The sequence below is a fragment of the Podarcis raffonei genome, chromosome 6, assembly GCF_027172205.1.
Source record: "Podarcis raffonei isolate rPodRaf1 chromosome 6, rPodRaf1.pri, whole genome shotgun sequence".
NCBI lineage: Eukaryota > Metazoa > Chordata > Lepidosauria > Squamata > Lacertidae > Podarcis > Podarcis raffonei.
This window is the reverse complement of record NC_070607.1, coordinates 46578237-46649684: the sequence shown is the minus strand read 5'-3', so window position 1 is coordinate 46649684 and position 71448 is coordinate 46578237. Positions and strand designations below refer to the sequence as shown.

The 71448-nt window shown below is 42.6% G+C and overlaps 3 protein-coding genes across 8 annotated transcripts in view; 1 reads left to right on the top strand and 2 right to left on the bottom strand.

Annotated features, from left to right (window-relative positions):
* The window catches only part of TAL1 (TAL bHLH transcription factor 1, erythroid differentiation factor), a 20417-nt gene extending 6191 nt beyond the window's left edge, over positions 1–14226 (bottom strand). For all 3 annotated transcript variants that reach the window (XM_053392511.1, XM_053392512.1, XM_053392513.1), the window contains exons 1-3: positions 14155–14226; positions 4683–5285; positions 3116–3207 (exon numbers count right to left, since the gene is read on the bottom strand). In XM_053392511.1, coding sequence (XP_053248486.1) covers positions 3116–3207; positions 4683–5285; positions 14155–14168 — 709 coding nt within the window. In that variant the 5' untranslated portion in view covers positions 14169–14226. The remainder of the gene's footprint in view (positions 1–3115; positions 3208–4682; positions 5286–14154) is intronic.
* Positions 14227–19880: 5654 nt separating this feature from the next.
* STIL (STIL centriolar assembly protein) lies at positions 19881–38682 on the bottom strand. 3 transcript variants are annotated; one of them, XM_053392507.1, is made up of 17 exons: positions 38368–38682; positions 36431–36499; positions 34688–34792; positions 33717–33832; positions 32708–32895; positions 32035–32282; positions 30736–30819; positions 30451–30537; positions 29884–30031; positions 28911–29020; positions 28690–28789; positions 25921–26988; positions 25211–25373; positions 24275–24491; positions 22590–22785; positions 21829–22085; positions 19881–20766 (listed from the first exon to the last, which is right to left on the bottom strand). In XM_053392507.1, the coding sequence occupies exons 2-17, from the start codon at positions 36463–36465 to the stop codon at positions 19947–19949; spliced, it is 3942 nt and encodes a 1313-aa protein (XP_053248482.1). In that variant the 5' UTR covers positions 36466–36499; positions 38368–38682; the 3' UTR covers positions 19881–19946. The 3 variants fall into 3 exon arrangements, with proteins under 3 accessions (XP_053248482.1, XP_053248480.1, XP_053248481.1); XM_053392505.1 differs by having other exon boundaries at positions 28678–28789; positions 38368–38680; XM_053392506.1 differs by having other exon boundaries at positions 28678–28789; positions 38468–38680.
* A 1564-nt stretch (positions 38683–40246) lies between these two features.
* On the top strand, positions 40247–50623 carry CMPK1 (cytidine/uridine monophosphate kinase 1). Of its 2 annotated transcripts, none has more exons than XM_053392514.1 (6): positions 40247–40614; positions 44592–44738; positions 46082–46234; positions 47099–47175; positions 47260–47356; positions 48822–50623. In XM_053392514.1, the coding sequence occupies exons 1-6, from the start codon at positions 40423–40425 to the stop codon at positions 48861–48863; spliced, it is 708 nt and encodes a 235-aa protein (XP_053248489.1). In that variant the 5' UTR covers positions 40247–40422; the 3' UTR covers positions 48864–50623. The 2 variants fall into 2 exon arrangements, with proteins under 2 accessions (XP_053248489.1, XP_053248490.1); XM_053392515.1 differs by lacking the exon at positions 40247–40614 and adding an exon at positions 40641–40879.
* Positions 50624–71448: the final 20825 nt, after the last annotated feature.

The window sequence follows — 71448 nt, the reverse complement described above, 5'->3', positions numbered from 1 at the left end:
GCTCATTGGGATTGATCGTTTTCTGCTTTGTTTTCTTTGCTTGTTCAGGTGACAGAACCACAGAAATACCACACAGTTAATCCATCACAAAATTAATCCCAGTTTTTGAAAACGCCTGCAAAAATAATGTAATAGCCCTGGCGTGTGGATTCATTGTACTGCTTTTCCTGCCGCCTCCCAACCCAGGGTTGTGGCTTAGTGGCAGAGCATCTGCTTCGCATGCAGAAGGTCTCAGGTTCAATCCCCAGGAAGAGCTGGAGGAGACCCCTATCTGAAACCCTGGAGAGATGCTGCCAGTCCCTGTACTTGTCAATGTTAAATGGGCTATGCCTCTGCATGTTTGCCTCAATGAGGGCTGCTCTAGAACCAGTGTGACAGCAGTTCCATGGTTTGGTCTAAAATGAACACATTGGCAGAAGCTAAGTCCCTCACTGCCACAGGATAACTCTCATTTAAAAGACAGAGGATCCTTGCAAAGCTACTGAAGATGGTGATGGAAGACTAATCTTAAATTGAGGAAATCCTCAATTTAAGATTAGTCCAGCTGCATTGTCATGTCAAATAGCTTGTCCCTGTGCCTTTTCAATGAGGCATCCAAATTATATCCAGTCCTTTTATAAATTGTGGAAATATCAATAGTTGAACAACTGAGTTAGCAACAGACAAAGTCAAATGTTTGATGAAATATAAAAATGGGCTCATTAATAGAGCCAGCACAACTGTTAATGTGAATATTGAGGATTACTAAGCATATGTAAAGCAGCATAGCTAGCAAGCAAGCAACCACTTTGCCAATATGGATGGAGGAAATGTCAAACCTGATATTTAATATATAATATTAAAAGGGAGGGAAGATATATTTCAATCTTTTCAGGTGGTTTTTTTTTTAGTTTTGTTTGATCCCTAATTTAAACATAAATGATTGAAAAAGCAGCAAGATCATGACCACTGGATATTTCTATTGCTTTGAAATGCATTACAAATCCTCACCATGTTCTGTAAGTGGTGACCTCTCACTGAGAAGGAGTTCTGACCTCCAAATGGCATTTTGCCAGTTAATTACCCTGGGATTATCAGGCTGCCGTGGTCATAATAACCCAATTTCTCCATAGCAGTTCTTGAGCAAATGAGGTGTGGGTGACAGCATGTATCCCATTCATGGAATTAGTTCCAGGGGTTTTTTAACAAAGTTCCTACTTCATGTCCTTATCCCACATCAATAAAACCTGCTCTGCATCCTCACTTTGGCTTCTTTGATTCTCGACCTGCACAAGTTGTGCCCCACTAAGGCAAACCCTCTTTGTCATATTGCTGCCTACCTGAGGCTACGAAAGGGCTGTCGAGAATCTGAAAAGTCACAAGACATGACTGATGGGGCTGTGTTCAGCTTGGTGGTTACAAGAACACATGCCCAGTTTATACACAGTCCAGACAGGCTAGTAGTACTTCTGGGTCTTAAGTTCATGTCCTCAGTATATATAAACCAAGAAGGAACATCTCACCAGTCAAGTATACCCTTCACATGGTTCAGGTCTAAAGAAGCCTAAAATCAACCTTTTGCTCATGGACAGCTTTTAAATTATTCCATGAACTTCAAGGCCAGTATATATACATTAATAGTTTCCAGCAACTGGTACTCAGAGGCATATGCCTTCTCTGATAGTGGAGGTAGAGCATAGGCATCAGTAGTAGCCACTGGTAAGTCCTCTCCTCCATGAATTTGTCTAATCCTGTTTTGAAGCCATCCATGCCCATCGATGCCTCTTGTAGAAGCAAATGCCATAGTTCAATGAGGCTCTACCAAGTACATTGTTTTGTCTGCTCTGAATCTTCCAACATTCAGTTTCAGGGGATGAAGAGAGAGGGAGTGTGACTTCTCTCTCTCCACTTTCTCCACACCTTACACACCTCTATCCTGCCACCTGTCTTACTCATCTTTTTTGAAAGTCTCAAGTGTTGTAACCCTTCCGCCAGTCCTGTGATCGTTTTGGCTGTCCTTTCATTATTCTTTTTCCAGCTGCATAATATCCATTTTGAGGTAAGGTGGCCAGAACTGGACACCATAGGTTCCTATAGCAGCATCACAATATTGGCAGCTTTATTTTCAATCCCCTTGAATTTGCATTTTTCACAGCTGCAATATTGTGTATTACTTCAAAATGTGGTCAGCCAGTCCTGCTGCTTTAGAGGACCCTCCTTCTTGTTCTGCTGATTGAGGCCCTGGACACATGACCCAGCTGAAGGTCCAAAGGCCTCACCCCATCAAACCCCATCCAACACTGATGGCTATGCTCCTTTGATTTCCAAAAACTGGTTTTGCTTAGTGCATTTTGGCTAAATACATGAATAACTACAGGACCAGGGCAATGTAGTAGGCAAATATTGTCTTCTCCCTCCTAGGGTGGTCATCAACTAAGCTTTACTCAGAGTAGAAGAACCACTGAACTTAATGGACCTAACTTAGTCATGCCTATTCATTTCAATGGATCTGCTCTAAGTAAAACTTTAATGAATACCACCCAATTGGTTTCATCCCAACATTTTCCCATTATTGCTATTGTCACCATCATCATCACCACTACGAAGCCAACACGGTGCCTTCCAGGTGCTGTAGGACTACAGCTCCCATCATCTCTGGCCATTAGTCATGCTGGCTGGGGCTGATGGGAGTTGGAGTCCGACAACCATGTTAATTACCTCCAATTTATGTACTTAGGCATCGTATATTCACCAAATGCAGATCCTTAAATTGCCAAGATGACACACCATCCACACACAAGAGGGAAGTGATAGCAGGCTTGGGGGAACCTCAGTGTTTGCTAGGTACAAAAATCATTTGGAGGGGGGAGGAAAACCTGAAAGCAGGACAACAGCCAAAGCAGAACTCAGCATGCTGAATGGCTATGGAATGCTGTGGAGTAAAGGAAGCATGACAGGAGGTGTGGCTGGCTGGAACGCTGAGCAGAAGGACTGCTACTGCAATGTTTTGTTGCAGGTTCCACCTGTAGATCATAATCTGTCCGTCCCCCCATCCCCCCCGCCAGCACAAAAATAACAGGAAATTAACTAGCAGATCACAGTTCTTGAGACACTCAAATTTAAAAAGCTTCCTCACCATCAGAGAGCTCCACTTCATAGGGGGACGGTCTTCTTTTCACTCGGTTGTTGCTGTACATTGAGAAGTTATCTGGCTCTCCAAAGAAACCACTGCAAAGCAAGAGGCAGAACACAGGACAAAATGAGGATAGTACAGTACTGCAAGGCAGATCTCTGGTGAAGACACTGGGCAGTCTTTGAATGTACTTCCATTCAGCTGAGCATATGCAGAGAGAGTGTGAGTGTGGGAAGGGGGGCATTGTGTGATGAGCATTCATAACATCGCACATATATGCACATATTACAGATGCTCATCACACACACCGAGAAACCTTGAGCTGCAATTCTAAGCACATTTATTTGGATGTAAGTTCCCCTGAAACCCATTCACCTTCTAAATAAGATGCTCTTAGGATTCAGATGTATTACACACGGGCCTGAAGCACTTTCAGAGTGCTTCTAATGGAAGAATTAAGGTATACTTTGCAGCACCTTTTTTTAAGCCCAAGGGATGCTTACCAGGGTTAAAGGATTTGTGTAACAAGGGGGGGAAATCATTGTGGAAGCATCTACTAACCTCAAAGAAGGCTTGGCCCTGGCATGACAGAGCTTTTTAATATACATATGAATTGCGATTAAACTGCATTGCATTTCTGCAGGCACTGAAAAGGAACCTCAACAATTTCCTAACTAATGGAGGCAACCCATTGATTAAACACTCAGAATAATCCCTGGGAGGAAACGTTTTCTCTCTGTTCTTGATCTATTCCACTATAGACAATTTCTCGGCGAGGGGGGGTGGGAGAGGGATCCAGAACGCTAGCATTACCTTTGTTACTTTAAGGCTATCAACGTCTGCTAGTTAGTAATGCTAGTTAGTTCACTGGCATTTCACGGTACAGCCTGTTTTACAGTTCTAGCCCGTACACTTAACAAATGGCATTTAATTAAAAAAAAAGACCTGACAGTCAACGGGTTCCTTCATCATTTTTTTTTAATGATGCATAATTGTGATTTAGAAAATGACGTATACAGAGGGGCCACTGAATTTGATTGTCAATAGAGAACAGGCGATCCACCAGAGAGAATCTGTTTCCTTCTGGCTCGTATAGACGAAGGTGGTGGCTATTAATTTCGTAGCAAGTAAGGCAAAAAATCAATTCTCTCTATGGCAAGCGGACAAAAGGGAAAGGCAGACAGTCCCACACAGCTCAGGTTTGGCACTCAGAGGGCAGAAGAAGGCGAGAGGACAAAAAAAAAAGAGCGAGGAAAGAAAAAGATGTTGGTTTGTAAAACAAAAATGAAGGAGAGAGGGGAAGCGTGGAGGCAAGGCAAAGCCCCCATACCAGAGCATGAGACTCTTAAACTCAAGGTCGTGGGTTCGAAGCCTACGCTGGGCAAAATATTCCTCCACTGCAGGGCCCTCGTGCTCCCTTCCAATTCCACAATTCTGTGAAACCGGAGGACATCATCGACAATGGTGGCATATGACAAAGGCGACCCTAAGCAAACCAAGCCGAGAACGGATGGCACAGGCGGAAAAGTCCCTCCCTCCCCCCTCTCCCTCCCCCGACGCTGCGGCGGACCTGCTGGCGGTGCTGAGCGGGGGGCCGAGGCCGTAGAGCATGGCTCGCGCAGGTGGCTGGAGCGGGAGCGCAGGGGCTGCCGTGGGGCTGAGTTGCACCATGCGGGCGTCGCTGCTGGCGTTGCTGCTGCTGCTGCTGAGGCTGGCGCCGGCGGGGGGCGTGCCCGTGCCTGTGCCCGCGGCGGTGGCGAGGGCGAGGGCAAGGGCGCTGGCCGGCTCGGCGCGCTGCGCTCGGCTGTTGGTGCTGCTGCTGTTGGTGCTGCTGCCTCCGTCTCGCTCGCGCTGGCTCTGCCTGGCGCCGCTCGGCGCGTCCGCGGCTTTTATAGGGCGCCCGGCGCGCACCAGCTCGATCACGGGCACCGGCGCGGCGGGGGGCGCCGGGCCGGGGGAGGGGGGCGGCCGGCCTGTCTCCTTGGCAACCCCATTGAGCAGCGCCGGCTCCCCCGGGAGGGCCATCCCCCCGCGCCGCCGATCGCCAACACCGCCGACGCTGTGGCTGCCCGAGCCCAAGCCCAAGTCCGGCTCGCCGACGCCCTCTGCTGCGGCTCCGGCTCCGTGCGCGGCATCCCGCGGCGGGTCACTGGGGGGCCTCTCCATCAGCATCCTGGGGAGAAAGAGGGAGAGGAGAGCCGTGAGGGAGGGAGGGGCGCGCGAGGGGAGGGAAAGGAGGAGAAAGGGAAAGTGGAGGAAGAGGAAGGAAGGAAGGAAGGAAGATGAAACGGGGAGGGAGGCGAGGGAGGAAAATTGCGCGCAGGGTGAAGAAAGGAGAAGGGCGAACGAGACGAGCTTCCAACCCCCCAAAAAGGGCTGGAAGACTGGGAGGAGGAAGGATCGGGAAAGAAAGCGACGCCTTCCCCGCTCGCGACGTCGCCCGCTTGTCATTGGCAGCGCAGCGGGCGCCCAGAGGGGTTGGGCACCGGCTCAGGGCCGCTCAGCAGCCGCGGAGGACAGTTGTGCGGCTAGCATGGCGCGCCGCGTAGAGCGCGCGGCCCTTGTGCGGCCCGGTGGCCGGGCAAGCTCGGGCGGGGACACCCACGCGAATCTAAGACGGGAGAAGAGGGCAGAGCAAAGGGGGTCCCTTCCCCAACCTCCGGCTCTGAGACTTCCCTGCGCCCCAGGAGAGCGAAAGGTCTTCAACCTGCCCTCCATCCTCTTGCGGAAAACTCTTTGCCTGCCCTGCCCATATCTCGTTTTTGCTTTTTAATTCCACACACGCACCCTTCGGACTTCGTGGCAATCGGGCGCGCATACCGCGCAAAGGTCTTGCGCGGGTGCGTTTCCTAAGAGAGTGAGGGTGGCCTCGGGGAAGTCATTCTAACAGATATGAGGTGGGTGGGGAGAGCGGCCGGAGGATCAGATATCTACCATTTGGTGGAAGCGGAGGACGGTGGCAGAGTGACAGTGTCAACCAAAAGAGGAGGAGTTGTGCAGTGGGGAGAAGGAGACGGAGACGAAGGGAAGCCAGCAAAGCATCTTGGTTGCTGAAATAAAAAGAAAATCGCCACCATTCGCTGAAGCAGCCTGCGCGGAAGAGAAACTTTTTCATTTCACATTAATGCCAGGGATAAGGGGGGGGGGTGTAATAAGAAATCATATCACAATGGAAGATTGAAAAGGAAGGAAGGAAGGAAGGAAGGAAGGAAGGAAGGAAGGAAGGAAGGAAGGAAGGAATTCACCTGTCTGTAATAACCTCTAAAAAAACAGCGCTGTAACTGGATTCCCATCTCCTTTTTTATTTATTCTACCGATCCAAAATTAAAATGAAATGAAAACTCAGGTGTTTCTTGAGTGAATCGCAATGCTGATGTATTCTGTTATGGTGTTTTTCCGGATAAAAGGGTAAAGGACCCCTGACAGTTAAGTCCAGTCGCGAACGACTCTGGGGTTGATATCAGCTTTTAAATTAACTTTGCATAGCCATATCGATGCCTTCAACTAATAATACTTTGGGGGGCTAATAGGACTCTCGTCCTGAGTGTTCCGTCTAGCCAACACTTGCCTTGCCTTCCTCGCTGCAACAAAGCGCGAAATAAAGGCACTTTCCCAAAGTCGGCTGCGCCCAGGCTCTGAGAACAGAGCCAGATTTGTTAACCTCCAAGCGCTCCACGAAATAGATGAATTATCCCGAACCTGGGCGCGCGCGCACACACACAGCCAGTTAAATTCGAATATTTGGGCTTCACAACACATTTTAACTCGAATTCTCCCGATTAGGTCAATAGGCCTTTCTCCAAGTAAATGTTCCGATCGGCGATAGTATTGTGATCAGCAGAACCAAACGTGTCTCAGTTCCAACTCTTCTGGCCGCCGCCAACACAGTTTTATTATAACGAACGGAGACCCTCCCGCTCGATCGCTTTGCAGCCATCAGATTTTTGGGGATCGCGATGAACTCTAAGGCTATTTGGTGGCACAAACTGCTGCGGGGGTGGGGAATGGCTTCCGGTTTGATCCAGAAACTCCAAACAACAGGAAGCTGTCTATGAGATATAAGCCCAAACTCGGTTTTCCCAACTATCTCCATAATACTTGCAGAGGGAGTAGCCGTGCTGATATCTTGACACCTCTCCCCATCCCCGCCCCCCAAGAGGAGTTCTGTTGCACCTCAAAGACTAAAATTTATTATGGCATAAGCTTCAGCTTAAATTCTTGGGGGTTTGGGGGGGTTGTTTTTTTAAGACCAGGTAGCCCTTTCAGATGGCAATCCGATATGCACTTCATTGGAAGCAAGTCCCATGAGAATGAGGGATGCTATCTTCCGAATATACATCCCTAGAACCGTCGTCCACCCCCCTACACGCACGCACACACAAAACACATCGCTGGGGTGATTTTCCCGGAGTCCCTCTGAGTCCAAGGAGATAGGTTCCCGAGGACCGAGTGAAATATGTTCAGGATTTCAGCCTCAAACCGGCGGTCCTGGTTAGTTAGTGAACGGGTTGGTTTCGTTTAAGCAAGCAGTAAATCAGGGCTCCCGTTTAAAGCAAGAGCAAAACAAAGCACGAAGAAATAGAGGCGTTTGAAACGCAATTTATATTGGGGCTGATTGGCGAAGGGGCCTAGAGAAATCCATATTTTATGGCGTTTCGTTTAAATCGCTTAAATGCAGCGGAATTATTCCCGTCCGGCTTTCTCCGCTGAGCTGCGGGCTGTTAATTTCACGCCTCGAGCATAAATCCGGTCAGCGCCTCGCTCGGCTGCATAGAAAAACCGAGGCTTAAATTGGTTGCTGGCGAACTGAAACCACAACAGCCCCCGGGGATCGGCCGAGGAGTTGTCTCTGCCCACCCAGCGGGGCTCTCCTCCGAACACTGGCGCGTCGGAAGGCAAGCAAGGCCAGCGTCTGCCGCGGGGAGCGGAACGCAGGGAGCCCAAGACCAGTAAGGGCGGGTGGCCTAACCCAGCTCCTACGCTTGTTGGACCTCGAAGGTCAAAACACCACACTGAGTTTCTCGAGTACATAAAGAGGGATTCCCAACGCCTTGGCTACTAGTGCATAGGGTCTTAATAAATAATAATAATAATAATAATAATAATAATAATAATAATAATAATTTTATTATTTATACCCCGCCCAGGATAGCATGGAGAACGTGTAGAATATCTAGCATTCAGACCTGCCCGACTGTCCCCAGACTTACGCTGCAGCCCATGAGACCCATGAACTCGATAGTATTTTATCATTTATCTCAACGATTGGTATGGCGCTTGATTGCGGTTGTCTCTTTGTGCAGGAGACCTAATCTATCATAAAAAGACGAACGCGAGTTAAAACTATAAAATCATAATTCAGCCTGCAGGAAAAACGACGACAATCTTCAGTAAGTTCAGGGGTGGAAGGACTTGTCTGGCCTCAACTGGGAGCTGCACAAAATTAGGCCCCGCAACGTTGAAGGCAGGAGGACTCTTTGTGGTTACAAGTTGGGCATCATCCCAGCCACCGGGGACGCCCCCCCCCCAACAGTGACTTCCCTGAAGACCTCAGTAGTCCAGCAGGGATATAATGGATCTGGCGATCCCTGATACCTCTGGGCCGACCCAAATTGGGAATTAATACAAAGACCCTGAAGCAGCGAATACGACAAGTGGCTTATATATGCGATTGCCGCTTTGCTGCTCGGAATTAATCAGTTCGTATGCTGTGGCAGCAAAGCATCATTTAAACCAAGGGACCTGAAGTCGATTTCAAGGCTTTGTAGGCAGACGGACCTGCCCAAGCCCGGCCCAACCATACCAGTGAAGGACCACGCCACCAACAATGTCCTAAACGCCCGCGAAACCAGCAGGATTTCCTTGTTGTCAAAATCTCCCTTTGGGACCGGGGCTTTTCTTTCCATTCCTTCGGCCTCTGCCGGGATGGGTTGGAAGAGGGAGATCTTTGGGTGGCAGCTTTGGAGAGAGTAGGGGGCTGGAGGGGGGCGTCGTGGAGAAGGAGGAAAACGCCATCAAAATAGCACGACTCTATCTTTGACCAGTCACGACCCCTTCCCTGCTTTCAACTGCCTCGGCAGCAGCACCCACCCAATCCGGCCGCCTCCTTCCTCCTTTTAATTGGACTTTCTGATACTGTACGAGGAGGTAGAATTCGCCTCTGCCAGATGTTAAGCAGCGGCAGCCCCTCGCCTCTTGCCTCCACAAAGCCCCTCTCATTGTCAAGGCCGCCTCTCCTCCTCCTACCTCGAGGGGGCTTTCGTTTAGGGAGGGGCTGGCCCAGGATGCTGCCTCCTGCCACGGCTTAAGCAGAGGAAGAAGCATCTCGGATCAGGAGGGATCCGTCCCGGATATGGGGCCGAGGAAGTGGGGTGCGAGGAGAGATATTTAGATCTGGACAGGTAGGGGGTGTATTTAACTAGAAAGCCAGAGGAAAATGAGTGTCTGTGCAAATGGGCCATAACATAATATTTCACATCAATGCTCACATCCTAAACGCATTCTCGGTCTGAAATAAGTACAATTGATTTTGATGGGGTTAGTTTCGAAGGAAATGTTAAGGTTGGCAGTCTGGTTTCGATTTCCGGTTCATGCGTCAATTATCATATGTATGTGAGAAGTGCCTTTCCTACCAGTAACCACAGGAGTCCAGCAGGAAGGGAAAGGAAGCTTCACCCCCATCTCTCCATTCCCCACGCCACTAACAATCTTGTCTCAAAGAAGTCAATCTCACCAATGAGAGAGAAGTCATCTACCACTGGTATGTTTGGCCTGGTAAAGGAGACTGAGAGGAGATATGATAGCCATCTTCAAATATCTAAAGGGCTGTCACACTGAGGATGGAAAAAGTTGTTTTCTCCTGCTCCGAAGGCTAGGGCCCGAACCAATGGCTTCTAGCTACAAGATTCCGACTAAACATCAGAAATAACTTTCTGACAGTAAGAGCTGTTCGACAGTGGAACAGACTCCTACGAGAGGTGGTGGACTCTCCTTCCTCGGAGGTTTTTAAGCAGAGATTGGATGGCTATCTGTCATGTATGATCTAGTTGAGATTCCTGGATTTAAGGAGGCTGGACTAGTTGACCTTCAGTGTCCCTTCCAACTCTACAATTCTATGACAATTTAATTTCGCTTTATGAACCCCTAAATATTTGCCCAACCACATTTTGGGATGTGAAAAGTCTGAAGGAATGGGATAGCCTTCTGTCTCTTACCACCTCCTCCTTCTAATTGAGTATGCTTTTGCAGGCAAAAAACCCCCTACCCACAATTTTCTTATTATTATTTACAGCTTCAGGCCTGGTGAAGATTCCTGTGCGACTCAGAAGCTTGTTTTTGTACCCTGCCTTTTGTATTCGCTCTTGAGCGCAAAGGAAACGATCGTTTTCTTTCCTTCGACGCTTCCTTCCCATTGTATTGTTGTGGGGGAGAGGTGTGGGGCTCTTCCTCTTACTTAGAAGGAAGCCGCGATCCCTGCGGTAGTTGTTCGCTCTGCTCCTGACACAAGCCCTGGATCTCCAGTAGCCTTGAGTCTGTCCAACAACGAAACTGCGGGAGAAGCGAGCGGCCAGCAAATTGCAGATAAGTGGCGCGAAAAGTCCGGCGCACGTCTTAGCAGGGTCTGGAGGAGTGAGCTGCGTTTGGGGTTTTGTTGTACGCACGCTGTATCCAGAAAGAAATGTATGAAACGCGAAAATGTGTGTGTTTGGGGGATAGGGAGAGAAGCATTCGAGAGAAGTGGATTACACGCACACGCCATACTGAATTCACCGTCAGCATATGCACTGCTACAAAATCGAGAGATGGCCAGGAGGCGCAAGTTTGTGGAGGAAGATGACGTCTGTTAAAGGTTATCTGCGGAGCTTCCATTAGGGAGGCAGTCTACCCCTGGTAACCGGATGCCAGAACAAAAGGCAAGAGAGGGGTACTCTCCTCTTGCCTTTTATTCTAACAATAAGTTACCAGTGCCAAATTTAATTATTTAAAATTTACATGCAGGGGTTGCTTTTAAAAGACAAAATAAAAGAGTTACAAAAAGATGATTAAGACATAATAAGGATGGCAGAGGACACCATTTAAAGCTTAAATTGAATTAAACGAGAGTTGTAAACTAGAGTATCATCCAGCTGCGTTATTTATTTATTATTGGACTTATTAGTCTTTTTTACAGACTGTAAACTCAAAACAACTTACAATGTAATCGCAAAACTAAAACCAATATAAAGATTCAAAACAACAACAACACCGATATACATTAAAAGCATTCTAACACAACTGACCTACTAAAAAGGGCCGCAATAGCTAAAAAGTCTCCAGGCTAAAGGTCAGGGGGCGGGGACACGTTCGTGATTGGCTCCTAAAAGCAGCCAGTGAACGCACCAGGCGCAATTCCCTGGAGAGAGCTTTCTATAAACTGGGAGCCACCACTGAAAAGTCCCTTCTTGTGTTGTCACCCTGCAGACCTAATTCAGAGGGGGCACATGGAGAAGGACCTCCCGTGATGATCACAGGGCTGGGGTTGGTTCACCTGGGGAGAGGCGGTCTCTGAGGTACTGGGGTCCGGAGTAGCACAAAGCGTTACAGGTCGAAACCAGCACTTTGAATTGAGCTCGGAAACTGTTTGTCAGCCAGCGCAGTCGTGTCAGAATTAGCTTTATACGCTCAGATCATCTTGCGCCCGTCAGCAATGCGGCCGCGGAATTTCGTACCTGTGTGGTTTCTGAACTGTCTTCAAGGCAGCCTAAAGTATAATGCATTGCAGTAATCTAGCCTAAATACGCATACTTCTGAGATATTCTGCAGCATCTGTCTGGCCACAGTTGCAGAGAGGCTGCTGAGCCGATGGGCTTGTAAAGGTCATTCTGTTCTGAAGCATAGCTTAGCAGCCTTGAGGGGCCGTGGACGTCCTCTCCTACAAAGTTATCACGCATTTCAAGCGAGATGTGGGTTTCACCATCAGGACAACGCGCAGCCTGCTTGTGTGTTTACCTGATCTATCTGTCAATAAATCAAGGGTGGAAGCGCGAGTGGAAACGTCTACAGGGAGGGAGCCTCAGTACAGGCTTCTACACGATCTGGATTTTTTTTTGCGTGTAAGCCAATACACGCAGAAGGGAGGAGGAGGAGCTGCTTGGTAAGGCCCCGCCCCCCGATTTGGACCTAGGCGACCTTTCGACATTCCCACACAAACGTCTATCATCTATCTATCTATCTATCTATCTATCTATCATCTAAATGCAATGTATTATTTTGCTTTCAGTTCCTAAGCGCGCAGATGCCATAATTGTGGTGTACATATTTTGATGCAAATATATCACTTTTCTGCCCTACTGTATGACACACAACGCTCCCTGTATTAGTAGGCAGATGATAGTCTATTTTATTTATTCTTTGTACCACGAGGAATTAGAGGACTGTATGCACCAGCATGCTGGCTGCAGGAAACCGAACGAAAAAAGGAAAAGAAAGGAAACATTTGAGCAGGCTAGCGCCTCGCCTTGGCTTTGGGGGCTATATTATTCAGAAATACCGTTTTAAGTGAAAATTCGTATGGGGGAGGGGGGAGGTTTTTAAATTTTATTTTAAGGAACCCGTTTTACAGGAAATGTTCAGAATCGGAATTCCTAAAAGACGAAGAAGGGAGCAGGGTGCGACAAATTCCAGTTCGAAATGTATTGCATTTTCAGCCTTCCGCTGTTTTTATGCACGCGTGCATTAGCTGAATACTGTAGCACGGTAGATCTTGACAGCATCTGAATTGGGAGAAACCAAATTCTCACCCTCTGAAATATTGGCCATCTACAAATAGGTTCTGTTTTAAGTTAATAAATAATAATCATAAAATAATAATAATTGTACTGTTCCAAATGAGCTTTCTTAAAGAATCCACCTTGTCTGTTCCCAAATCTTTAGCTTTCTCGCGAAAAACATGGGACTACAACACAGAGAGGGCCGCCCAAGCCTTCTCTTCGCGGCCTGTTAGGCTGCCACGCACTTCGGTATCCGCTTAAGAGAGATTCTGCGCCTTCTCAGACAGGCCGTCCTTCCTGGACGCTTCCTATCCCTCTCCTATTAATACCTCGCACCTTTCCGCGCAAAAAACGCATTTCATTTCCATCCCTGCAAATCCAAGTATCTCAGGGGAAAAGAGAGGCGACGAGAAGCGGGAAACGAGTCTGGATCCTGGGATCTGAGCGCCTGAATCCGCCGGCTAACTCGGTTTGCCGCCTGCGGACTGGCTTGGCTTCTTTTGTTTTACCGATCCTCAGCCACCACCGTAGACATTTCCCCCGCCTTAAAATACCGGGCCAAGCCTTAGCTTCTTAGTGCTGGTTATCTACAGTAACAGGGATAAAGTCCAGCTGCAGTCTTCTGTACACGCGTGCCGGGGAGCAGACGCGCAGAGAATGCGGGACCGGATTCGCACGGAGCCAGCCCGCCTCCCGCTTCCAGTTTATTCCGCATTTGCTTCTGGACTCACAGCAGGCCGTTTGCTGGGTGGGAACGGGCTCCAGCACAAAGAAAAATAGACAATTTTTAAAATAACAACAACAACTCCCAGATAGCAAAAACAGCCGAAGATCAACTGCCCTGACGGATAGCTGCCTCGTTTCGTTAGCTAACCTGAGAACATCCAGGGGTTTTGCAGTGGAAAGGCGAGGCAGCGAGCGGGCAAAGAAATAAAGTGAAAATACACATCCATATAATTTGATATTTCTTTCATCCTGCTTTCCTCCCTTCCTCAGTGTGTATATAGGCGTGTGTGTGTGTGCATATATATGTATATGCACACGTGCGCACGAGAGCGACCTCAGAGTCTGGGAATGGCGCGGGGATTTATATATATATGTATGTATTTCTATTACTTCTCTGGCCGCCTCCCATACCTCTTCTCTGTTTGAGGCAAGGCTTCCTAATCCAGGCCCATTGGCAGGCCGGCTGCGGAGCCAATATACCCCAAACACACACACACACACACGCACAAAATAACCCGCGAGAAAACAATATCGAGCGCGTCTCGATCGTCTCTCTCTTTTACTCACCATTTGCTTTTCATTGGTGAAAATGACTGGAGCCATTTTGTGGCCTATTCATGGCGGGTGGATGCAATTTTTTTCCCTCTCCCCTTTTCCTTTCTCCCCGCCTCCCTCTACCGTAAAAAAGAAAAAGAAAAAAGATAAAGCCAAAAAAAAAAAAAAGGAGAAAAGAGAAAGAGAGTGTTGGGTGGCTTCGCAGCGCCGGGATCTCATTCCCACATCACGTCCAGTTTCCTATTTAGTATGGAGAGCGGAACACCGGAGCAATGTGGCCAAGAGAGATAAGGCGCTCGCAGTGGCCCGCCTGCCCTGATAAGCCCCTAAACCCATTATTTATGAAATGATTCATTATTATTTGGCAATTTTATCGAAGGAAAGCGGAAAATTATTGCAGGGATATGCAGAGAGAGGGACTTTGGAATGCATGCCGGATTGCTTTTTTAGACGGGTGTGTGTGCGCGCGCGCGCAGGGGCGCGCATTCAGATGCGCTTTAAAAAGAGACAGAGGGGGGGAAACGTGGGAGGGAAGAGGAGGAATAAAATATTCGCCAGGACTGCCCACATTTGAATAACGATCTTTTCTTTCAGCTTTCTTGGTGGTTACGATTCTCCCCCACCGGCTTCCTCTGCGTGCCCCCCCCTCACCCGCCCATCCGCCTCCACCGCCCACCCGGCATTAAATATGGAACACCTACTCGGCTCTTAATTCAATTTAATGAGCCAAAATAAAATGGATCGAGATATTGAAAAGGGGGAGAAGTGTGCGAGCGTGTGACTAAATGGCTGAGGGGAGCAGCATGTCTGGTACATCTGGGTAAACAAAGGGAAGGGATATAAAAAATCCTTCCCTAGCCAATAAATAAAGAAATAAATAAAATGTGTGGGCATAAACTAGCGATATTTGCTGGTTTAATTTGATATTCGACGGAGGGAAGTGGGGGCAATTAAGGAAATCAGAGGTGGGGGTGCTATTTAGGAATAAAAGCTCATTGAAGTGCGCAGTTATGGTTATTTTTTAATAACCCGTCAAATATGTAACCTTTTCATGGGAAGGAGATGGGCTAATATTCCGGGGGGGGGGCATTAAGGCGCTCGGATGGGGAAGGGACTCAGAACGATCACTGGAGATAGATGCAGAATTGAGTTGGCGGAGCTAAGATCCATAAAGTTCCGAGGCGCTGATGGATGGAGGAAAAACAAATAGAGCCTTTTTATTCCCGTCTATCCTCTCGGATCCTAAGCACGTATTAGCAGGATGTGCGTCCCATTCATTTCAACAGAGCATCGATGAGCAGTAAATGTCACATTTCCAAACCAAATTTCCTCTCCTTTCAATAGAGTCGTATGTGTGCAAGGCGCGTTCTCATTTGCATCGAACTAGGCGAAAAGCAGCTACAGTTAATCTGGAATACATGGAAGCCCTTTTGTGTCGATGCATTTATCTCAAATCGGTGGGAAACCGTTTAAGTGTACTCCCGGTTAACTACTGCGGAGTAATTACCTCCCTTCGGGATCGATGCAGATATAGCATTCCCGTCCGAGGTACCTTGAAATAAAAGGATGGAAAGTGGAAGTGACTCCGGGGGTCATTAATAGGCGTTGACATGACTTAGGGATGCGCTCAAGGTTTCTTTTTAAGGCTGCTGCAGCTCCTTTACAGAACAAGGGCTCTTTAAATCAGTGCAGGAATCGGGGTGAGCGGGTAGAGGACGATGCAGGAGCAGGAGACGACTTACTTTGTCTTCTGCCACTTAGCTTTGGGGAGCTGGCATCAGCCTGCTCTCCTCAGACTATTTTGGACTACACGATGCGACTCAGGAAGGCAAGGCTGATAGTTTTAGGAGACTGTTCTGCATGATGTATTTGAGATCATCATGCTGTTTACACTCGGACGAATCAGTTTAGAAGAGTTCCACCGTATGAAATACAACCTCTTGGCCTTTTATTTACGTCCACACTACACACCAACTACAGGCGCTATGCTGCGAATCTAGAGGCGCCCTTGTCCTGTGAATCCGATTCCGACTGGGTCCCCCATGAAAATTAAACCCGAAAGTGGCAGCAACCTTAAAAGAATGGTCGTCTGCCCCGTAATAAATATGCTTTCAGCCAGATTGGCTTGAAATCATCCATTGTCCTTCTTAATATAACATATATTGTTACTTTCCAGGTTCTAGCGGGGTAGTCTCCTGCCGCAAAAAACAATGAAGATTATTGTGGCCCCTTAAAGACGAGCGCATTGGTTGTGACATAAGGCTTGGTGGAGTCCAGTCCACTTCATCAGATCAGATGCGCTCAGTCCACTAAAGCTTATGCTATAATGCGTGGTTTTTATGGCCTTCTCTGCGGTAGCCCCTTCCTTTTTGGAATGCTCCCCCGGGAAGCACGCCGTAACTTTGCTATCATGTTTTTATCAGATATTATTGTAGATCTCAGACATTGAGAGATCTTTCACAACATAAAATTACAAAAGGAAAAACATTGGATTGGATAGCTCAGTTGATAGAGCATGAGACTCTTAATGTCAGAGTCGTGGGTTCAAGCCCCACATCGGGCAAATGATTCCTGTATTGCAGAGGGTTGGACTAGATGACCCTCGTGGTCCCTCCCAACTCTACAATTCTATGATGAGATAATAATACAGTGGTACCTCTGGTTAAGTACTTAATTCGTTCCAGAGGTCCGTTCTTAACCTGAAACTGTTCTTAACCTGAAGCACCACTTTAGTTAATGGGGCCTGCTGCTGCCGCTGCGCCGCCGGAGCACGATTTCTGTTCTCATCCTGAAGCAAAGTTCTTAACTGGAGGTACTATTTCTGGGTAGCGGAGTCTGTAACCTGAAGCGTCTGTAACCTGAAGCGTATGTAACCCGAGGTACCACTGTAATGAGAACAAAAACAAGCCAGCAATCCCTCCTCCCACTTCTATCGCGCTTCTTATCTTTCTGAAAGTGGCTGACCGAAAGGGGAGAGACTGGAAGACGGAGTAGCGATGAGCAAACGTTAAACGCGGGAGTCGGTCTGTCAGTCATCCGGACATCAAGGGGGGAACTAGGGCTTCGTGATCCAGGGAAATACAAAGAGCGCGATCAGCAGATTAGGCCCGCTTCCCTTAGACGCGAGGATTTCCCTAATGATGCTGCTTCAAGGGGACTCAGCCGCCGCCTGACGTCTCTAACCCAGGCTCTAAGATCGGAGGAAGGAGGCCGAGGAAGAGCTCTTCCCCCTCCCCAGGGAGGCCGCTCACGACGCTGCTGGGAAGCCAGGAAGATCAGCCCCAGAGCAGTCACGACTTGTCCGCCAGGCCTGTCCTGCACGCTGCATCCGGGAAACACGAGCGCCACTTCCTCTCGCCGGAGAGAAAACGGAGGCGGCAGAAGGACGCGATCGCGGGATGGGGGTGAATTAAGAGTCACGTCTCGCCCTCCTTAACCCGGCACGAGATCCTAAGAGAGCTCCAGTTAGGCTGGAGGGGTGTCTGCGCTCCCGTATGACCTCGCCACAATGGGCAAAAGTAGTGCTCCGAGCATGTGCAGAGTGCTGCAGCCTTGTCCCTGAAAAGTCACATATGGGCACTCCCAGGACTTGGCTGCACCGCCTTGAGCTGCAATATATCTTGTTATACAGAAGGAACCAGCTGGCACATGGTGACTTGCAGATCACCAGAATTGTGAGCTGGTACAGTATGCAGTAATATTTCAGCTTTAAGATGCAGAGGCAGGGTCTGTCAGCATACGTACAAGAAGCCATGATAGAATAATCAATGCAATTCTATTAATCAGTGGTTAAACACTTGGCATCTTAATAATAATAATACAATAATAATTTATTATTTATACCCCGCCCATCTTAACTGACCTCCATTCAAAACTTCCCTTTGGCAGGGTCTTCAAGCTTCCATTGCATTCTTCAAAACACTCGCTACACATTTCTTGGGACACAGGAAATGCAAGAAAAAGGCAATGAGGCATCTAAGAACAGCACAGATTGGGGCAGAGGAACATGCAATCTCAGTGCCAGAACAGATGGCAAACAGCAGCAGTCTCAATGGAAAAAGCACCTCTCACATCCCTCAACCATAGACAACCGTCTCATGCATCAATATTCCAGTCTCAGCCATAATAGGGCTGAATCTCAGGTGCATAAATGTTGTTGCTAGACTTCAGTCCTTTTCACATCCATGCTCCCCATACCAAAGGGGCAACCTCACTTTTTTGCACTATGGAACACAACTTGGAATAACAGGGCAAGAGGTAGTAGTGAAATTAGAAAGAAGGAAGGAGAATTAAGTTGCCATAGGAGAAAAATGAATGTGAAAAGTGCACGAAGGAAAGGAACAGTAAAAGACGAAGATGTGGTGGTGGGGTAAAGCTTATGGAACAGATTTTGCAGAAAAGGGGGAGGGAGTTATACCTCTGCAGCCAATGTCTGTATTTAGCTTGAGGAAAGCTGAAGTATGGAACTTCCTGCTAAAGGGAAATTGCTGTGGTAAAGAATTCAGCAATTTCCAAAGAGGGACTGGATATCAATAGTTGACAGCTAATTACAGTGGTACCTTGGGTTACAAACACTTCGAGTAACAGACTCTGCTAACCCAGATGTAGGACCTTGGGTTAAGAACTTTCCCCCTAGGATGAGAACAGAAATCGCGCAGTGGCAGCAGGAGGCCCCATTAGCTAAAGTGGTACCTCAGGTTAAGAACGGTTTCAGGTTAAGAACGGACCTCCAGAACAAATTAAGTTTGTAACCAGAGGTACCACTGTATGTCAAACTCCACCTAAATTTTGTAGCTTGTTCTGGCCCTGCATTGCCAATTTGTGCCTAGTGGGCTTCAGTAATTTTCAGCTTTCTCAAGTGGCCCTAGGAAAGTTTGAGAACCCTGTTTTAGGCAATTACCAAGAGTCGTATGTAACTTCTGCAAAGCTAATATAATGGATCTCCCCACCACATTCAGCAGTCCCCACTCTGCATATACCAGCAAAAATTTTTTATTGAAAAAAAACAATGTAAAACAGGCTAAAGGACCCCTGAAGGCCTTCATGGAAGATAATGAATTAAAACTATTATGGTAACACACACAGAAATAAAATAAACCAAATTTAATTTTTAAAAACCCTGAGTATAACAAGTCTGCATATTACAAGTGTCAAGTACATTTTATTTAGACATTCAAAAAATGTTAATGATTTCAAACACAAATAATAGATAAACAGTTCAGCAATTTATCCAGCATTTGTTCTTCATGTTCATACTACAAGACAAAAAAAAGATAAGGATGACATTGGCTGACCTGGTTTTTGTTTCATGATCATAGTAAACATTATGACATTTTATTTCACATTTGTGTAACAATCAGGGCTGTCTAATGAAGTGCATTACTCCAATGCTTGAATGGACTCAAAAAAGGTTAATGCTTTAAACTGAGTAACCAAAATAATCTCATCCTAAACCCCCTTTCCACTTCAGCATTGATTAAGTTGCCGAAGTCCATTTTACAAAATTCATACATATGTTTTAAAAAGTATGTCCCATTAGATATATATTTGCTGACCTTTAAGTGTATAAAGACACATCAATAAACATAAAGGTGCAAATATTTATATTTGAGATAACAGTCAAGCCATCACACCAGGCACACATTGAACCCTTTCCTCCCATTTAGTTTGTTGTCAAAACCACTTGAAAAGAGTTGGTGGCTTCTTGATTAAATTGAATTACAGAAATTACAGAATTACAGAAAACTGGTTCAACTTGTATTGAAAAGTCCTGCAAGGAGTTGGTTGCCAATAAATCAGACAGGTTAAAATAACTTGGGTAACTGTCTGAGTTTTTGTACATCAAGGAAAGTACCCACTGAATTCATGTTGTCCACTTGCTTTAAATTATCAACAATAGGAGCTTGATGAGTTTCAGATACAATTTGATTATCTAGATTCTCTTTGTCCGGATGCTGAGTAAACTCTGCTTTTCCAGGTAGAAGTTTCATTTGGGGGTTCATGTCTTTAAAAAATGGATACGAACTCTCATCTGACTGGTGAAGGATTCGAAGTGGAATGACTGCATTTGTAACATTTCTTAATATGGGGCCCTCTGGATTAGACAGATGAGTACTAGATAGTTCAGATTCATGATATGCTGGATTAACAGAAAGTCTCTCACTTCCTCTTTCGTAGGGGTCTTTCTGGCAGCTAAAGCCATCTAAAAGAGGGTTTAAATTGAGTTGCAGAACAGGTTTTATGTTCTTTCCTCTACTGTAGTCAGTCTGTTCTTTCTCTTCATCATCACTGCCATCACTGCTTTGCAATAGTCCATACCTTTTCATGTACTTCTTGGTTGCAAATGACATATTGCTTGGGGAAATTAAGCCAAAGCCTACCAAAGTCTTATCAGTATTAGTGTGCAAGAGAGTCTGTACAGATGAAGCCATAGAATTTTTTTGGCTTGAGTGACTCAGAGAAAGCTGTGACAGTTGACTTTCACTTAGGTACTTGAGTGCAATAGCATTTGCTTCCATACTCAGATCTACTCCATTGGGAGTTAAGCCACTCATGCCAACATTAGCAAAAGAGATGTAGTTTAGACCTGGGACTACAGCTTCAGGATTAATACAGGCCAATATGCTAGAAGAAAACAAAGAAAAACAAGTTATTTTAACTTGATGCAAGTAAGTATACAGGGTGTACCTTATTCTACCTAATTGTAGGCATCAGGTCACAAAATGTCAATGTACTTTAAAGATAGGCTATCCTACTAGCTAAGGAGCTGAGGACAGTATTTAAAGCTTAGGTTGACACAGTGGCGTAGCGTGGGTTGTCAGCACCCAGGGCAAGGCAAGTAATTTGCGCCCCCTAACCATAACCCCCAGATGTTGCGCCCGGTGCGGACGGCCCCCCCTGCACCCCCCACGCTACGCCACTGGGTTGACAAGTCAGTCTTTGGAAGCCTAGTTCTGTCCTACAGATATAGTAGCTGCTAACTATGGCTTACCAACTCAGACAACATTGATAAATGCTTTTTGTGTCCTTTGGAAACAGACTGTATGCCAGTTCAAACTGCCAATGCTTATATCCAATGCTAATCCTACACAGAGTAGAAGCATTCAAATTAATGAACCCAAGTCACTCATGTTATTAAGTTACTAACTTTAATGGGTCCACTCTGAGTAGGACTGGGATTGGTGAAGAAGACCCCTCCCACGTAGGTCAACTTTGACAGGTGGAAGGGTTTCTCTCTCCTGCTTTAGATTATGTTCTTGCCTAAATGCTGAATTACATGATACATAAGTGTATCAATGCATATTTTAGGATACAATGCACTTAGAAATGCATATTTAGAAAGAGAAAAACCAAAATCTTCATGTAGATTAAAACGATTTTAGATTATTGTGGGATTGAGCCTGAATAGACCTCTGAACATACACATGTGAAACTGACAAGCACGAAAAGGACACCAACATGAATTGACTGATCTATCCATCCCTACCCACAAAAGTCATTATTTTTGGCCCTTTGGAGTATGGATATGGGAAGCCCTCCAGATGATATCGTCAACAACTCCCATCATCTCTGAACACTGACTGTACTGTTGAAGAATATCCGATTCCCATCCCCGCTTTAGAGGGATGAAGCCATTTATAAGCTCAGTCAGACTTTTTTGTTCTTTATTTAGAGCAATCTTTCTACCTGGCATTCTCTACTTTGTGTGCACTGTTCATCATCTTGTCAGGAGAGTCAAATTTTACTCCAAGGTTCCTCAGTTGTTTCAAGGTTGCATTCAGAACAATATCTTTATCACTTAGGAGTGGATCAGGATTGACTGAGCCTCTTCTTTCTGTTTTGTTCATTTTTGAAGCTGTGGTACATTCACTGCTGGTAATGTCCTTTTGTACTGAGGAACTGTTTTCTTCAGAAGATTCCTTCAAGAAGTGGTTCACTTGACCCTAAGGAAATGTAGAAGGAAGGTACAGAGAATTGTAGAAAAAGCTAATCAAAGTTATAGGATATTAGCAGTCTCATACTTAGCATGCTAGGGAATAGTTTTGTATGTCAAGGCCAATCAAATATTCACAGAAGATCAGAACTTTTTTCATAATGAAACTTCATTTTAGATACTCAGAGTGACATCTGACTAAGCCATACTCAGAGTTGGAAAGTACAACTTAGATATCACCTCCAGTCGTTGCAATCTTAAATTATTGTTGTGCCACATACTATTTGAATTAAAAGATACACGAATTACATCTTGAAAAACTATTCTGGCATGCAAAATATCAGAAATGCCTACTATGGACTGTAAAATGAAACATGAAGGCTCAATAAACAGTTGGACAACACAAATCTGTTTTTTAAAAACTGCATTTTTTTAAAAAATAAAGCCTGGTAGCTTCTCTGCTAATACCACTAAGGAGCATTGGGTTAAGGAATGATACATTGAAATAACTTACCAATATATCCTGGTAAAACTTCTGGTCATCTGGTGGGGCATTTGGAAGGTAAGTGATAACATGCTCAATATTTTGTTCATTAACTGCTACCAAATGACTGTCAGCTCTCTCTGATGGGCTGGTCTGCATGCACATGCTAACACTTTCATTCATTGATGAAATTGGGGGAAGTCCTGAGTCAGCATCTGGTCCACTACTAGAAGCAGAGAATAGTGAATTAGTAGAGAAGATTCAAATGAGTTGATTTTGAACAGAAGTGGGAAAGTGGGTCAATACTAGTGTGAAGGCTATAAAATGGGATGGTCATTATCAGCAATGCCATGGCAAAATGCAAAAGCTGTATTACGATGAGTATTCAACCATATTCTACACAGCAAGTTGGAATAACTTCAATAATGGAGAAAAAAAGTATGCCGCTTAAGTATACTCTTGTCATTCCCAAACCTCAAGCACTTCCTTGATGGAGTAAGTTTCGACCAAACAACCAAGTTAGCAACACCTGTACATTTACTGCACAGTAAAGAATTATCCCTTAATTAAATAAGACTTAATGCATATTTGCAGATAACAAGAATTGCTATTTTAACAGCTAAGGCTAGAAACATGGATAATTAATGCCAAAATGCCTGCTAGATCATCAAATGACCCGAAGAGCAACATAGGTATTAATGGTATTCAAATAATGCAGCTTAAAGTAATCAATTGTGTATGTTGAAAGAGATAAGATTAAATCATGTACTGTCATTACAGGTTATCAGTTACTGCCAGAGAAGTGATTTTTCATCACTCAGAAAATTTTTGAAAGCTCAATATGTGAAAAATCACTTTTAGCAACTGGGATGCAAGCTTCATCAAGAGATTGCTTGCTTGATTAAAGTAAGTTCTGTATGCCCACGACTTGTTTCTATAGTTTGAGATCCTAGTCATCAGTAAAGCTGCACATGAAGTTGCAGTGAGGCAGGCATGCTTTTTTTTTTTTAATTCATCGCCTCCACAAATAAGCAATCCATTTTTACCCATGAAAAGTGAAGTTAGGGTTGATTAATGGGGCTGCTGCATTGTAGCTGCCACTTAACTCAGTCATTAGCATTTCAAGCAAGTTGTCTGCAGTATCTGGTCATATAGGAGGAAAACATCTGCTAAAGATGCACAACTTTGAGTGGCTGTAGATATATTGTAGAATCTTTGCTGATTAATTCATTGCTACAGTCAGTGTTCTACATGGTTTTAGCTGCTATACTGTTTATTTAAAACAGTGAACATAATACAAAGTCAATTAGACTCACTTTTTTGGGGGGGGGGAATGAAAATAGCCTTTTTGAAACCAACCCAAATTCTTAGAATTAACATTTTAGTTCTGACAGGTGACAAACACACATAAAATGGCTTGTTCTGAGGCTGAGCAGAGAAATACTGATGTACAACAAAACAAGCATGAATGAGAGATTACTGAACTTAAGTGAATAATACAAACCACTTCAGCTCAGGCAAACAAGGCTGCCAACTGTGGTCAACTTCTTCTACAAATATGCATTATTGAAGGCAAAGGGAGGGAACTGAGGCAAACCAATGTGGAACTGTATGCCTCCACCAGTGTACTCCTGAAAGATCAGATGGGTTTCACACAACATAGTATATGTAGGTTATTAAAGTATGGGGAATTTAAACGAGGGTTGTTTTTTTACCGGAGTCCAGAGGGTTGACTAGCTCCTTCTACAAGATGAATACTATCCACAAAACTGGGTATGTCAACAGCATTTAATGAAGAGGCAATGCTTGCTTGACTCCTGTTCTTCTCAGTGTTCATAGAAATATTGATGTCTTCACTGGATATTTCAACATCATCTTGTTTCACATGCTCATTTTTATTTTCCAAAGTAGCATTCCACATCAAGCTAGCACCTAAAGTAAAACAGGAAGAAAGCCTTGGTTGAATTTAGCTAGGCTGGTGGCACCACTCTCTGTCTCTGCATGTATTGTGTATTCTATCCCAGTCCCAGATGTCCATCAACTTCATGCGTTATAGCAAATCACTGGTACAGCTTGTTGCAATTACTAGCAGTTCGTTAATGTGACACTCAGTGTTTAAGTAACTGAAAATGACAAATATTAGCAGTCCTCTCATGGGCAGTTTCACAACATGATGAGCTTGTGCATTTCATACAAATTTGGTAATCTTGATAATACCAGTTTTGGACTCTAGCAGCAGCCATCAAAACAAAAGTAGTTGAAGTCACAACACACTGAAGTGTGATTTGAGGCTGTGACGATCACATTAGTAACTTCTCTTTAGCAAGACAAGATCCACTGCACTAAAAAAACCCCCACAACTTTAACATTTGAACACTGCTGTGAGCAAACCAACTCAATCACATTAATTATTCCACAAAATTTACAGTCTTTCAAGCAATTAATATTCAGTTCTCAGTCATACTATACTGTATTGGAATCTACCATGATACAACAGTCTGGGTACAGGACCCAAGTTTGTTAGCAGAGTGGATCAAATAGGAAGACAGCAGAGCAGACTCTGAACAGCTAAAATGGCGCCCATGTCAGGTATTTTCCCACTGCTGAGTTATACCAGTGTAACTTCAATAAGGTGTACAATAAACCAATACCTGTGCTCACTGCAATGCTGACACTTTTCTTCATGTGTAACCCTGTGGATGATTGGGTTTCCATGGCAACAAATTCTAGTTGCTTCTCAGACTGTATGCTACTGTTTGCTATAGTTTTGGTTGAACAGGGCTGAAGAGTTTGTGCTTCTAAAAGCCGCTGAATCTGTAACCATGTAAGATCAGTGTTAATTATACAGCCAAGATAATAAAAGTGGGAGAAGTAATTAGTAAATATCACTGTCATATCAATTTGTCTCTTATGAATACAGAACTATTCTTTCTTTAAGATGATTAAAGGCAGCATCTTTAAGTCCTCTTTATATAAAAATGCAACACTGCTAACTGTAGAACGGAGAAAAGCACATATTGCTCTTAAAACAGTTGAGTTTCATTAATTAAAACCTAGTTGGTTTCTATTCTGCACTGAACTTAATTCCAAACAACTTAATGGCTCACTAAATTGACTAGTAAACCAGCCAGCTTAATTCTGAAAGCATAGCTAACGAGCTATGTGAAACTGTTAAAAGACATAGTATTAACCCACTACATATTTCTACTAGGCTCTGAAGAGGCCACTTATTAACAGACAAGTACACAGGACCAAAGTTGTAATTTGATAATATCATAAGTACCATGAGTGTAAAGACCATGTTCCTGTGATAAACCTAGTAAATTCTAAGCACGTACACAATAGATTTAACCCAACAAACCTGAGCTTGTAGCAGTTTGATCTGCTTATCTTGTTCAGCAAGAATTTTGTAAACATCTGAAGGTAAGTTCATTATTCCATTATTGGGTCCCAACTTTGATGCATGAGTGTGCACACAAGCCGGATACACTGCATGTGATTGTGCACTGCCAGGGTCTGAAGAAGAACTCTTTACTGTAGCTGACATGTCATCATTATGGGGACAAAACTTCCCCACTATCCCATGATGGCCAAGGTTCATAGGGCTACTTGTGGGACACACTGGGTTGCAGCAAGCATCTATATATTCTGTATTTTGATGAAACATTAATTGTGTACTCTCCTGGGAACTACTCGACTGGATTTCAGGTGTGTGACCGGAACCCACTGTAGACATCCCTTGCCAAACATTTGTTGGACTGTATTGCATATGGTCACGTAACTGGCAGCTGCAGACACAATGGGGACAGCAAGGTGAGCTCTGAGATGGTATCCGAAGTTCCATGGGTCTTCTCATGTGTGGAGATGACAAAGCACAGCTGTGCCAGGAAGGCTGGGAAACTAAATGAGATTGTTTAGAGTTAGATCCTGAGGGTCCATTAAAAGGAAGCTCTCCTTTGCTTTGTGTAGGCTCATTATTTGCCAAATGTTGTTCTGGTGTTCCAAGCTGGTGGGAAGAGGTGTTGGGAGAGAACCCGCTACAAGGAGTTGAAGGAGAAGAAGAGGAAGAAGACCCAGAGCTCTTTCTCGCTTGAGATCCAACTATACCACAGTTGGACTGCTGTTGTAGTGGAGGTTTCTTTCCACTGGAAGATTTTAAAACTGAATTTCTCTGCTTTATCTGGTTTGGTAACTGCCTTGGAGAAGGCTCTCGGGCACAGAAACCCAAGCTTTGTTTCCCAGAATCACAGCTCTGAAGTTGGTGGGGTGGATGCCCTATGGAACATGCCATCTTGGCAGGTTGATGTCCCAATGAAGGTTGGGGTTTTTTATCCATCACCATGACATTTTTGGATGTTGACATAGATTCTGTAGAGATGCCATCAAACACAATAGACAGTTCAGGAACCGAAGGCTGGATCTCTGTCATCTGGAAACGAGGACAATATAAACTTAAAATACGTGTTGATCTATGCATTTCTTATGTTACCAATTTAATTGGAATGTTCCTCCCCCACCTGAGAAACTGTTGTAGCACCACCGGGATGAAATTTACGGCATGTAATGCCCTAAGAGAAAATATTATGAAAATGATCTATAGGTGGTACATAACCCCGGTCAAGCTTGCAAAGATTTACCATTTGCCTGACAATAAATGTTGGAAATGTAAAGAAAAGGAAGGTACATTTTTCCACCTTTGGTGGACGTGCCCGAAGATTAAGGCATTCTGGGAAATGATCTATAATGAGCTCAAAAAGGTATTTAAATATACTTTCACCAAGAAACCAGAGGCCTTTCTCTTGGGTATTGTCGGCCAAGGGGTGCTAAAGACAGACATAACTTTTTTCATGTATGCTACAACAGCAGCTAGAATACTCATTGCGAAGTACTGGAAGACGCAAGATCTACCCACACTGGAAGAATGGCAGATGAAGGTGATAGACTACATGGGCTTGGCAGAAATGACGAGCAGAATCCGAAACCAGGGAAGAGAAACAGCGCAAGAAGAATGGAAAAAATTCAAGGACTATTTAAAGAAATATCATAAAGTTAATGAAAGTTAGAATGATGATGGATTGGAAAGTAAACGGTTACTATTAGTAATGGTTAAGACAAGGAGAATAAGGAAGATTAGCTTAAACTTAAATTAAAATAAGGGAAGATTTGCTGAGTAATTGATAAGAATTTGGAATACAGAAAAGGGAGGCATGAGGAAGTCGGGGAAGGAAGGTATAAGAAATCAGAATATGAAATGGTACATGTTTTTTGTTTTGTTTTTGTCTTTGTATGTTTATGTATGTTATGTTTATATGGAAAAATTCTTGAATAAAAATATTTTTTTTTTAAAAAAAGAGAAACTGTTGTAGCAGCTTCCACTACACTATGGAGAAAGAGAAGGCAGACATCACTATGTAAGTCATACCCCATTGTAGAAGAAACCTACTTCTACCAGGAGACCTTTAATAAGATATTATCCCAAGTCCTTGCCAAAATAGGAGTCCTTGTGCCATATTAATGGAACCTCAAATATTGATACTATACATGTACTGTAGACAGATGCACAGGTACAAGTGTTTCAAATGGAAAGAAAAAGCTATTGCAGAAAAACACTTTTTCTATTTTGTCAAAGTGCATATAAGTCTCTCTGTTAAAACACTACTAACACAGCTATTGTCTATATCAAGAGACAGTCATTGGTTCCATCTTTAGCTTAGGAAGCAGAAAAATTGAAGGCAATCAACATTTGCATTCTTAAGAAGCCTATCTGTACAGCTCAACCATTATTTCTTCTCCCTCCTTCAATGTGCTTTTAGAGGACCTCCCTAGTAAATTAAGTCAAACAATGGGGCTATGGGTCAGCTGATTTATTTGGTCTACATGCTTCCCACAGTAGAATATGAAGTCTCCTTAAGAGGTTTCTTTATAAAGTTAATCTGAAACATGTACTTGCAGAAATAAAGGGTTAATAGCACCACAGCACAACCTGGTGGTAAGAGCATGGAATACAACTATCCCGGCAGCACTGATGCAGAAGCTGAGTGCTTAAGAATTCCTACCAACTACCCAAAGATACTGATATTTTCTCTAAAAACTTGAAGATACTAAATCTTGGAGATACCTGCTGACTCACTGGGTGAGGACGGGGAAATGGTCTTGGGGATGCATCCTCTTCCACACCAGAGTCATGATCACTAACAGAAAGTTTACTAGCTGAGGAACCTTGTGATGGGCTAAAAAAAATAAAAATTAAAATCAAGTTTTGAGTTTTGTATTACATAGAAAATGTTTTGATTGCATAATAGAAAACAAAAATGTCTGATTAAATGCATAAGTATTTGAAAAAGGTCTCACCTGCTAAAGGAAACATTCTTTGAAATTTTACTGAAGAACTCCACTTCTGCGTTTTTATTTTCTGAACTTAGTTCAAATTGAATATGGTATTTATCTGATGGCTCCACGTTCTGAAATGAAGTAGATGTAGTCAGTAAGCTCCATTTAACAATTACCACACAACTTATCCCAGCCAAAGTCATGTAAGAACTCTTCAAACAAACCCTAGTGCTGGTGCTACCTTCTTGCTTCCCATGAGTTTTTATATTCAGGGCACCCTGGACTGGAGTAAAGATTAATGTTAAACAGGAAGGTACTTGGTAGAGGATAAGAGCTAGAGCAGTGGTTTCTAACTGGTGGTCTGCGGACATCTGTGGCACATACCCATCAACTACCCAGGACATCCCATTTGGGGACTGTGCTTTTACATGGGTCATGTGACTCACATGGGAACACAGCCCAGAAGACACATGTTTGGTCTTCTGGGACATGTTGGTGCTGGGACAACATTTTCAAAAGTAGGGGGTCCATGCCTTGGCTTCTGAAAAACAAGGGGTACACAGTACTTATCTGACTGAAAACCACTGAGGTAGAGGATCATTGGATACAGCAAATCCTCAGATATAGCACAAGATCTAGTGTACACAAGTATTTTGGCACACAGAGAAATGAGCAATAATTCCCAAAGGGAATCTGCCTGCTAGAACAAGCTTGCCACATTCACAGTCCTGAACAAACAGCATGGGCAGAGATATTGGAGTACTTATTTGCTTCCTAGTCCTATGAAGCTGTTCTCACTATAAACTCCTGATTGTTGCTTTAAAGCCATGACAGTACCTGTCCTTCACCTGACATCACATATGACTTCAGGGATAGGGAATGGTTAGTCAGGAATGGTTTGCTGGGCCAACTTTGCCCCTGTGATAAACAACCGTTGGCAAGCACCCCCTTGTAGCTGCACAGCCAACTTAAGTATGGAAATCAAGCAACTTACTTTAAAGCAACGTAATGTTTCTTTGCTTGTAAGTAGCTGGAAACCTAGTTTAGTATGTCCACCACAAGGAAGGCATTCATAGAACTCTGGATCTTTATGCGTCAGAGAATAAAGAATTACAAGGAAACTTCCTGATTCTGAAAGTACCCTGAAGAAAATAAAATAAAATACACTCATTAAACAGAAACAATAAATAAAAAAATCATTTGGCAATGTGATGTACTGAATTCAAATGAAATATATTATCTCTTCCTACATTAACCTACTTAGATCTGTCTGGGACAATCAAGCAATCTCCTGCTCCCTGATTTGTTTAATCTCTCTCATACACACCCATTCTCTGTGGTTTCTGCCCAAAATGGCTGCCGCCAACCAGCAAAGAACAAAAAAAACCCAAGGATGTAAGGAAGTAAGTTGTTTCGATAAGTGAATCTGTGGGGGATATAGTGAGGTTTGGTCGTAACTCTGTAAGTGTGGATAAATGATTTTTTGATAGTGAGCTTGCAGGTGGCGGGACCTGTGTGTACTTATCCTTTATTGAGAAAAGTTCATTTTAATTATTATCACCTTTCTTGAATTGAAGAGTTGAATAAGTAGTGCAGGCTGCAAGTCCAGACTTGTGGGCTGTTGATATGAGAGATTCCACTCAACCAGCTAAAGGAAGAAAAAAAATAGGTTTGATGCTATAAGCCAGTGCATTCTCATGTAGCATATATATTTTACTCAACTGAGTTATCCAGTTTAAGATTAATATTTCTGCAGTACATATTAAAACATTCTGCTTTTCTGGTCAATGCCAAGTTCAAAGAAAGAAAAACAGAGGAAAGGTTCATACTTCATCTAAATACTTACATGCCAATCAGTGGCAAAGTATAAGCTTTGGGATCAGATTCAAGAACTAGCAGTAGTTTTCTGGTCTGGTCCATTGTAAGATAGCTGTAAATAAGAAAAAAAAATTCAAACTGTTTGAAAACCTATCTCAATCACTTGACTCAACAAAAAGCTAGCCTTAAAAAAACCCCAATAAAATCCTTCTGAGGATTTTTCATTGGTCACAATCAGGCATGTTACTGGTGCAGGGAACTTGTGATGCTTTTAAAATATTGGTTGTATTCAATGGTGCTCTTGTGCTAGAAAAAGTGCTTCTGCAAAGGAGGGCGCCTGATTTTCACTGACCCATCCTACACAATAAAGTCCCCTGTGCCTCCTCCCACCAATCTTCTGTGGGTTTAGAGGACCCTCAGCATAGAGTTGCAATTGATAGAAAGGGGATTGGTGAAAATAGGGTGTCTTGCGGAAGTGCTTCCACTAGCTTAAAACCATTTTATATCCACAGTGTAATACTAGAACTTAACACACAGGACATCTCTTATAAGGATACACAAAACTATAGGTGGTATGTTCTCACATGTGTGTCAAGGAAAACCTGATTTCTAATACCAGAGTGGGCACACAAATTCAACCTTTGACTTATATATCGATTGAAAGAAATGACTGAACTTGCTTGTATAGCACCAGTTTTAATTTCAAAATCCAATAGAAACTAAGAATCCTCTGTGTAGGCCAATTCTTACACTAGAGCTGTTGAGAAGTCTTCCATGTGGTGGAGACACAATGTGTAAAAGCTGCATTTCATATGACTAATTAGTGTATTTTTCCCATTGTGTGGAGTTTCAATACCAGTCGATATACTATACTGACCAGCAAACTGTTCACAGGATAACAGGCAATTTACACGGTAGACAATATTAGTGTGTTACAGACACTGTCTTAAGCTGCATTTTCAGCAGCTTCCACATGACAATAAATAAATCCATTCATGCTAGGCCAGTAATTTAAAGTGAGATGTAGAAGGTTGCATCAGTTAATAATACAAAAGAGAGACCGTGTAATACAGCACAGTTTAGCTGTGACTGATGAAAATAGTCTTTAAATAGTGTCAGATCATTATATTCAAAACAAAGAAACTCCCCTAGCCCTAGTCAATTATATAAAAAACCTGGAAATCATATTGGATGATTTAAAGGGACTGGAAGCTACTTTCCAAATCTCCTTAGAAATTATGCATTGATATATTTTACTCCAAGACCAAATGAAACAATACAGACAACTGAAATTTACCAAAGTGAATAGCAATGAAGCTTAACATACCCACATTTGCAGGTACCCTGAAGTTGTGTAATGCTCATGTGGCTGCTCAGATTTCTAGCAAGAGCTGTAGGAATTATTGGAACAGAATTCACAGGAGTGTATTTTAAGGCATTGGCAAATGTAACAGCTGCCCAGTGAAAGTCAAAGTTTAGGTTGTCCATATCTTCTGTGGAATAAATGTGAACTCTTAAAGTCAGCAATTTCGAAGGTTCCAAAGAATCTTGACTGTTCAAATTCTGTTGCAGTATCTATAGGGGAAAATTATGTCCGGATTAGTCTCAGACACAAGCATGTTAGCAGGGTTTGTTCAAAGTTTAAGAACAGTAATGGCATTCTTTTTAGGCTAGGCATCTAAACTTCTGAAAAGAAACTTAGCTGGTCAGAGCTGTGATATATGGAGATTATTTTATTTCCCCTCTCCTATAAGAGTGCTCCAGAGAAAAAGATGTGAGAGTGAAAACAGAAATAAACAGAAGGGAATGTTAAAGAAAAACAGTCGCCCTTTCCAAACTTATACTGAATAAAAAAGCTACACCCAGATACAGCTTTTCATGTCTAAGCATCTACCACTGTCCGGGACAAACTGAGAATAGCCAATGGATATTAACATAGAAAGACAGCAGCTATTCAATAAACAACCTTCGTGTTAAAATAAGGGTCCCTAGTTTCTTACCTTAAAAGCCAAGCTGAAATCTTCAGAATTGTGCACTATGACATCACCTGATGAAAATCCCCAAGCACTAACAGTACATGGAATCAAAAAATCTCCAGGAAGCGATGCTGTTGGTATTTTCCCCAAGCCACCAGTTACTTCACGACCCGGATCAAAACGATCTATTGTTAGTGATACACCTTCACCATCTGTGCCAGAGAAGTTAGGCAAGTTAGAATACATTCTATGAAGATGGCTCACTGATCCCAAATTTCACCAAGGCTTAAAACAAGACCGTTTGTTAGACTTATCCAGCACTATGATGCTCACTCACATTTCAAGGTTCACACAAACCCTGCCCAAAGTAATTAGACAGCTGTAATTTTGATGAAGTCTTATTTAAGTGATAGTCATCTTTGCATACAGCAGGTTGCTGGTTCAACATTTCCAGTTAAAAGGACATAAGGTAGCAGAACAGAAGATATTTTCCTGAGGTTACAAAGTCACTGCCAGTTACAATAGACTAGTAGACCATTGAGGTAACACTGTAAACAGGTTTGCATGTACTTAAAGTAACACAAACATCAAAATGCACAGTTCAGTGAAATAGTCATCAACATGCCATCACTGTACAGTGCAACCTCAGTTGTCGAACGTAATCTCTAGTTGAAAGGATCTCAAGCAGCAGGGTTGGGAAAGTCACCTCAGACCTTGAAGAGCCATTGCCCGTCAGGAGAGACAATATTTAGATAGAACATGTGTAACCAAGAGGGTCCCCCAGCCCCAATATTGTTGGATTACCAACATTGTGAGTGGCAAGGGACATTGGAAGTTGTAGTCCAGCAACATCTGGAGAAAGCAATGCTGATTCCACTGGCCTAGAAGGATCAATAGCCCAACAATGTAAGGCAGGCTCATGTTTACACCCCTTGGTATCATTCACAAAATAATCATGTTATAAAGACACACTGCTGTAAGGCTTATTTGTTGAGTCAAATAGAATGGCAATGGCCTCTAACAAGATACCTACCTTCATCTATTGCAAGATTTCCAAGCAGAAAACATGTGAAAGGTTTTCTTCTACTCTGCCTAGCATGACGATGGGTCAGTCGCAGTGTTTTCTCATGCATTATCAGTTTAGGATTTCTGAAGAAACACAAATTAAAGTTTCAGTACTTGAGTTTACTATTTCTAAGTATACGAAGACTGAGAGTTATCTCAAAGAATAATTCACTACTGCCACAAAATACAAATGATCCATGTTACAAAAAAAAAAAAAAGGAAAGCAAGAATTGATGTGGGAAAAATTGGAGAAGCACCTTGAAAAAGTTGCTTAGGTTTGAAATTGTTCATTTATGTGTTATTAGTCCAAAAGCAACCATGATGCATTGTAATTATTTTTAGTAATTTTCCCAAGCTCAAATTTTGGATTTATTTTACTACATAGAAAATAGTTGAGTCAATCAGTCCTGAGTTGTTTATTGATTTAAAAAAACCATTACACTTCACTGAAATTATCTTGCTCCATGTATGGCAGAAAAATCAACTATGTCACTCTTGTGCCACATTACAGAAAGCGCAAACTACAGTATTAGCTGTGGCTTCTTAGGGACACCTTTTTCTCCGCCCTAAATACAATTTGTACTTGCCCAATGTCTTTTCTTGGGGTGCTGTATGATTTGTTGTTCCAATGGGTAAAATTGAAGGAAAGCAGTTACTGGCAAAACTTTAATAAAAGCTTCCTTACAGTATAAAATTGTTCAAACATGGAACAGACCGCATATGGAGGTACTGGGCTTCCCTTTACTGGAAGTATATAAGCAGCAGGTAGTCATCCATCTGTCAATAATACTGCTGCTGCATCCTGCATTAAACAGGACTTGGACTAGATGACCTCCATGGTATTATAACAATTGGATTCAGAGTTGGAGGAAGAGTTATTGATAGATGAGTAAACAGTTCAGGGCAAGAAAAACTCTTAATCTATATGAGACGCCATACCTATAACACAGGTGAGAGACAATGCTTTCTCCAACAGGAGCTGGATTCCAAAGTGCACATTTTGATGCAGGAAAGCTGAAAGGCACCATTTTCCCCAAAACACCTCTGAAAAGACATACAAATTTACTACTTTTTATTTGGGTACAGTTGGAGATAAGCAGAAGACAAGTTTACCAAATTATCCCAAAATAATAAAATAATAATAATAATAATAATAATAATAATAATAATAATAATAATAATTTATTTATACCCCACCCATCTGGCTGGACTTCCCCAGCCACTCTGGGCAGCTTCCAACAAAATATTAAAACACAGTAATCCATCAAACATTAAAAGTTTCCCTAAACATGGTAGGAGTGTGCTCCTTTAAGATGGAAAATGTAAGTTTTTCATATTCTCTTTAAATATATGTATTGCAAATCAGTGGGTGATATTCACCTAACTTTTATGCAGAGTAGACCTCCTGAAATGGCTCTAAATTAGTTATGTGCATTAATTTCAATTGGTTTACTCTGACTTAATTGAATACCACCCATTAACTACTTTTATGGTGTTTTGCAAAAGAAGCCATTTCAAACAGAACACTTTCAGCTTAATTCAACCCAGTTGTAAGCAGTGCTGAATGTTTCATACACAAACTCAACTTAAAACTCCAGGGCATACTAGGACTGAGCTGAATAGTCTTTTTAAAGAATCATTCAAGGGCTGAGGAAATCAAATAGGTCCTCAAAAACAGTGCAATAGGAAAAAGCTTTGGACAATTCTGCTCCTTTTTTGTGGGGTGGAGGGTTGTGTTTGCCTTATTTTACATTACAAGTTACCTGAGGGGAGCTTTATTTTTCTTTAAACACTATGTTTAAGTAGTGCAGCTCTCTCATGCTGTCTTCCACACTAGCAACAATTCCTGAGTTGCCCACATGGTCATGTCAGGTAATGCTGCCAGGCTGGGAGCTAACTTGCAGAGAGCTCTGGACTGCTACGAGTGCATGCAAGGCTTTAAACACATGTGGCACAGTCAATGAATATCAATATGATTATCTCAAGGAAAACAGCCCACACCTCTGGTTTTCCCAAGCAACAGTGGCAAACTGGTGTAGTAGAGGGGAAAGGAGGAGGGAGTACACCAGCAAGTAATATCAACCACAGTGGTACCTCTGGATACGAACGGGATCTGTTCCGGAGCCCCGTTCGCATTCACCGCTTCTGTGCATGACATCATTTTGAGCGTCTGCACATGCATGAGCGGCGAAACCCAGAAGTAACCCATTCCGTTACTTCCGGGTCACTGGAACACAACCTGAAAACGCTCAATCTGAAGCTACTTTAACGTGAGGTATGACTATCAGGAATAAACATGCACCAGATACATATTACTGTTACACACATAAACAAAGCCAAGCTACTGGAACATATCATGTTGTCCTGGGTTCCTTAGATGGTAGGGCAGAACCTAACTTTAAAAAATAAAAATAAAATAAATATCAGTGACACATTTAGGACTGAACTGTTATAATTAACAAGCAGTGATACAATTTCTAGCTATCCATACTTTTCAACGTCTTCAGGGTACTCTGTTCTATTTGCCTTTATAGTGAATGAGTCAGAATCAGGGCCTCAGGAAATAAACATAAAAACACCTGAACAAATAGGAAATGCTGCTGACGTGTGACTTGGATCCCTCATGTGACAGGCTGTAAATCATATTCATATTGAAAGAGATCAAAATTTCTGCAATAATACCTTTGGTTTTGAGACACAGGTGAAATTAGTTCCATGAGGCTTTAAGCATCCGTTTGATCACTTCACCCTCTGAGAAAATGCAAGAACAGGAATAAGATAAAAGATACAGTTAAGTACCGCGAAGTAATCATGTCTGATACCAGTATTTTAGCATACTCCATTTCTGATATATCAAGGGAAGTTATTTATTGTCTAACTTGCAACATCTAATCTGCAACCTACCAGCAACATTTTTTTTCTAGTCAAATAGTTGTATCTTGGCTCTCAAGTTTTACTTTTACATTATTCCAGTGCTAGGTCTGGTATGCCCATGTACATAATACCCACGTACATAAAAACATAAGAGCCTGCTGAATCAGGCCAATGGGCCATCTAGTTCAACATCCTGTTCTCACAGTGGATGAACAGTACACCTCTATCATGGTTATCACAATTTTGTGGAAGGGCTATTATTGACCACGGAACTTTTAAATAACAAGTAGTCAATGTGGTGCCCTCCAGGTGTTCTTGAATTACAAGTCCCATCATTCCTGATGACTAGTACTAGTCATTCTGGCTGGGGCTGATGGAAGTTGTAGTCCAACAGCATCTTGAGGGCACATTGGCTAACACCATTTTAAAGGCACAAATTCAATAACCGTCTCATTCCCCAGCATAAGTTATTGCTACTGTGGTCTACTGTTTCTTCCAACTGCTCAAAATCACAGTTAAGGTGACTAACAGTCATAATTTAAAATTTATGAAACAAAAACTTTTGTTTAAAGCAAACAAGAGTTTGCTTTCAGAATAGAAAGATATCTGTATTTGAAAATCAGCGGTGAATGATTCTACACTCTCCAAGAGTTGGTAGTCAAAACTCCATCCATCTGACCTGCTCATTTCTGCCTGCCCAAGATTTCTACTTTTTAAGATCACCATCACTTTTTATTGTGCTTCAGTGGTCTTTGGGGGCTTTGTCTATTTTGCCCAGTGAAAGAAGCACTGCACTCAAGAAAGCAAACAGCAATGCTAGTTCAAACCACTGCTCTCAGATTTCCCTCCCACCAGGTCACCAGAACCATCCCCCACAGGTCAAATACTAGTTGGCAATCATCAGCTTAATGTGGTGAATTACCAGTATTGAAATCCTATTAAATTCATAGGTAGCCAGCAACCAAAAGATGGGCTAAAGTGGCATTTTTTTGAGCCAATTCATAATCAAAAGTGATCAGTATTAGAGGAATATTAATTTGTGAGCATTTTATATAACTGGGTGGTAGGCAACATCACCCTAATTTCAAATATTAACTGCCTCAATTTTTATGACTGCCCCCTCCCAAACCCATTTAATTCAAGGTTTGGGTAGTTTGCCTACCCATGTGCTAGTCCTTCTGGTGTTGCTCACTGCTACAACTGCCAGTATTCTTGGCATATACTTTTATTCTTATTTTGTTATACTATTCTGCTATTTCATAACGGTGAGCAGTTTATACCTAAGAATAATAATGATGATGATGATGTTGGGGGAAAAACCTTAATAGTAGATAAAACAGCTGCGGCTCTGGATTTTTCCCAAGGCGATACACTGAAAAACACGGATCTGAGCCATGTTTTCCCCAACCCAACCTCCGCGTCCCAGCCCCTACTGCACCTCACGGCCAGGCAGTGGGGAGACGAGGGGACTTCACCTATTGAACGTCCACGAGGCCCACAAGCTGTGACAGAAAGAGACAGAAACGCTGATTTGCTCGTGGACGCAGCTCTGCGTTTTTAAAGAAGGGGGAAAAAACTTATTTGAAAAGCGAAACACCTGGTCTAATAGACAGGAGCGGGGGGGGGAAGCTAGTTCTGAGGGAAGCGTACAGGGAACCGAAGGGGCGGAAAGGAAACGGCGGGCGACGCGGGCAGAGCCCTGTGAGAAAAACCACCCAGCTCAGGCGCAGCGGCTCCCCACCTACCTCACGACTCCTCGCCAGAGCCCCCTTTTCCACGCGCCGCCAACGCACTCTCAGCGCTCGAGAGCCTGGCGCGGCGGCCAAGGTGTAACCGAATTCCTACCACCTCCCTGTTGTGGCGGCTCCGATGGCGGCACGGGCGGCCAATCAGCGATCCCTCTCCCGCGAGGTCCACCCAGCCAATCGCGGCTCGCGACCCCTTCTATTAATCGCTGACATCGCGTCAATCAAAACCGTCGCACCCGCCCAGCAGGTCTCCGTAACCAATCCAAAAGCCCTAAATGAGACTAAGGCCCGTTGCGCGCGCGCGGACCTCTTGTGGGAGGGATATTTAAAAAAACATGGCTTTGTTTTAAACGGTCGCAGCAAGGGAACTATTGCGCAAGCGCAGTCTGAAAGTGGAAAGAGGAAGGGGCGTGATTCCTTTTGTTACCTTAGTGATAACAGATACCTAGGCTTCGAGCGATGCTTCAGAAAGTGCTTGGGTAAACATAGTTGCGGGACGGTCTATTCAAGTCATGCTTACATATAATCTTGTATACGTTTTCTTGAAAGTAAATGCCGCTATATTTCAGGGGATTCGCCCCAGTAAGTACCTCCGAGGGTCGTTGGTAGGACTACTCGGCATGTCTTATTCAGAGCGAAGTCCATTTTCAGTGGGTAAGCGGATACAGGATGGAAGCCTAAATACATTGCAGCAAAAACGTTATTTTGGCGCCTTAAAGACGAACAGGTTTAAGTGGCATCATCTGCAGACTGGTCTACTTTCAGCTGATATACGTCATCCCCGGTTGCAAGATGCTTCCTCTACTACACTCTCACCTGCCAACTAGAATGCATCTGAGGAAGTGGACTCTTGTCCACAAAAGCGGGAGGGGGCCACAATGCTTCGGCTTTGTGGTGCTTTGTCTTGCCCTCTTCCCAAACAATGCCAGCATAGTAGCATTTCTGCTGCCAAAAGTTTGCAAGCAATCGCAGAAAGGACAGAGACCTACAAGAAGCTCCTTTCGGGCGCGTATCGCATGCATAAATCCATATATACTTCCAAACGAGAATAGGTATTTATAGATGTCTATCTCTGTATGTAGAGACATCACCTTGCCAACAAAGGTCCGTATAGTAAAAGCTATGGGAGTGCTCTGATGGTGTTTCCTGCTTGGCAGGGGGTTGGACTCGATGGCCCTTGTGGTCTCTTCCAACTCTATGATTCTATGATATATGGAAGTGAAAGCTGGACCATAAAGAAGGCTGATCGCCGAAGAAATGATGCTTTTGAATTATGGTGCTGGAGGAGACTCTTGAGAGTCCCATGGACTGCAAGAAGAACAAACCTATCCATTCTTAAGGAAATCAGCCCTGAGTGCTCACTCGAAGGACAGATCCTGAAGTTGAGGCTCCAATACTTTAGTCACCTCATGAGAAGAGAAGACTCCCTGGAAAAGACCCTGATGTTGGGAAAGATGGAGGGCACAAGGAGAAGGGGACGACAGAGGACGAGATGGTTGGATGGTGTTCTCGAAGCTACCAGCGTGAGTTTGACCAAACTGCGGGAGGCAGTGGAAGACAAAAGTGCCTGGCGTTCTCTGGTCCATGGGGTCACGACGAGTCGGACACGGCTAAACGACTAAACAACAACAAAACAACAAATCTCTGTGTGTGTGTATATGTATATGTGTGCGTGTGCGTGCGTACACACATACGCGTTTCTTTGTTTCTTTTTTAGTTGCTCCTGAAAGTGTCCCCTCCTCATCCAAGTAGGATCCCTCCTAGACAAGGCGACCTGCCCCCCGTCTAAAACAGCCTCTCCTCCGGAGCCTTTCACGGGACGCCGCGCGGGCACAAGCGCGTAGCCCCGCCCCCTCCCTTGGCTCCGCCCCTCCCTGCCCGCCATGTCGCCCCTCCCCCAGCAGCAGCAGCGAGAGTGACCGGGCGGGAACCCGGAAGCGCTTTCCCTTCCTGGTGACACCTCAGCAGCCACCTCAGCCGGAGGAGTGAGGTGGCGTCGGGACAGTTAGCGAGCCCACCATCCCTGCCGGCGCGGCGCTTCCCCCCCGGCGTATGTTCTGTCGCTGCCTCTTGGCTTCCGCGGCTCGTGTCGGTCCCTCGGCTCCTCGGCTGGGCGCGGCGGCGGCGTCCTTGGCTTCTTCCGCCCCTTCCCCTCGCTTGCTGCTCCTCATGAAGCCGGTGGTCGTGTTCGTTCTCGGCGGGCCTGGCGCCGGAAAGGGGACCCAGTGCGCCCGCGTTGTGGAGGTAAGGGACGGAAAGGGCACCTCGTCTCTTCTCCCTCTTTCTTCCCTCCGCGATAGAACTACCATGCCTAGCAAGCAGCGCGCCCGTAGAAGCGCCCTAGTCCCTGTCAACCGGCGCCCAGAGGATGATGGGGGTTGTAGTTGTGACCGACTTGGCTTGTGGCCCTCCAGATTCTCAAATGGTTTGGACCAGACTTGATACCGGTGGGATCAAATATGCTACGAGTCTGGTGTTGAGGCTCGGAGCTAGAAATAGCAGTTGCACGGTAAGCAGGGCAACGGATCTTATAAGATACACGTGATAATAAATCTTTTCTTTTCAACAGAAAAAAAAATAGATAAGCAAAAACTGTAGACGTCTCAGGGATGCTCCTGGGGAAGGTATTCCACAGTCAGGCACAGAAAAGGACCGATCCTCGGTAACTAAGCAGGTGCTTATGGAAGGCAGTGGTGGTTATGTTGCGGGCTAGAAAAAGCTTGGGTTCAATGCTCATCTAAACCTCTGGTGTGATTGTTTCTGTTAGTAACTTATGAAGATCTTATATTTGGAGGGTAAAGAGGAAAAAAGCAATTTTGTGCACCTTTGCATTCATTCTTTAATTGGGGAATGGTTCAAGCTATTCAACTCTCATGGCTTCCAACTAATTGAAAGAATCTTCATAATCAATAAGCTGCTGGTCTTAAGATTTGTTGGGAGATGCTGTTGGGTTTAAACTGACTTCAATTTGTAGTATAAGTATGCCCCTAAGTTCTAGAAACTCGCATCAAGGTGTAAAACCATGTTCAACTTCAAGGCTACAATTACACGTTGAGGGGGTATGAGGCAAGTACACATAGCACTTCTGCCTTAGAAAGTTTGTTGGGAAGAACCAAAGAGTGGTCTACTTAAGCCTCTCTCTCTTGAGGCAGGCAGGGTTTCCTTTGCAGGCTTGGAGACCGCAAACATAACTTGTTAAAAATAAGGGTTGGTATGAGTCACAAATTTTGTGGCACTATAAAACCTTAAAAGTCCAATTTGTGCTGAAATCAAAAGTTGGCAACACAATTAGGTCGTAAATGGTATAAATGCATGTTGAGTTATGTGTTCTAATACCTTATTCCACTCTGAATGTAACCTTTTCTGTAATCTGTGGTGATGATGAAAGCATACATTGTGGCTCAGTGCTTAATACTTCAGTTTAGCTTTCAACTGAATCAATTGAAACAAAAAATACAATTTTGACTAGTTTCTCAGTACCATTGCAGTACTACTAATGGTAATCTTACACCACATACAGTCATGAGCAAAGGAAGGAATAAGGCATAGGTCACATGTCACAATGATTCTTAGTAATGACTTACAGCTTGGGTGTGGCTCCCAACTGTAAAACTACTTGCATTGCGTCACTAAGATCCATTATTTGTATTGGCAAAATGCTGGCAAGAAAATATTGTCTTACAAGGCAAGGAATGCAGTACACATTTTACCCCATCCTTTTAAGATCCTCATAACTGAGGATTTTTGCTATCCAGTATATGAAGGAGAGAACACAATTTTGCCCTTGCAGCAAAAGTGCCCTCAAGTGCAGTAATTTACTTGTCTGAATAGGTATGACCAGAAAAAACTCTGATGTATGTAGGATAAAGTAAAGGGTTGCACTTTGGAATACAATCTGTTCCCTGCTTTGGATGACATCACTATTTTGAAATAAGTGAAGCAAGGACAAGACTTTCCATATACAACTATGTCATATCTTTCATTTCAGTCCTGGCTACATTTACAGCCCTGTCCTAAATGTTGCACAGCAGAATGTCACAGGATTGTTACCTTACTTATCTAATTACATCATACAGCCACCACATTACAATTAACCTGGGTGGTTGTAAAAATTGAGGTCTACAGTTCCACTCTCTGCAAATATAGTGAATTCTGGAAGTGGAGTAAATGGCTCTATACAGGCAGTAGAGCACATTTATTTCAGTGCAGTGCTTTCAAGAAAGTATACATAAAATTGCATCTTAAGATTTTTTTAAAAAAGTTTAATGTATTGTACAAAGCAGTTAAGTCAGAATATGCTAACTGAGTTGTGGGTTAGATTTACAGATACATAAATGGGTGCCAAATAGAGATTTATTTCTGCCTGTTCTCTTCTATAGAAAATGTTTTTAAAACCATAATCCTCAACTGCAGACAGAAATACTGCATGCTGGTGTGAGGGTTTTCAGGGTAAAACTTCTTATGAAAAGCTTTGATTTAGGTTATAGCTTCTGTAGGTAATATTAGGAATAACAGACTTATTATTTATATACAACATTAGTTTAAAATATGTAGTAAGGCTATGGAGCACACCACTAGGATCCTTTGAGAGATATCAGTATGCAAAATTTTGCCTTGATGTTTTGCAAAGTAACATACATTTCACTGAGATTTAGGTGAATGTGTACAGTATTCCTAACATTGTCTTCTAGCATAACTTTCTTTTAGTCCTCTGTTGGTGGAACAGGAATTCAATGAAATTGTTCCTGCTTTGGCATCTGTTGGGTTGGTGTAACATCTACATATTGTGCTAGCCAAATTAACGTTCTAAATTCAGAGCAGTAAACAGTAATTATATAAACAAGCAGAAACTTATGGTGCAATTACACACCCACCCACCCTGCTCTTTAGCCAGGTAGCTTACAGAGCAGTAAAAGCAAGGGAAGGTAGACTCCTGCCCTTAGGCTTGCAATGTAAAAGATGCATCAAAAAAAGAAAATGGAGAGGAAGGAAGGAGAAAATAAGCAAGCTTGGATAACAATTCTAAGTTACAAGTTCCTATAATGATTAGTTAGGATGGAAGCAGTTCAGGAAGAGGAGAAACCAAAATCTACTGCTCTCCATTGCCTTGCATCCTTTCTCTTTTTCTGCTACAGCTTGATGGAATGATTCTGTTCAGGTGACAGTTGTATTTGATAACACTTGTAACAAAATGATAACCTTATTTTCAGTTAATTGTTCAGAAGTTATCAATGGCTATTAACAGTTATGATGGTTGCATGCTACTTTCAAATTCAGAGGCACAATGCTTCTGAATACTGGTCACTGGAGAGCAATGTTGGAGAGGTCTACAGGCCAATTGATGTGTGTCCAATTGACACATGACCTTGCACATGTGCATCCCCACAACCTGGAAGTGGCTGGGAAAGGGAGTGGGGCAGCTTAATGTGTGCTTCATCAACAGCAGGGGGGTCATGAACACAACCCTTGTGCAAAACAGTCGTTGCCTATATTGTCCTTGCTGCTGTACTTGTGGGCAGGCCACTGTGGGTTGCAGGATACAGTGGTACCTCTGGTTACGTACTTAATTCGTTCCGGAGGTGCATTCTTAACCTGAAACTATTCTTAACCTGAAGCACCACTTTAGCTAATGGGGCCTCCCGCTGCTGCCGCACCGCTGCTGCGCAATTTCTGTTCTCATCCTGAAGCAAAGTTCTTAACCTGAGGTACTATTTCTGGGTTAGCGGAGTCTGTAATCTGAAGCTTATGTAACCTGAAGCGTATGTAACCCGAGGTACCACTGTACTGGTCTAGAAAGGTCCCTTGTCTGATCTGATGGGGCTGCCCTTATATTCTTAACATTGCCAGCTTTCTTTGGCACCTGGGTTGAATCGTGAGTCATTTGTCCAAGTGAGCTTGCTATAAGGGAAATTCAGGGTATTTTAAAACCCTGTTGATTATGTGAAGGTGTTGAGGAAATGGAAGACATATTAACTAATAGGTTTCTGCAAAGTTCCATGGAGGAAATAATTCCAACATATGTGAGAGTTCTCACAAAGTTACATATTAAACTTTGGTGAGGGAGCCTAAAGGAAAATGTTCTATGCACATGTGGATTGCATGTTGTCTTTTAGTAATAGTGATGCATGTGGTGCATTTAAAAAGAAGAATACGTACCAATTTCATTTAAGATGTTGCTTATACTTAATTAAAAGATATTTAAATGTATATTTTTCTTTTAGAAATACGGTTACACACACCTCTCAGCAGGTGACCTGCTTCGAGATGAGAGGAAGAGACCGGGCTCTCAATATGGAGAGCTCATTGAAAGTTACATTAAAGATGGAAAAATTGTTCCTGTTGAGATAACCATCAGCTTGTTAAAGAGGGTAAGATTTTAACACTGCGCTGAGTATACAGTTTTCCATGGGAAGCTATAACAAAACAAAACAAAACAGCATAAAACAAAACTTTAATGTGGTTAGATAAAAATTTGCTTTCCCTTTGTTAGTAGCTAACAAAAACATGCAAGGCCGGGGGGGGGGGGGAGAGAGCTTTTTCAACCTGACTGCTGCATTCCCTTGTGGATCGTTTTCAAGGGAGGGGCACATGCACACATTCCAGCCAGGCAAAAGAACTCTCAAGGGGTGTGTGGAGCAGAACTAATGCTAAGTAGAAGCCCAAGTGCCAGGCAGAGAGGTCTGGAGGACTACATTCAGGCTCCAGGCCTGAGATTTCCCACCTCTGTGCAAGACAGATAGATGAATTACTTTTGTACCTGTTATGTTTTTCATAAAAAACAATGCTTTTCTCTTTAGGGTTGCCAGAACCCTATGTGGAACAGAAACCAGCAGATATTTGGTCTTTATGAATGCACTGATCCATTGGGACTTCTGTCTATATTATTGCACTTTATGTGTTGTTTAAGTGCAAGATAAACATTTGTTATTGTGATAAGAATATATAGAATAGTATTGTTTATGTGAATGCACTGCCGGTTACGTCTTGTGTGTTTGTAAAGCCCAGAGATAGGCAAATCACTCATCTACGAAGGATGTTTTTTATTAATAAATTCTGTACTCTGTTGCTGCAAGTAATTTGACTACATGGGCTATATATTTAGGATTCATTTGGCTAGAGCATGATGCTGATAATGTCAAGGTTGCAGGTTCGATTCCTGTAAGGGACAGCTGCATTTACCTGTATTGCAAGGGGTTGGACTAGATGATCCTCAGATCCCAATTCTGTGATTGGATCCAGAGTTGCCATTCTGTGAATGGAAGTGGCTGAGATCCTGCAAGGACTCCCTTTGGAGAAAAGGAAGGGATAAGCAATTCTCTTTCATCCCTGTTGTAGCTCTCACTGCCATCTCCTATTCTGATCTATGAAATCCTCCGCCTTTCAGAACATCTTCTCCTCAAGTTGCAGAGTGAACAAGGAATGAGTGGAAACTGTCTCTCCCCTGTTTCCTTCTGTGTGAATGTCCCATCTATTTTATTTTTGTGGTAGACATTTGTTCATTAAAATGCTTTTCCAATTGTGCCATAAGTATATTGGTATTAAGATAGTATGGAATTAACTTTAAGGTTGCAAGAAATGTATTTGGTACACCTGTAACAGTTCACATGAAAAGCACACATGTATTTGTAGTACAGGGGGATTATTACTTAGATGTCACAATACTATGCTTGTAGAAAATCATGTTTAATATGAGCTCTCTGTTACCCATCAGGCTATGGATGAAACTATGGAAGCCAATGCACAGAAGAATAAATTCTTAATTGATGGATTTCCCAGAAATGAAGACAATCTTCAGGGCTGGAACAAAACCATGGATGGAAAAGCAGATGTATTGTTTGTTCTCTTTTTTGATTGTAACAATGAGGTAATCACAATATCAAGACACTTGCAACTTTCCTCTGTGCTGTATGAAGAGAGACAATGAAAAATGTTCCATTGTTCCATTTCTCTTTTCCCTTCTATACATTTTGATACTAATTACAGTATGTGTTAACTGGTTCCTTCCCACAATAAGCCTAGATAATTTTGTGGCAAAATTGTCTCGCACTTACAATTAACTGACATGGTGGAAAAAAGTTCTATTGAACTGTCCCATAGCAGAAAGAAGTATTGGTTACCAGAACAGAATTAGAATTGTAGAAAGTGGGGGGTATCTTTTTTTCTTTTGCTTCCAGCAGTGAAGAAGTCTTTGCGAGCACTGATATTCTATAGTATTCAGGCAAAATTAATTCTTATATCAACCACCTCTTTCCCCCAGTTCTTTCATCTTGAAAAATCACTTTGTCCTTTGCATTAGATAGGGTATTCTCTTTAGGAAATAAAAGACTGCATACATTCTTGAATGCTGTACATAAACAATAGTTCAGTATATGTGTTGTATTTTGCCTGGTACAGTGAATTTCAGTGGATAATTAGACTTCAAGGGCTTTTACCACAGTATGCTAGGTCCGTTTTGGAGATGCCTTTCTGTTCTACTGATTGTGAAATGTCAGATTTCACGTTGCTGGAATAAGGTCTAAGTTCTTATTTCACTTAAAAGTTTCCAAAAGTGGTGTTATCGATATACAGCATAAGTAATTGAAGGTAAGCTGAATATATTAATGCAAAATGTTTAATATATAGCTTTAGTCTTGTACCTTAAAAAAGCCAAGTATTTTGTTTACTTTTTGTAGCTTCATGTTTTGATAGTGGCTTCATGTTTCAATAACACTTTTATTTTTATTTGAAGGTATGTATTAACCGTTGCCTTGAAAGAGGAAAGAGCAGTGGCAGAAGTGATGACAACAGAGAAAGTCTGGAAAAAAGGTACTGTGTCCATGCATAATTTCTGTGATAGACTTCCTGATGCTTTTCAATTTCACGACTTTGCTGTATCTTTCTTTCCCTTAGAATCCATACATATCTAGAGTCTACCAAGCCCATAATAGACCTCTATGAGAAAATGGGCAAAGTTAGGAAAGTAGATGCCTCTAAATCTGTTGATGAGGTAAGTTGTGAAGAGAGAAGGTTTGGTTTTGAATTTCTTTACATGACCTATTAACCACACACAAGCACTAGGATTTTCTTAGGGCTTAAATATCCCAACTCTTCATTGCATTTTAAATTATCTTCTTTCTCTTACATGGGGAAGATACCAGGTAAATCTGTGGTCAGCGTTAAAACAGAAATGTCTTAACGGTCAAGCAATTTACACCTATTTTCAGTTTATCAATTCAAAACAGCTACCCAGATCCCAGTCACAAGCATGGCTGCACATAAGATTGAAAGTGTGTGCAGGGGGTTTCTTCAGGGCACCATGCGTACAGGAATAGGGCATGGATCCAAGTGCAGTGTACTTCATCCTACAATTGGCATGCCCTTATTGTCTAAGACAGGATGGCACAATGGTTGATGTGGTTGGCACAGTGAGACAGAGCTGCAGCAATAGCCTTAGCATTGCTTCTACTTACCAAGAGGGGGAGCACTGAGGTGGCACTGAGATTGGAATTTTGAGAGCACATTGACATGAGCACTAGATTCTCTGCCAGTATGTCCATGCAGTCCTGACCTCCCTTGCCACTTTGCCCTTCCTCTTCCTGGTAAGTGTTAGTGGCTTGGCTGCAGAATCCCGAGCTTGCACTCCAGGGATCACACTATAAATTTGATTGCCAGGATTGGAAGCTCCTTGAGACCCTCCATTATAGTTTCTGATTTTTGTACTGCAGATGACATTCAAATGTTCAAATCAGTGCAACCAAAAATTATTATCAAGGGGACAATCTATATAGTGAAGACAGGCAGTTGAAATACAATTATGGCCTTCTGTCAAGAGAACAGACACCATTAGTTTCCTTCTATCCCCTGAAATCCTCTATGCACCCCCAAAATCTGCAAAAGATTTGGGACCCTTGAGCAGATAAGTAGGAGAGGGGCAGAAGTCCCATTGTGTGAGTGGAAGTTTTCTTGTGCATCACAGTCCTCACATTAACTTCAATGACAGATATATCAGTTAGAAAATACTGATTTCACTGTCAATCCCATCCCTTCTGTGTTTCATTGACTACCTGACCTCCAGGCTGCCTCCATCACTGCTCTAAAACGTTTACATCTGTTTTCACCTCTAATTGCCTTAGGCTGGGTGCTACATGTGCATGGTGGTAGATTGTAACTTGAATAGGCCTGTTGAACATAGTGATTATAAGAAACTCACAGTTCCATCCCTTTTAAGGCTCTGAACACTTTGTGTTAGTGTTTGTCCTGCCTTTTTATACTATGAATGTGTTTTTAGCTTTTACTCTCTTTTAGCTTTATGTTTTAATGTGCAGTGTGTGTTTTTTTGATACATCACTTGAGTTTATTTTTTCATTTTTAAAAAGCAGCTAATAAGTGCAATAAATAATTGTTTGCAGTATTCATGAAACGTGCTTGTTGGTATAATGTAGAAAAATTATGTAATGTCTTTTCTTTTGCAGGTTTTTGGCAAAGTTGTGAAGATCTTTGATAAAGAAGGCTAGTTCTCTACTTGAACACTGTTTTCAAACTTGCTTGAATCTTGCTTTAAGAGCTGCTACTATAGTTCATTTTATAATGGTGATAAAATAGGCCTTTTTAAACACTTTTGTGTTGAAAACAGTTTAAAAATGGTTAATTTGAAAACCTGGTTTAAAATATGAGTTAGAATTAGATGTGGCTTGTCATTAAGATAGATACTGTCAAAAAGATTTGCAACTGGTAAAGAACCCTAATTGCAGAACAAAAATAGTAATTAAATGCTAATCCTAACTATTTTCAGAAAGCATCTGGTGATCTCCTTAATTTTTCTTTTCTTACTGCCCAAAGCCATGTTATTTTTTAGAATCCCGCATACTGAAATTGTAAATATAAATAAGAGGGCCTGTTGAATTTCTTTTCGGTTTCTTTTTCTTTTAGTTTTGGACCAAATATGGGGAAATCGTATGTGTGTGTTTTTAAAAAAAATATGATATTTGCTGTTTTGAATGACAGGCAATTGCTGTAAGCAACAGTTTTAAACAGTTTCAATACCCTTTGTATTGAATAGTTCTTGTTTATTTGGTTGCTAATAAAGCAATGACCCTCATGTGGCACCCCAATATTACCCACACTACTTGGAAGTTGTCCCGTTGCTTTCACATTTTGGTGCTCCCTGTATCCCACACATGCTTTTCCAAAGATAATGAGGAGCAACAGTATCTGGAAATCACATACGTTATAGTTTATAATCAGTGGGTTGGATTCAATCTACGTTGCACTTAGGTCCCACTGAAATCAATTTGAAAAGTTTAGTCATGATTAATTTTAATCCCATTGATTTTAATGGGAGAATGCAACCAGCAGAGCAATCCTTAACAGCTCCTGCAGGCTCCATCCTGATAATCCCATTTTGCGAGTTTTGCACTGTCTATCCCCCAGAGCATAGCAGAAGCCTCCATCACAGCAAAACCAGGCAAATACATACCATCTCAGAGGGTTAGGACTGCAGCCTAACTTAAGTTGGGTCAAGCCTAGTTCATTTAGGGCTGAGGATTCAGATTATGTAGGTGCTGCACACATTTAGGTGTCTGTGTCTTTGCAAGTAATATGGGCATTTTCTATTTGCAGTACCCACAAGGGTTAAGAAATCAGATATTTGAAAGCAGCTATTACGGTAACATTCACTTGCCACACAACTCTAGCTGCATGATAAAATTAATCTAGAAGCTTTGTAAAAAAATTATTTATTCAGTGATTTGAAGTGTATGTTTTGAGATAGGTTGGAGGGGAAATTCTTATGATTATATTTTCCGTTAAAATTGTATAACTTGAACATTTCGACTCAATTATACGTTTGATATGGTTTGACCAATATAAAAGCATACTAGATCTGTATTGTTTAAATTTAATGTGTTGCTGGTGGCAGAAATGAGTTTTTAATAACTTGATTAATTTGGATAACAAAAACATGCTGAAATGCTTGCACAACTGTTCTAATTGCACATTTCTTTAATTTAAAAATGGCATAAAATATGGGGCTGGTTACTTAAATCTGTGGGGTTCCTTTTTACTTTTTTTAAATGTCCATTGAATAGGATCTTGGAAATGTGATGATTCATATTTATTAGTGCACTCATTAAGGTTTCTTGTGATGGTTGCTTCATAAGCTACCATTTTAACTATGTTTACAACTATTATTTTTCCTATTTTTGTCTCTCTCTCACAGAATAGCATTTAGTGATATATTTTGTCTTTTAATTAAAATATAATTAAGGAACTGCAATTGACTTTGGCCAGCTGAACATTTGTGCTTTGACTTCACCGGTGTTCTCAAGAAGCAGAAAGCCTAAGTGAAAATGTGCTGTATTAGGATGAGATTTTTGCATTAAAATACACCATGTTATTGAGATTAGTCGCAAAAATTTTGAAACGTGCAGCTACTTTGCGGGGCAATCATGGCCAACTTTTCTCAGAGCGTGTACAAACCAACACATAGTCTTAGTCTAGAGAATTGGCTTTTCAGTTACTTCCCCACAGGGAAACCTTGATTGTCTGCAAAGAGAGCCCTGTATATCTGCCATAGAATCTGCTTGTTGCACAGGATTCTGGGGAGTATTTTGGTGTGTACTCACAAAGGACTTTAGGAAGGTTTGTTGCAGCCCAGCTGTTACTCCTTGCAGACTGAGTACTCCATGCAGGACACACATTCCAGGAACCCCTCTCCTGATCCATTGTTACCAGTTTTGTTTAGTTTTACTGAGGATCCCTTAATAAGCATCTACGGAACTCTTGGTTCCTTATGACCTTAGTTTGAACCACTGTTATAAATTAACATACTGCTCCTACTTGTAGTAACAATCACTAAAGCTGATTAAAATCATCATCAATTCCCCCCTTCCCCCACAAAAATCATTCTATATACATCTTTGAAAATTGGAAAATCTACTCTTCTCCCTTTCTGCTGTGAAGGACAATCTCTGCAATTTGCTTATGCCTTGGTAGACATGCTTATGGCCTAAAACAGTGAATTTGGGAGCTGGGATCCTCCTTGTTGGTAGCATTTCCTGGAAGTGGGGATGAACCTGGTGTTTATAAGCATGCTGTGTTCTTGAACTTGTCTTTCCCCAAAAGGAAAGGTAATCTATTTGTAGTGATTGTCTGCTACAGCAGGAAGACAAAAAGGGATTCAGTGGAACTAAATTCAGGCCTGAGTCAAAGGAAGCCTGAAGATGGATGGGTGCACAAAGGACTTCTTCAAATGCTCAGATAGGAAACCTGTATAACCATAGTTTGTGTGCAGAATGCTTCACATGCTTTGATTGTGGCATTTACTGCACCTCAATGTGCTGGGGGTAATGGATCTATGTATGTTGATCCTGTCTGTATGCTATCAAATAAGCCAACATAGTATCAAATGACCTGAAGTGTTACCAACAAAACTTTTTAGAAAGTCCTTTCGTAAAGTTAGTCATTAGATAAGAATCCTCATTGTAGTGATATTGCGGTGTTTGAATTTTACGAATATTAATCGAAGTGAGTATGTTTTCTTGCTATCTGTTTGAAAACTGAAACAACTGTATTTTTTATTTTTAAAAAATATGCTACCAATATTGAGTTTGGGGTTTAATCGTGTTGTTTAAACAATTGGGATTGATTCCTTTTGTCACTCTTACTGATGCCATGAATGCAGTGTTTTTCTCTCCAACCCCCCCCCCCCCGCCCTTTTCTGCAACCAGAAAAAAACTGTATAATTCCACGGAGCAGCAAATTGTAAAAAAACCTTCTAAAATGTACACAAATAAATTTTTGTTCTCAAGTAACCTACTGGTGAATCATTGCCATTATGTGTCTGCAAAACATAGCGGCTTTACTTTAAAATACACCACTGTTTTTTGTAGGAAAACATGTGGGGGAAGTAGGGCAGGGCTGTCTGAAAATCCAAACACCATCCTAGTGATATTTGTACTTGACTACAGATGGGAGGGGAGAGTGTTTGACTTGTAGCTATGCTATGACTTGGAAGAAAGCCCTGCTAAATGACAAGACTCAGAACGTGGCCGTACTCATCTTCATTACTCCAGATTGCCACAAGGAGGAGTGCTTGTTTTGTATAGAATGGCTCGAGCTCGCAGGTGAGAGGTTTAGGCTCTCTACATTACTGCTAAACAAAAGTTTGTCTTAAGCGTTCATCATCACAAAGTAATGATGTGGTTCAAAGCGGGTGAATTTCCTGAGCCAAGGACCAATTTTTATGGTTTTACAGACTTTTCAAGCTGCCTGTGGAATCTGCGAGAAGTCTCTCGATAAGAAATGCAAGATCAGTAAGAAGAATCAAGCGCTTCAGTGTAAGCTCTAAAGACTGCCATCCTACAGAGCCTCCAAATCACAACTTGGGAGGTTTGGTGTACTACGTGGCAGCAAGCAAGAGCAAATGCAACGGGCCAGGTACAAGTACTTCCTCCAAACCCTCCAGAACAGCAGAGAGGAGGTGTTGTTTTGTCTGGGAAGTAGAAATGCTTGTGCATGCAGAATGATCAAATCAGAACAATATTGAATTTGTCCCCGTGTTATTAGCAGTCATCAACCAGAGTGATGAATCAATAAGAGATTTTGTGTTGCATGTCTTATGAGACTGAGCTTCAAATGAAGATCCCTTGCTTGAGTCTTGCCACTGCCATGAACTTACCAGCTTTTTAAAAGCCAATATGTCTCTGAGCCTCAGACCCTCTCTGCAATACAGAGCTAATAATACTGACCTACCTTACAAGGTTGTTGCAAAAAGTACAGTAAGGCGATTTTGTTATTGTTATTGCTATTATTGTTACTAAAAGTTGCATACTACCCTTTATCCGAAGATCTCAGGGCAGTTCACAGCATAAAAATACAATATAAAAGAGCAAAAACAAAAACAAACCAATAGATGATCCTCGTGATCCCTTCCAGCTTTTCAATTCTATGATTTTGTAATAACCCTCCTCTCTCACAAGCACATTTAAAAGGATATAGGATGTGAAATGCTTTGAAGGCCTATGTTTTGATGGTGTGACAGCACTGCAGGGCCAACCTCCACTAGAGTTTATCTGTTTCGGGCAGGACAGTAGTAGTGATGTGTTGGGGCTGCACAGACGCACCAGCAGGAATCCCAGATTGGCTCTGCCATTACATCTGTGCAGCCCTGTTGCAGTAAACTGTAGCAACTCGGGGCTTGGAGCCTGGAGCTCACTTGGTTGCCTTTTGGGCTTGGGAGTGCCCTGCCCTGCCCTGCCTTTCCTACAGATTGAAGCTGGAACCTTTTGCAGGCAAGGCATGTGATCTATCACTGTACTATAGCCCTTTCCTTTCCCAACTACCGTATTTGCTCCCATTGAGAAAACTTCAACCCACCCATTCAGGGCCATTAGCCACTACAGTAATCTTGCTTAGGCAAAGGAAATTTGGTCAGTCACTAACAATATTAGTTTTGCTGAATCTGGAGAGTCTTTTCTGTTGTAATGCTTATGAGACATTAGGGTGGGAAGCTTGAAGAAGGATGCTTTGAACTTGAAATGTCAGTGTTACTGTAAAGACAGTATCATTTTTGTTTTTGCTGTGATTTCCTTTTTGTGTCTGGAGAAAGACATTGCGCCCAGGATGGGGGAAGGGGAAGAACTTTGCGAATATAGTGCTTTACTTTGTACGAAAATGAAAGATTTGATTATTATAGTTTGGATGACATGCTTGTTAAAAGTTAATTAAAAAGGCTCTCTTAATTAAAGTGATAAGGCACAGGTGACCTTAATAAAATGTCTCTTCAATATTAAGGTAAAATTACTCATTTTAGGGATGAATGTGACCTTCTCTCCCAGAGATCATTCACAGTAATACTGAATGTTTGTGAGTTTCAGACCTTTGATTTCTACAGTGCTGAAGTAGGTTACTGGTTACCAGATCCTTATTTGCATGGAAGTTTGAAACACAAAGGAACTATTAATAAGGACAGTTACTGAATTGTTATTTTTCTGTCGACAATTGTTCATTAATGAAGGATTTTGTTATTTGCCTTATTCATTAGATAAAATTATCTTCTTTTTGCTCTTAAATATATGAATCACGATAATGGCAATCCTTCTCAACTGGGTCAATTATTCAACAACACGCCTGTGCGCCTGTTGCTACAGACTATTCCTCTTATACTGCCTTGAGTGAGTGCTACTGAGGAATAAAATGATGAGTAGAACAGGACAGGAATTTGTGACCAGAGATTACACTGGACCTTCTCTTTGCTGACATGTGGACTTTTAAAGCTCTCCTGGTCCCTGAAGAATTCGAGGAAACTCAAAATCTGAGCCCTATTTTGTGCCATTTTGATTGGCCTGTTAAAGGTATTGCCCATTTTAGATTTTTTCCCCCTTATGTTCCAGTACAGCTACCTTTTACTGCTGTATTATTTTAGTCCAACTTCAACTACTCTTATATGAGATTATATTTGATGCAAGTCAGGCTAAGGAACACAAGTAGGGTTAGACTGGACATGGAGGTTTATTGGGGGACAAGCACTGTGGTTGAATGGGCTTAGGTATAGAAACATCTTGGATCCACTGATCCCAGGATCCACTTAAGCTATTGTTGAGTGCTTTGCATGAGAGACAGGATGTTGTATTTTTACCTCCTGTATTGCTGCCAATTCCGAAAAAGTAATGTTGCTTTATGTCTCATGCATGTGAGGGCCACTGTCTACATCACTTGTTTTTACTTTCCTGGTGTGCACCTGCTGTCTGGTTTAATATATTTACAGCACTGGGGGCAGGGGGTAGAATAGATCACCATGTTTTGCATGTTCCAATAAACTTGTGTGGCTCATGGCATTTACACTACGGCATTCCATGTGGTTGTATCTCATCACCTCATGCTGTTTAACACCTACATGAAGCTGCTGGATGTGGTTGGCTCTGGAATTTATTTACAGTGGTACCTCAGGTTAAGTACTTAAATCGTTCTGGAGGTCCGTACTAACTTGAAACTGTTCTTAACCTGAAGCACCACTTTAGCTAATGGGGCCTCCAGTTGCTGCCGCGCTGCCAGAGCCCGATTTCTGTTCTCATCCTGAAGCAAAGTTTTTAACCTGAAACATATTTCTGGGTTAGCGGTGTCTGTAACCTGAAGTGTATGTAACCTGAGGTACCACTGTATTTTAAAAAATTATATACCAGTATATCATAAAAAATATATCACAAAAATAACAACAATATACAACCAAAATCAGACAATAAAATCATAAAAGTTAAAAAGAAGTTAAAAGCAATAAATTAAAAAGTGAACATCAATAGACTGTTGTGGGGGATGTACTCTTTAACTGCCCACTTAGGCCAGGCAGAATAGACAGAAATTCAGCAGGATTTTAAGCGTTGGCACAGAGGCACCCACTGAATCTCTATTGGGAGGGTTTTCCACGGGACTGGGCTGATAACGCTAAAGGCTCGCTTTCTCATTGTCAAATGAGCCTCACCAAGTCGGAGAATTGCTGCAAGGTGCTGTCAATATGTTGATAAAACCCCAACTCTGTTTTTCATTTCATGCAATCAAAATGTCACGTTATAGGCCCTGGAAAAATTCACAAAGTAAAAGACAGAACGAAGGCTAATAAACTGAAGCTACTGTTGGTTGGTGAGATGTTCTTCATCCCAATCAAGATGAGGTTGTATCTCACCCATTCAAAATGCAGTTCACATGATGCCAATGCTTTTAGATCCAACCTTTCTTGTGGATTTGATTCCCTACGGCTGCCAAGTTGGGTTTGGGTATGGCCAACTTTCCAGTACGGAATTCAAGATGCGACCCTAGTGCAAAATTGTTTCTCCATCTCAAAATATGGAGCCACATGTTTCTACAAGCCAAATTCCATAAAAAGAAGAAACCAAAGCTCTCTCTAGCTGTGTGTCTGGGAAGAAAAATGCCATAAAAGCCTAATAAAGTCAAAAGCTTTTTATTATTCTAAAATGAGTTGCTCTGTGCTTTTGACCTTTCAGTACATATTGAAGACTTACCTGCCATAAAGATTTAGTCTGGGCCCAAATCCCATCACCTCGCTCCTTTCTTCTCCAGAAAGAGAGCTGTCATCACATTGCTGAATCTTTTAAGTCTGCCTCAATGCTTGTCGTCTCTCTTGCTTAATAAAAAAAAGAGAGAAAGAGGGATAGGAGCTATGCATTAGGTCACCCTTCTCTTTTATGGTGGGCTGCTTGTTCTTTTACTATTTTCCCTGACCGCCTGCTTGTGGTAATTCTGTCAAACAAAATTTCTGATTGAACGGCTTATTTTAACAGAAACAAAATAAAACAAACAAGGGATTCCCACATGTCTCGATGCAGGATGAGTTGGTTCGGTTGCCAAGTGTCTCTCTCTAATAGGGGAAATGTATTTAGAAGTTTGCTGCTGCTGTGCTGTTTTATTTGCTTGTTCCTTTTTGTGATCACTTTTTAAAAAGTCCCCCCCCCCCCGCCACAATATTCTAGTTTTATTTTTTTTTTTTTTATAAATTTTTTTATTGCTTTTTTCCAGAATCTAAATCCATCATCAATAACACAACAAAAGCGGTTTTACAGAAAGAAAAAGAAATTAAACAAGAAAAAATTCATTTTTCGAAGTCTTTTTTTTTTTTTTTTTCATCATCCACTGGACTTCCCCATCTCCTCCATCCCTGCATTCTTTATAATAAATATAAACAGCAAATTAATACCTCGTTTCCTGTGTTTTTGTATTTTCATCTAATTATTCACTCTGAAATTAAAACTTTTCTCAATCATTAACTTTGTTTCTATCAACTCCGAATTTCAATACTGAAGCATATTTACCTCAAACCTTAGCAAATTTTTAACATTCATATATCTTATAATGTTTTTGTAAATAGTCCTTAAATTTTTTCCAATCCTCTTCCGCAGCCTCTTCTCCCAGGTCTCGGATTCTGCCAGTCATTTCGGCTAGTTGCATATAGTCCATCAGTTGTGTGTGCCATTCTTCCAGTGTGGGTAGCTCCTGTGCCTTCCAGTATTTAGCTATGAGAATTCTTGCTGCAGTCGTTGCATATAGAAAGAAGGTTCTGTCTTTCTTAGGTATCCTCTGGCCCACAATGCCCAAGAGGAAGGCCTCTGGTTTCTTCTGAAAGGTATACTTAAATACCTTTTTCAACTCGTTATAAATCATTTCCCAGAAGGCCTTCACCCTCGGGCATGTCCACCAGAGGTGGTAAAAAGTTCCTTCAGCCTCCTTACATTTCCAACATTTATTATCAGACAAATGGTATATCTTTGCAAGTTTGACTGGGGTCATGTACCACCTGTACATCATTTTCATAATATTTTCCTTTAAGGCACTACATGCCGTAAATTTTATACCGGTGGTCCATAACCTTTCCCAGTCCTCAAACATAATGTTGTATCCAATATCTTGTGCCCATTTTATCATGGCTGATTTGACTGTCTCATCTTGAGTATTCCATTTAAGCAGCAAGTTGTACATTCTTGAAAGCACTTTCGTCTTAGGTTCAAGTAATTCTAGTTCTAATTTTGATTTTTCCACCTGGAAACCAATTTTTTTATCTTTTTTAAAGATCTCTAAAATTTGGGCATAGTGAAACCAGTCTCGCACCTTCCCTTTCAATTTTTCAAAGCTCTGCAACCTCCAAGTGTCACCCACTCTTTCTATTATTTCACAGTATTTTGCCCAGCCACCCCCCATATTAAGTATTTTTGTGGCTTTAGCCTCCATCGGTGATAACCACCTCGGAGTCTTGTTTTCAAATAAGTCCTTGTATTTAGTCCAGACAGAAAACAGAGATTTCCTTACAATATGGTTTTTAAACAACTTATGAGACTTTACCTTGTCGTACCACAAATATGCATGCCACCCAAAAGCATTGTTGAACCCTTCCAGATCTAGGACATCAGTGTTTTCTAGCAAAAACCAATCTTTCAGCCAGCAGAGGGATGCAGCTTCATAATACAACCTTAAGTCCGGCAGGGCAAAACCCCCTCTTTCCTTTGCATCTGTTAATATTTTAAATTTTATTCGGGGCTTTTTGCCCTGCCAGACAAACTTCATAATGTCCCTCTGCCACTTTCCAAAACATTCCACTCTGTCCACGATCTGTAGGGTCTGGAACAGAAACAGCATTTTTGGCAATACATTCATCTTTACTGCTACAATTCTTCCCAACAAGGAAAGTTTCAATCTTGACCAGATTTCTAGATCCTTTTTAATTTCAGACCAACATTTTTCATAATTATCTTTAAACAGATTCAAATTTTTCCCAGTCAAGTTGACCCCCAGGTATTTCACTTTATTAACAACGTTTAGTTCTGTTTCCTTCTGAAACCCATCTATTTCTAAAGGTGTCAAGTTTTTTGCCAAAACCTTAGTTTTTTGTTTGTTTAACTTGAATCCCGCCACCCGACCAAACTCAGAAATTAATTCCAATACTCTTTTTGTGCTGGACACCGGCTCCTGTAATGTCAAAACCAAGTCATCTGCAAAGGCCTTCAGTTTATATTGTTTTCCTCCGACCTGTATTCCTTCCACCTGCTGATCCTTCCTGATCAAATTTAGCAAAACCTCAAGGACAGAAATAAATAGCAAGGGTGATAGGGGGCACCCCTGTCGTGTTCCTTTTTCAATTTTAAACTCTTCTGTCACCACATTGTTTACTATCAATTTAGCCTTTTGTTCTGAATATATTGCATCTATGCCATTTTGGAACGCCCTTCCCACTCCCATCCCTTCCAAATTCTTCTTCATAAATTTCCAAGATATATTGTCAAAGGCCTTCTCCGCGTCTATAAATATCAAAACTGCTTTTGTATTCAAATTTGTCTGTAGAAGTTCCAGAACGTCAACAATGTTCCTAGTATTATCTGACAAATGCCTGCCAGGGAGAAAGCCTGCTTGGTCTTTATGAATAACTCCATTTAAGACTTTTTTCAATCTATTTGCCAAAATGTCAGCAAAAATCTTGTAATCCACGTTTAGGAGTGAGATGGGACACAATATTCTAGTTTTATACTTGAAGACACTTCGGAAATGTGTGTCAAAAAGGTGACTGACAAAAACCTGCAATCTTGCACGGAATAGAAAAGAGAAATAGCTTAATGCTCTTTTGTATACATTGATCCATACGTACGTAATTTTATTTGTATGCTGCCTTTTCACAGTTCAAACCATGCTCAAGATGGCTTACAGCATGAAAAACTACATAACTACAACATATCAAAAGTAGTCAGAAACATTAAGAAATACACAACCAAATGGCACAATTTCCACATAAATCACAAGAAGATCTTAAATAAAGATGGGGGGGGGGACAACAGCAGCAGCAGCAAACCCCCCCCCCCAATAAAAATATCTTCAGTAGCCTCAGGTTTTTGTAGCTGGAGTTAGTCAGGGCCACAGCTTCTCAGGCCAGGTGGGAAAAGACCTGCAAGGTAGGGGAGCAGGTCTTCCAGGATTCACAGCCAAGATGGCATAATTTGATCTGCAAATAAGTTTTTGCTTTCTCAACTCACCAAAAGTAGGTCTAGATTTTTTATTATAGGAGGAAATTGTCAATTTAGTTGTATAGGGAACTTAGTGGGGACTGAGGGAGGAAAGGAGAGAGGGAGCACCAAAAGAAGGGATATGTGGAAGAGGAAAGTATACATGCACATTTACAGATAGAATGGACCTCAGTTTAATCACTCATGGGATTACTAAAATTTATCAGAATACTCCCAGAGGGAGTTGAAAGCTGCATTTTCAGATTACCCCTAGAAAAATGTGAAGGGGGTAAAATCAATAGATTTCTTCTGGCAGCACAATGCTAGTAATGCAAACAATAGCTTCTGATGTGGAATTTATTATTTATTAAATACTGGAGGAAAGTAAGTTTGATAATAGGTCATATAGGTATTTTTCCTGTAGAAATTAAGCCTTCTGGTATAGCTGTAGTGATTTACTGACAGCGTTGGTTGTTCAAAATGAGGTCTATAAATTGACAGCTAATCTCAGAATCATTGCAAGAACAGAATTTGATCATAAACAGAAGAACTGGGAATGCTAACACTTATTAACATGAGTATGGAATACTAAGATGAACTGTATTCATGCCATATTTAGGAATGGAAAAGGAGGTGTATTGCCTTAATTCAAACTGGAACCTCTTTATACAATGTTGAGGTAAAATACAATCAAAACCAGTATTGGAATCAATTCACAAACTTTGCTTTCCTGTGTAATGCATATTCCTTGAGGCGCATGCCCTCATTTTACTTGTTTACCTTATTGTAAGATGTAAAAGTAATTAATAACATATTACGGAATCTGGCAACTAATCCCAAATGTTAGATATCTGACACCGACAGGAGAAAACAATGTTTTGTTGCATGTCAAGAGACTGACATGTCAAAATCAGCATTGAAAGCCTTTAGAACACAAGTGACCCTGTAACAAGACCTCCTGGGTTGACTGGCAGCTTTTAACTTCAGTATTCGAGATTAGCTGACCTTGTTTATCCAAGATCCACCTGAGATATAGCAGACATGCCCATGTCTATTATGTTTCATGCTGTAAATGTTTGCTCAGGTATCAGAAACCTAGCGGAGTTAAGGGATCATAATAGCCATTTGGCCTCAGTTATAGGTCCTTGAGAACAATGCTTAGATGGGCTAGCATTAAGCACAGACTAATGTTGGGATACTGCCAGGGAGATAAAATCCATCTGAGCCCCCAAGCTCGGTGCCGGACGATCCATCGACCTCCCTTAGTCATGCAGTATCTAGCAATTATAGCGACACGAAGCCTCAAGAAAAGATAGCCACATTCTTGGACTTGTGCACACTCTATCAGCAGAATTCACACAACAGAAGTTGCACAGCATGAGAGGAGAACATGCATATTTACAGTTTATTAGGCGTTGGTCAGAACAAAGAAATCATGACCGTCTACTCCGACTGCTCAGGCAAAACAGCCAAAAACGAAACGAACATACAACATAAACATCCTGTGAGACAGGAAATTACGCAGGCTGTTATACAAACATCCTGCTCCCTTTTAAGGTGGAACGGAAATATCCTAACATCCTCCCCCTTTCCGTGTAACCTGTAGTACCTGTGGTTCAACCCAATTGCAACCTTTGTGCGTAAACCTTCAGTTGTTCTCTGTTAACAACCTTAGACAACAGATCAGCAGGAATTTCATTTCCTGGCATGTAGGACACCTGAATGAGTCCTTTCTGAATACACTCTCTTGCACGATGTAGCTTAATCTGCAAGTACTTGGTCCTTTGCTTGCAACTCTCTGAGTTCAGCAAAGCCAAACAAGATCTATTGTCTTGATACACATGTATAGGACATTTCACAGAAACCCCAATGTCCTTAAACAGTTGCATCAACCATTCACAATCCATGAGTGAAAATGACAGAGCATTGAGTTCTGCTTCACAGGAACTTAGGCTAACTGTTGTCTGCTTTTTGCACAACCAGTCAAACAGGCAGTGGTTGTACATGTAGCATACTCCAGAAGTGCTTGTACCATCCGTGGTGTCACTTCCAAAACTTGCATCTGCAAAGATTTCAAGACCTCCAGTCTTCTGACTGGTGAACCTCAGCCTGTAGTGCATAGTCCCTTTCAAATACCGGGCTATGCGCTTCAGAGCTTTCCAATCCTGAACAGTAGGATTGTTAGCATGTCTGCTCAGCAGGTTAGTGCTTACAGCAATGTCAGGTCTTGAACATCTAGCAATGAAATTCAACTTGCCTAGAATGCATCTGTACAGCGTTGTGTCAGAAAATGCTTCAGCAGTACTGTCTACCTGGTAACCTGTCACCATCGGTGTGTCTGCTGGGTTTGCATCAACCAAATTCAACCTGGTTAATACATCAGCAATTTTCTGTGTTTGGTGTACCAGAAAATTACCTGCTTGGTCCCTCTCCACCTGCAGAGAAAGATAGTTGGATACCTCACCAAGATCCTTCATGTCAAAGTGCTCCTTCAGTTGAGCTAGGGTGCTTTGGTAAAAAGCCTGATTCTTCCAAAACATCAGAAGATCATCAACAAAACATAAACAATACAGTTTGTTTTGCCCCTCCTCCTTGACAAACACACACGGATCAGCTTTGCCCTGGTGAAAACCTAGAGAAAGCAACGTTTCAGTGAGTTTTGTGTTCCAACACCTGGCACTCTGCTTGAGACCATACAAGGATTTCCGCAGTTTACAGACCATTCCCTTCTGTATCTGCATCCCGTCAGGTGGAAGCATGTACAGCTGCTCGTTCAAAATTCCGTACAAAAAAGCTGTATTAATGTCATGATGGGAAACATGCAGTTTCTCCTCTGCAGCTATCTTGAGCATCAGCCGAATGCTCTCATATTTGACCGTGGGCGAGTAGGTCTCGTGGTAATCCTGCCCTGGTACCTGTGAAAAACCTCTGGCAACCAATCTGGCTTTGTGTCTGACAACCTTGCCATTCTGGTCTGTCTTGGCCTTGAAGACCCATTTGCTGCCAACCAGTCTCATCCCTGGGACTACCGGTACCAGTTCCCAAGTTTGGTTCCTGTTCAAGGAATCAACTTCTGCCTTCATGGCATTAAGCCAAGGCTCAGCATCTTTAGAGGTTAACTCCTGGACCTCTTTGAAGCTTGAAGGTTCCCACACCTTCTCTGAGCTACTAAGAACAGCAGTTGCCATCTTAGCAAACTCATCAGCAAATCTCTTTGGAGGTTTGCCTTTGGTCGCCCTTTCAGACCTGCGAACCAGACGCAAGTCTTCTGGACTCATCTCCTCCTTCTTAGGAGAAAAACGACCAATGGTGAACAGTGGTTCTTCCAGTTCATTGTCAGACTCATCAGATGGTCTGACTGAGGCCTTTGCGCTCTTGTAGTCTGCTGTGTCATCACTGTCACTGACAGCAGCAGCAGCGCCGCCCACTGAACTGGAATCCGAACTCTGATCATCATCATCATCATCCTCATCCTCAGTTTCCTCAGCTTTCTCAGCATGATCTGCTTTCTTCACATCACCTTCATCCTCCTCTGGGTAACTCTGGAAAATTCCCACATTTTCCCCCCACTTAGGATTGTACTCAACACTCCTTGTGAACTTTATGGATTTAGAGTTAGACATCCATACTCTGTATGCACCTTTTTCGTACCCCATGAACAAACCATGTGCCCCACACTTCCCAAGCTTGTTGCTTTGTGGGGTGTGTACCCACATGTCAGAACCAAAGATTCTCAAGTGCTTGGTGTTAGGTTTCTTACCAAACATTTTCTCATAGGGAGTGCAGCCAATAGGTGATGACAGTCTGCGATTAAAACTGTAAACAAAATTCGAGAGAGCCTCCCCCCAAAACTTCTCAGGGAGGTTGGCATCATGCAACAAGGTTTTTATTCCTTGCAGCAACGTTTGATTTGCTCTCTCCGCAAGCCCATTCATCCATGGCGATCTAGGCGTTGACATGTCATGCTGGATTCCCTTCTCAGTCAGGAAAGCTTCAAACTGCTGAGAAGTGAACTCCCCGCCCCGATCAGTAAACAGACAGCCAATACGTTTACCGTGAGCATTCTCCAACCAAACACAGAATGCCTTGAACTTAGGAAACGCTTGCGATTTCTGCTCGAGCATAAACACATGAATGTACCTGGAAAAAGAATCAATTAGAACCATGAAGTACCTTGCTCTACCCAAAGAGGGCGCTAGAGGACCTACCAGGTCTGCATGAACTAGCTGTTGGGTTTGGAAGCCTGCCTGCTAGACTCCTTGCCTTTTGGAGCAACCTTCACCTTGTTCTCTGCACAAGAGACACATTTCATGTGAAACTTACAAGGTTTGATGTCCAAACCTTCAACCAACTCAGGCATCTTGGCTAGCGCTTGCCAAGAGAGGTGACAAAATCTGCGATGTGCATCATGAATGCATCCTGCATGAAGAACCTTGTTAGTTTGTGCAACACAACAAGTATCAGCATTAGATAATAACAGCATTGTCATCATAAGTTAGACTGAACAAACCATCCATCAACTTTGCATGCAAAATGTCCTCTTTGCCTTTTCTGATGACACAGACAGTCCTCTTGAAGGAAACCTCAAAACCACGCCCAGTCAGCTGTGGTACACTAATCAAATTGTCCGCAGCTCCTGGAACAAAAAGTACATCTTTAATGGTGGTATGCAGACTTTCAAGTTTCACAGTCCCAACTCCTGTAGCTTGCAAAGTCCTTCCATCAGCCAGCTGGACCTCTCCATCTTGAGGTGTGAAGGAGACAAACAGATGGCGGTCTTTGGTGAGATGGCGCGTGGCCGCAGAGTCAACAATAAACCTGGCCTTCCCCTTCGAAGCAGATTTGCTGGCAAACAAAACCTTGTTTTCCACCAGCGTGGGCTTTTGCAGCTTGCCTTTAGCCTTTGGTGAAGCTGTGCCAGCAAACATAGCCTTGTTTTCCACTGGCGTGGGCTTTTGCAACTTGCCCCCCCGCTCCTGGCCACCTGCAAGCATCTTGCTCTGTTTACATCTGGTCTTCCGGCCTCTGCAAAGGCTCTGACCTTGGTTCTCACGGGAAACAGAGCTCTCAGCTGCCGACTCCTTGGCTCCCCCTGGAGGCTGGAATGCTGCCTGGGATGACGTGGCAGTCTTCTCCCCCTGCAGCTTGCAACCGGTGCCCTCAGCATCCCTGCATTCACTAGCATTCTGGGAAACAGCCAGGACCTCCGATGCATTCAAACACTGGGCTGGGATTATTGGCTGGTGGGCCTTTTTCAAAGCATTCCACATCTGACGTGCAGTCGTGTTGCCAGCTAGCGTAGCAATTTCCTCCAGAGAGACGGACAAGACTATTACGTCTATGGCTCTCGAATTCTGAGCCTCCCATCTCCCTGTCAGAGGAACTGGAGGGGCTTCACAGACAGTATGCCAGACTCCAAACTGACGCAGCAAACTCTCACACCATTTTGCCCAGGTCTCATAATTGTCCCGATTTAATTTTGGGCACTCAGCAGCTTCAGAGGCTTGGAAAAACTCCATTCCACCTCTTAACTTTGGCCGTGAGTCTTCTTCACTTCAGAGACTCCTTATCTTGGCACCCATAAATCACGAAGCCTGCTTGGCTCGGCTCCCAGGCCAATTAGGCCAGCCGGACATCAAAAGCTCTTGCCGCGGCAACGAAAAGCCTTTGCTTTCGCTTTTCCCACACATACCTCAGCAGTCTGTCGCAGTCTTACTCTCCTGCAAGTGCCGTGAATCTGGGCCCGAAACCTGTTGTTGGGATACTGCCAGGGAGATAAAATCCATCTGAGCCCCCAAGCTCGGTGCCGGACGATCCATCGACCTCCCTTAGTCATGCAGTATCTAGCAATTATAGCGACACGAAGCCTCAAGAAAAGATAGCCACATTCTTGGACTTGTGCACACTCTATCAGCAGAATTCACACAACAGAAGTTGCACAGCATGAGAGCAGAACATGCATATTTACAGTTTATTAGGCGTTGGTCAGAACAAAGAAATCATGACCGTCTACTCCGACTGCTCAGGCAAAACAGCCAAAAACGAAACGAACATACAACATAAACATCCTGTGAGACAGGAAATTACGCAGGCTGTTATACAAACATCCTGCTCCCTTTTAAGGTGGAACGGAAATATCCTAACAACTAATGCAACAGTTAATGGTCAAGAGAGGCATTGAAATGACAGTATTGCTTCCAATTAAGCTTTGCCCCTCAAATATCAGCAGAGATGTTGGAACATATCTGTGGGGGAACAGAGGCAGTCTTGACTTACAAGCTGTTAGTCTTGGGAGATCTCGCTGCCTTGACAGGAGCCAGTCTTGACAGACATCTGTTATGACAACCCTGGGATTGTCTCAATATGTGATATTTAATAGTTTCTTACATTTGTATCCGTTCTTTCCTATCAATGGAGCCCCGGGCAGCAAACACACACAAAAATCAAACCAATACAGTTAAAAATAAAATCTAAGAATTAGAAGCATCTGAAAACATTAAAAAACAATTAACATCCAAAAACAATCACATACCCCCACTTTGCCAAGTGCTACAGCTGGTCCTGGTGATGCGCGCCCAGGAAATGGAAGAAGCAAAAGCAGATGTGCTCATGCCGACTAGATTATCGGCACACTGCCCAGTAATGTGATTCCGATGACTCAAAACAGGCTTGAGTTGTGGAAGAAGGGGATGGAGGTAGAGGCTGGGATATCTCTCCAAGACAAGGTTTCAAAACAATAACAGCTACATTTGTATATCTCCCCCTAGTGGGGAAGCCTGTGAGCAGGGTATCTGTGCCTATTACTCGGTGTTCAAGTTGGCAACTTCAACTCTCATCAAGGGACAAATCAATTTTGTGTGATTGTTTTGAAAGTCTCCATGCCAAGCCAGCCCCAGGCCCTTCTGGGCTACTCTCTATCCCTGAGACACAATGAATGATGGCTCCCCGCAACATCAAGAAGGACCTGATACATTTACTGTATAAGGGTATATGTGTTTTAAAGGAGCTACAGTGGTACCTCGGGTTAAGAACTTCATTCATTCCGGAGGTCTGTTCTTAACCTGAAACTATTCTTAACCTGAGGTACCACTTTAGCTAATGGGGCCTCCCACTGCCGCCACATGATTTCTGTTCTCATCCTGAGGTAAAGTTCTTAACCCAAGGTACTATTTCTGGGTTAGTGGAGTCTGTAACCTGAAGCGTCTGTAACCCGAGGTACCACTGTATTTGTAGTTACTGCTTGTGGCCACAGGGTGTCTTACCTGATGAATTATTGTATTTTAATATTTTGCTGGAAACCACTGAGAGTATAAAATTATTATTATTATCATCATCATCATCGCCAGTCATCTGTAGGACTTTGGGTGCCACTCTAATAAAATGTATAATGTCTTCACATTCCAAGCAAGCTCAGTGTCACAGAATCATATAATTGTAGAGTTGGAAGGGACCCTGAGGGTCATTTAGTCCAACCCCCCACAATGCAGGTCCCTTTTGCCGAACATGGGGGCTTGAACCCACAACCCTGAGATTAAGAGCATTGTGCTCTATCAACTGAGCTACTTGTTCTCTTGTTCATAGCTTGGGAATGTAGATCAGGCCACATTTGTTTCTCTCCCAACCCTCCGTTCTTACTGAAAACACCCACTAACTACCATTTAATCCTTTGTTTCTCCTGCAACCATTGCTTTCACATAATGCAAAAACGGCTTCGTGTTAAGTTGACCCCATTATAGTTGAAAAATCCTGTTGCACTGCAAAGTATCTTTTACACAAACAAGCGATTCATGGTGCAGGACAGGAAACAGGCTAAGCGCGAGCGTTCCCCTTCTGGCTCTGGATTACGTTTGTGGAAACGAGAAGCCCGCCATTTGGATATTTATTTAAGAAAATAAATATTATTATTTCAGGCGTTGGTAGCCTTCCGGGGGAGATACACCAGTGTGTAACAAGTGTGTGTTTAATGCAACTCTCTCCACTTGGATGTTATTTTCCTTCACAGTCAGGCAATTGAATTTAAGACAACTCTGGTTCCCTTGAGCAAACAAGAATGGTTGCTAATGCTACTAATGGCTCTACGCTGGGAGCTGCAACTTCAGTGCATCACAGGAACTGACTTGATGCTTTGCTTACCTTCAGAGCCTCTCTGTCCTATCTGTCTCAAAGCCATAGGAGCCAACTAATAATTTTTTTGAGGGGGCTGGCCCTCCCAAAGCTGGGCATTGCCATTCAAATGGTGTGTGTGCGCCATGTCATGTGGTTGAATATGTGGTGCAGGGCTCACCTGCCCCCCAATATTTTATTCAAGTTGGCACCCCTGCTCAGAGCTGTGGGAATATTAGGGTTGGATCCAAACTGAATTATGCCACATGGAAATCTATGAGAAAAGTTAATAATGCCCAGGGATTTTTTTCCCAGCAGGAACTCACCAGAACTGATTTCTGACAACTCTCAGGTGGGCACCACTGCCATTATAAGAAAACAAGGGAGATGTTCATAGTTCCAGCACCTCTTTTTTTAGAAAAACAGCGCTGGTGATGACTAATGTGAAACCCCACTGATTTCAATGTGAATGATGTGTGACTAACTGAGGCTGTAATCCTAGACTCACTTACCTCCAGGGCTGGCCCTACCATTAGGCAGAGTGATGCACTGGTCTGTGGATCAGAACAGTGGTGTAGCATTGGGGTGGGATGGGGGCTGTGGCCCCAGGTTTCATTTGTCAATGAACCTCTCCTCTGCTATTTGCTTTGTTGCATTTCAAGAAACTGCTTTATTATTATTATTATTATTATTATTATTATTATTAATAATAATAATAATAATAATAATGTTCTAGTCAAAGGCCATGACAAACATGTCTTAAGCAATAGTATATTATATTTTCTAAAATATCTACCCAGCCTTTCTGCATAGAGCTCAAGGCAGTCTGCCAAACAGACACACAACACTGCATTAAGAAAGCATACATTATTTCTGTGTAAACACTTATTGGATTGTGCTACAAATTTATCAACGAATACCACAAAGCCTTGATGGATAACTGGTGTGAACTGCCCTTTGGACTTGTTCCTCTGTTAAGTGAAGTGTTAACTCTAGCCACAAATTAATTCAAAGCAAAGTTTAGTCGAAAATGACTCATGTGAATTCCCCCAAGTTGTTTTGGAATATTCTGTTTAATAAATGTAGATTCCACCACCACCACCCTCTCCAGAACTGTCCAGGTGGCTAAATATCTTCTCATGCGATATAGGTAAAGGTAAAGGGACCCCTGACCATTAGGTCCAGTCGTGACCGACTCTGGGGTTGCGGCGCTCATCTCGCTTTATTGGCCGAGGGAGCCAGTGTACAGCTTCTGGGTCATGTGGCCAGCATGACTAAGCCGCTTCTGGCGAACCAGAGCAGCACACGAAAACGCTGTTTACCTTCCCGCTGTAATGGTACCTATTTATCTACTTGCACTTTGACGTGCTTTCGAACTGCTAGGTTGGCAGGAGCAGGGACCGAGCAACGGGAGCTCACCCCGTCGAGGGAATTCAAACCGCTGACCTTCTGATCGGGAAGTCCTAGGCTCTGTGGTTTAACCCACAGCACCACCAGTGTGAGACACAGCCTTGAAGAAGGATGCCAATTAGAGAATGGTAGCCTTCCTTGGTGTTATCCAAGGTATGGATAGGACACAAGCGTAGCTTTCCTTAATGGTGCCTAAATTCACAGCTACCAGCTTTGCCCAGTGAAAGCTGCTGGCATTATCATTCCTTCGTTTGATTTCTTACCCACCCTTCACTCAGGGCAGATTATGACAATTTGAAATTCAATATTAAAAATGGTTTAAAACAAATTACAGTCCCCAGAATAGGGTGGGTCCTGAAAATACATATCTCGGGTGTCAAAGGCCAGGGTAAGCAAGTTTGTCTTCAGCATACAATGGAAACTAATGAAGGTGCCAGACCCACCTTTATGGGGAGAGAATTCCATAGCCTAGGAGCTGCTGTAGGGGATGACATCTCCTGGGCCACCCTCACCCACCTGAACCTCTGAGGGCAGTGGAACTACCAAGAAGGTCCTCTCTGCTGAGGGTCTGCAGGGAAGGAGGGTAAGTTCATGAGCTGTGATGCAGCTAGTCCTGCAGAACCCATGGGACTTTGGGCTTGCCTGTTTACCAAACTACCCTGAATGCTGCATGGCAAACAGCTTTTGAACTTTGTGCTATGCCATGGAAGTGGGCTGTAAAACACACACACATACATGCATGGAGAAATATCAGTGGAAATGCCCACGTCACTGGACATATCTAAAGTAGATACCTAGACAGTTTACACTGAGGTTATTGGGCATATAAGGGGTTTAAATACGCATCTCTCACACACAAACACAAAGATCCCAGATTCTGTGTTTTGCTTTTAAAGAAAAGCAGCTTGAGAAAGCAGGGAGCACTTAGCCTGCCTGTTACTGTACTTCTTTGCTCTAAATTCCACTTCTTAAGTGATTTTTCTTTTTAAAAAAATAATAATGCTTTAGGACCTTATTACATGTGTTTGAGCACAATCTGTAGTCAGATCCGAAGAGCAGCAGGAAGAGGATTGTAGAGGAAGAGATAATTTTGAATGAGGCAGCATTCCAGATGTGCGCACTTAGCACTGTAGGGCTCGTCCTCCTCCTCCTCCTCCTCCTCCTCCTCCTCCTCCTCCTCCTCCTCCTCCTTCTTCAACTATTAGGAGCGTTGTATTTGGAAGGGGTTGGAGTAACCCGATTTCAAATGCCATCACTGCCAGGAACTTCCTAACTGGCTTTGGCAACTCACTATCTCTCTGCTTCCCTTTCCCATCTGTGAAACAAGAATGACAGTGAGCAGCCTCCACTGGTTCTTCTGGAGGCAAAAGACACGGCAAAAGAAAATTGTAAAGCACCCTGCAATTTAGGATTAGGAAATACCATTGTTGTTCTTTATCCACCCAGAAATCTTCCCGTTTGAACAATGCTTGCTAGGACGGTTTTGGACAGCTTCATATCAGAAAGGATGCTATTTAAAAAACACCCTTTCTCCACTAGGTAAATGTCAGTGTGAAAACTCAGGCATAATTACTATGTTCTCCAAATCTCTCCCTCCCCCCCTTCCTTTTTTTTTTCTTTTTTGTAATTGCGTGTCAGACCAAGTGCACTCCAAATGCAAGCACTGTTGGCTACAAGGAGAGTGCAACGAGATAATCCATGTTTTCATCATTCATAGGCCACTCTTTTCACAAGCCATGGTCCGTACTTTATTAGGTTGAGCAGCTCTGGGTCTGCAAGAAAGACCCAGGCCTTTCTCATCAGTATGAGAACGGCCCAGTGAATGGTTTCCAAGTGTTTACTCAGCATTTGTCTCGTGGCTCATCAGAGGAATGGGGAGGGAGGTGCCGACAGATCTTTTGTCCGACTGAACTGCCTGATGTGTTATGACAATGTTCCATGAATATGCAGAATGGCAGAAGGGATTAGGACCAGTACAATTCCCCCCAGGCCTCTTTTTTTTTTTGCCTAGGATGTTCAGAGCTTTAAGGATGACCTGTTCGCGGTTAGGGCACTAAACACCAGATTTTCCTGCAGATAGGAGTATAAAAAT

Bases quoted from the DNA above. Each gene is read 5' to 3' on its own strand.
- STIL (XM_053392505.1), bottom strand. From the start codon at position 36,465: ATGGAACTAATTTCACCTGTGTCTCAAAACCAAAG. The intron at 33,833-34,687 runs GTATGGCGTCTC...GTGTTTCTTCAG, and splicing joins GTCTCTCACCTGTGTTATAG to AAATCCTAAACTGATAATGC. The intron at 22,786-24,274 runs GTAAAAAAACAA...CTCTGCTTCTAG, and splicing joins AGTCAACCCTCTGGACTCCG to TAGTGGACCAGATGCTGACT.
- CMPK1 (XM_053392514.1), top strand. From the start codon at position 40,423: ATGTTCTGTCGCTGCCTCTTGGCTTCCGCGGCTCGTGTCGGTCCCTCG. The intron at 40,615-44,591 runs GTAAGGGACGGA...TTTTTCTTTTAG, and splicing joins AGTGCGCCCGCGTTGTGGAG to AAATACGGTTACACACACCT. The intron at 47,357-48,821 runs GTAAGTTGTGAA...TTTCTTTTGCAG, and splicing joins CCTCTAAATCTGTTGATGAG to GTTTTTGGCAAAGTTGTGAA.